General features: G+C 40.4%; 5 protein-coding genes and 1 non-coding gene across 9 annotated transcripts; 2 read left to right on the top strand and 4 right to left on the bottom strand.

Annotated features, from left to right (window-relative positions):
* Positions 1-10,570: 10,570 nt before the first annotated feature.
* On the top strand, positions 10,571-17,492 carry siae (sialic acid acetylesterase). 2 transcript variants are annotated; one of them, XM_070905294.1, is made up of 10 exons: positions 10,571-10,639; positions 11,307-11,468; positions 12,261-12,415; positions 12,750-12,888; positions 13,193-13,358; positions 13,574-13,656; positions 13,738-13,871; positions 16,042-16,196; positions 16,551-16,737; positions 16,937-17,492. In XM_070905294.1, the coding sequence occupies exons 2-10, from the start codon at positions 11,345-11,347 to the stop codon at positions 17,201-17,203; spliced, it is 1,410 nt and encodes a 469-aa protein (XP_070761395.1). In that variant the 5' UTR covers positions 10,571-10,639; positions 11,307-11,344; the 3' UTR covers positions 17,204-17,492. The 2 variants fall into 2 exon arrangements, with proteins under 2 accessions (XP_070761395.1, XP_070761393.1); XM_070905292.1 differs by having other exon boundaries at positions 10,595-10,712.
* Positions 17,416-36,694, bottom strand: tbrg1 (transforming growth factor beta regulator 1). 3 transcript variants are annotated; one of them, XM_070905289.1, is made up of 33 exons: positions 36,581-36,694; positions 35,458-35,705; positions 35,115-35,263; positions 34,815-34,940; positions 33,978-34,139; positions 33,779-33,878; positions 33,553-33,695; positions 33,166-33,322; positions 32,701-32,804; positions 30,668-30,717; positions 30,339-30,455; positions 30,111-30,238; positions 29,880-30,028; positions 29,544-29,669; positions 29,164-29,325; positions 28,518-28,701; positions 28,298-28,428; positions 28,030-28,195; positions 27,801-27,904; positions 25,558-25,590; positions 23,528-23,669; positions 22,973-23,018; positions 22,781-22,863; positions 22,546-22,582; positions 21,007-21,243; positions 20,752-20,822; positions 20,307-20,548; positions 20,063-20,199; positions 19,773-19,919; positions 19,394-19,491; positions 19,150-19,260; positions 18,425-18,570; positions 17,416-17,885 (listed from the first exon to the last, which is right to left on the bottom strand). In XM_070905289.1, exons 1-33 carry the CDS (start codon positions 36,692-36,694, stop codon positions 17,797-17,799), a joined length of 4,239 nt encoding a protein of 1,412 aa, XP_070761390.1. In that variant the 3' UTR covers positions 17,416-17,796. The 3 variants fall into 3 exon arrangements, with proteins under 3 accessions (XP_070761390.1, XP_070761392.1, XP_070761391.1); XM_070905291.1 differs by lacking the exons at positions 25,558-25,590; positions 27,801-27,904; positions 28,030-28,195; ... (15 more) ...; positions 35,458-35,705; positions 36,581-36,694 and adding exons at positions 18,003-18,084; positions 22,112-22,174; positions 23,837-23,862 and having other exon boundaries at positions 22,973-23,030; positions 23,543-23,674; XM_070905290.1 differs by lacking the exons at positions 25,558-25,590; positions 27,801-27,904; positions 28,030-28,195; ... (15 more) ...; positions 35,458-35,705; positions 36,581-36,694 and adding exons at positions 22,112-22,174; positions 23,837-23,862 and having other exon boundaries at positions 22,973-23,030; positions 23,543-23,674.
* Positions 36,695-37,269: 575 nt separating this feature from the next.
* LOC139284923 (matrix metalloproteinase-20-like) lies at positions 37,270-42,293 on the bottom strand. The gene is made up of 10 exons (XM_070905295.1): positions 42,165-42,293; positions 41,252-41,490; positions 40,487-40,635; positions 40,045-40,170; positions 39,788-39,946; positions 39,522-39,690; positions 39,143-39,276; positions 38,847-39,003; positions 37,907-38,010; positions 37,270-37,370 (listed from the first exon to the last, which is right to left on the bottom strand). The coding sequence occupies exons 1-10, from the start codon at positions 42,288-42,290 to the stop codon at positions 37,270-37,272; spliced, it is 1,464 nt and encodes a 487-aa protein (XP_070761396.1). The 5' UTR covers positions 42,291-42,293.
* On the bottom strand, positions 38,489-38,561 carry trnaf-gaa (transfer RNA phenylalanine (anticodon GAA)). Its single transcript has one exon. It is a non-coding gene; the product is annotated as a tRNA-Phe (tRNA).
* A 7,471-nt stretch (positions 42,294-49,764) lies between the features above and the next one.
* Positions 49,765-52,456, top strand: mmp13b (matrix metallopeptidase 13b). Its single transcript, XM_070905380.1, has 11 exons — positions 49,765-49,857; positions 50,028-50,138; positions 50,325-50,452; positions 50,551-50,699; positions 50,785-50,910; positions 51,015-51,170; positions 51,306-51,426; positions 51,624-51,757; positions 51,849-52,008; positions 52,146-52,249; positions 52,356-52,456. The coding sequence occupies exons 1-11, from the start codon at positions 49,765-49,767 to the stop codon at positions 52,454-52,456; spliced, it is 1,383 nt and encodes a 460-aa protein (XP_070761481.1).
* A 10,780-nt stretch (positions 52,457-63,236) lies between these two features.
* Positions 63,237-69,423, bottom strand: tsku (tsukushi small leucine rich proteoglycan homolog (Xenopus laevis)). Its single transcript, XM_070906065.1, has 3 exons — positions 69,288-69,423; positions 64,392-64,703; positions 63,237-63,977 (listed from the first exon to the last, which is right to left on the bottom strand). The coding sequence occupies exons 1-3, from the start codon at positions 69,300-69,302 to the stop codon at positions 63,237-63,239; spliced, it is 1,068 nt and encodes a 355-aa protein (XP_070762166.1). The 5' UTR covers positions 69,303-69,423.
* Between the last annotated feature and the right edge of the window lie 1,388 nt (positions 69,424-70,811).

Raw genomic sequence — 70,811 nt, forward strand, 5'->3', positions numbered from 1 at the left:
ACAGATTTGGGTTTGGTGTTTGGCCTCTTTAGAACATATTTACTCCCTGTCCCTGTGTCCGGATGTCTGCATGGTTTACACTACAGTAATTTGTTATATGTTTTATTCCAACACACTTCCAACACACACCAAACATTGATATTGGACAATTCTGCAAAAACCCTGCATTACATTAGATCTTTGAACTTTCACATTTTCATTTGAGAATATCCTTGTGCAGTAAGGTTAAGGTATTTTCAAGTTTATGCAACTAAAATTAGCCAAAAAAAAGGTTGAAATGCAAATGTCGCATGTTAGTCAAACAGAGTGAGCAGCGCACTACAAGGTTAAGCTGCCATTTCTATGTTAAAATGTGTACTATAGTATACTGTTGAACATCAAGCTGGAGCTTCTGCTTACATATTAGCATGGGATTGAAAACTAGTCAAGATTGTTGTCATGTTTAAGTATTTAAAAAAGCCAACTCTGACTGCGTCTTGGCATTAGATGGGACACAAATCTGGGCCTGAAAAGTCAGAGGTGAAAATATGACATGCCAATCCACCACCCTGACCTACACAACTTTATATCAACATCACAGCACTTCCTGCACACTGCACATTGACGTTGGATGTTAAGAGTATTCTGGGACTGAGACTAGACTGATTACAATGTCTCATCTTACGTGTTTTAATTTTTTTTTCTTGTGAGCTTTTAGTAATTTTTTTATCTTATGTAATGTCTGTAGATTTAACTGAATTGTATCAACTGGAAAAAGAATCGAATCCTGAAGAAGACACTGACAGGAGTGATGGAGGCTATGTGTTTACCGGCACCAGGCTGTATTAACAGCAAGAGTGACACTTTCATTAGAGTAACAGGAGGTTGTCTTAAATGGAGTGTCAGTATTTTGGATTCTGATGGCCTGCTACTGTGTTTTTTTTCTTCATGGTTTCATGTGTGACTCTCAATTTCCAAGTAACCTGCCCCTATAACCTCAACTTAAAGGGGCAAATAGTGATTATCATTTCTAATATGTAATAATATTGCGTGGTAATCATTTCCTCTATGCAAGTTTGGACGCTAAAAAGATTTTCTTCCAGTTCAGTTCATCATTTTGACTCTGTATCCTTTTCAAATTCCAGGTGCATCCCATAAAATATGCTGCCATTCAGTGCGTCATTAGTTGCTCTTTGTTTTCTGCTGCGTTCAGAGGCTAAAATCCCATGATTGACAGCTCAGGTTTTATTTCCCCTTTTTGGACTCTGCGGTTTTAAAATGTTCCTGTGCTGCCATTTTGCTCTCTAAATTCACACGAGGCATTTAAATGTTAAACATCAGTAATCCACATCTCGCAGTAGGTGCACAGTGGGGTTTCAGAATACCAAACTCAATTAAACCAGAAGCAGAGACCATATCTCTTTCCCCCTGACTCATACTGAGGCTAGGTGGAGGAAAAATTGTTGAAACGCAAATGTCTCACGTGGTTCAGACTTAGTGAATGTCCCAAGGTTTACCGGCCATTTCTAAGTTAAAATGACCAACCATGCTTTGAAGATCTACAGGGATCTAAGTAACACACTTCTCTGCTATTTCCTTTCAATATGTACAACACATTAAAGGGCATTAAGACGGAGGAAAAAATGGTTTCTGTGTGGTTTGAAATTTAAGCTGCTCTACAGGAGGTCTAAATACTTAGTAATCAGCTAATTACCACAGACTGCACGTTCCATCAGCCAAAAAGATAATTAGCCCACATGTAAACAGCCATGGTGTCCATCCATCCATAAACCACGAGTTTCATTAATAAATGTGAGTGTCTTCTCCTCTCTGACAATTTCATTTAAAAATAAAAAAACCCTAAACGTTGAAGCTCGCCTAGAGCTGATTGAAATAAAAAAAACATTACAGTATGCGAGTTTTAAGATGCCTTTTCACAGGAGATGCAGTTCAAAGTCAGTGTCTTAGATAAAGCTATTACCACCCCTGCTTCCTCTCCTGCTCTGCATCGTGCTCTCATCTCATCTCACCAGAAATGGGTATGCAGTAAGAAATTTCTGCGTGCGTAGTGAATCTTTCACTTCGTAAATTAAAGGAGACAGGCTTTCACTACACTGCCTTAAAAATGTGCATCTCTCCATGCTGCATAGTATTAAATTTGAATGGCTTTAGAAAGCGTTTATTCCTAGATGTATTTGTCATACTGATAGCATGCAAGGTTGACAGAGTTTGACCAGATTTTAAGAAGTGCATTTTCTTCATAAAAGAACTACACGTTCACAGACTTTATTAATCTTGAGAGGCGTCCAGGCAGGACAGCCCAGAGTGTGTTTTCTCTTTCTGCTACACTGTTAACAACTCACTCACGTTTGATTGAATATGAAGGAAATTGCTCTACTAGCCTCCTGAGCATTCAACTGAGAGGAAACTGCAAAGCGGGCCGGAGTATGTGTGACCCTCACTCTTAACAGAGGGAGTTGAGGTCCAAGGTAAAATTGGAAATACTCAGCTAATTTCGTCCAGTGCATGACCTCTGCCCTCTGGGACTTTGTTGCCTCTAATTTTTCAAGGGTTTGAGTTGGAGGCGATTATTCCTGCTGATCTCAGTTCTTAAGCTGGCGTACAGCAGCATGTTGGGAAATGTAGCATAATTTAATTTTCACTTTAAACTACAAACTCTGCCCACCTGACAGGTCAGTAAGACCGGGTAGACACATGATTGCTGCTGATAGGCAGTAACAGCTTCCCCACTTCACCTACACAGACAGATGACAATTTGTGAAATAGATTTTGTAATTGTCATTCTGCTATGAGCCGTGATTTTGTGATGCAGGCAGGTGTGCTGAAACTGATTCTGTCGTCCGTAATATTCTTGGAAACGCAGAGAAAAGTAGCAGTAAAGACCGCAGCTATAATTTTGTAATGAATATCGAGTTAATTACAAGGCAATCTCATAAACCAGGATATGTAATGACTCCATTATTTGAAAGCGTGACACATCATCATAAAGGATGGAAAGTGGGTGTTTTTACATGCAAAGTTGATTAAGAATACAGGTTTAAATCCTGGTATCCTGGTAATGGTTGTATATCCATTAATAAACAGAGCAAAAATTATATGAAAAGAAATACTGATCCCTGTCATTACACATCAGACTGCCTGATTTAAATATAATTCTTATGAATAAATCTATTCTTATGAGAGGGCAAGCAGAGAGAAAAGGTAAAAGGATGCTGTGTTTATTGTACAGTCCATCAATATCTCAGCTCCTGCTGCTAAAGGCAACAATAAAAGTAAATAAATATAAAGTGATTTTCCACTGTTACTCCTGGGAGCTTATCCAAGCCATTAAAAGTAGGATAAAAACAAAACAAAGTACTTGAGTATCAGACAATATTCACGTGTCGTTTGTCCATAAAATGAAAAAAAAAAGAAATCCCTCTGTGTCCCTCTCTGTTATCTTTGAAACCTGGTTGCTATAATCCAGATGACTTAAGTTGTTCTCTCTGAAAGGCTTAAGATAAACTAAAAGGCAAACACAGCAGCTCCCTCAGTGGAGCACACTTCCTCCACCTAAATTCATCTCCCGTCCTGTCAAAATGTACAAGGCCATGCCTACAGTGTTTTGCTGACATGAGAGTGCCACCTGCTGATCTGAAGCATGTCCAGCATCCATCTGACATCTCTGCTACAATGGCCCCGATGTGTCAAAATGAAAACGCAGCCAACCTTTTATACAAAAACCACAGCTTCAGCTGGTTTTACAACCATTTATTATGCTAATGCTCGCTGTTTATTTTAAAGCTCTTTAATCTTCAGGGGAAGGGAAACTGTGATATTAGAGGCGGAAGGCACTAAATTCACCAAGTGTGTAATTGCCAGTGTCTTTCATGCCGCCTGTTAATGATGAAGGAGCTGAGGAGATGTTCCATTTTTATAAGGGAAAGGGTACAGCAGAATGTAGGGCTAGCAGCAGCCATGAATAAACTCAGGAAAACATACCTGGAAGAGGAAGACACTGGGAGAAAATGGCCTCTCTTTCATACACTTACAAAGTCGCTTTTCAAGAAAAGACGAAGGATTTTTGTCATTAGAGATAGAATTGTTTCTTTCCAGTGTGTATGTGTAGATACTGGACACATATCGCACCACAGGCAGACAAAAGAAAAAAAAATCCCAAGATGCTTTAACAGCCTGATCTTGTTAATGACACTCATAAAATTATAAACTTTCTTAATGTCTGTATCCTCCTCAAAGAGCACACACACTGTTATGTGCATTTGTAAGATGTACCTCTTTAAATGTATGCACAGCAGCCATCCTCAGACTCTCCACCACTGTGCATGGAACAGCAGGTCTCCAAGATAAAATAATGACTTACAGTACAGTGATTGTCAATATGCAGCTAATTGCATGGGGTATGATTGAATAATTGCAGTTGTGTGTGCTGTCTGTCCCTATGCATGCTATTGTCTAATCCTGCCAGTAATATAAAAGAGCTATAGTCTTTTGTTTTCATAGCAAGAGGCGGGCTGGTTGCTTGGCAACACAGCATGCCTAGAAAGTTAACAACACAAATAATAATAATGCTAATAATAATAAACATGTTTGTCATTCTTTCAATTAAATCATTAATTTAATGTAATCAATAAAATATGTCTTATGCGTCATAAAATGTGCTGCCACATACAGTTATTGGAATATGTCATTGGGAAATTTGTGTGCAAGAATTGGGATTTTCACTATGAATTTCTCTAGATATGACAATAACAAATGTAAATATAACAATGCTATCAAAAGGGTATATTGACTTATGCTAAAGCAAAAATCACAATAGCTTTTGAGCCAGATACTCCCATTTATTAATGTGACCAGGATTGTCCTCCCAGGCTTGTATCAATGTGGGCTTCGGTTTATGATCTAATGGCTTTCCACTGTAATAAAGGTCATTAATAATGTATTGCAATGTATGCATTTTGCTTGGCTGTCATTTTCCTATTGCCCCACTGGTTACTTCTGTGTATGTGTATTCCTGTTCATAATAATCATGACAAGAGGTGGTGTTGTGTTTGGCATTTGTATACAGTGTGTGCCCTCAGTGAGAGAATCAACTATATCTATATCAATTTTCTTCACCATCTACCTCCAGCTGTTTCTCATGAAGCTGTGTTGGATGTAAGACGGCAGCTTAGGTAATTGTCACTCACTTTGTGTTACATATCTCTTTCCAGAAATAGTGTCAAACATACCTTTGAATTTACTACCTAGTCAGGAAGTAGTGATAGTGATATTTCCCCATTATTAATTATTAATGCTGCGACACCTTAGCCCATCATGAAGCCAGGAACCAATTTAGATCTGAGTAGGAGGCCGAGAGCTGGAGCAGTATGTGAGGCTGGACGAGACTGTGGATATTTGTTTTGTTGGAACAGTTTCTCCAACAGAGGAGGTCAAAGAAAGTGGATGATGCAACACAGCTAATAGGCTAGTTATTTTGGACAGTCCTCAGTTCCCTCAAAGGTCAGTAGTGTCATAAGGTCAAGAGGGCTTGCTATGGGTCACCAGAGCAAATTTGCACCAAAGTAAAAGAAAATTCATATACATTTACTTTGCCCCTGCAAGAATTGATTTAACTGAGTTTGCGTTATATGAAAAGATCTATACTGTACAGTAAAAAGAGTCTCTTTGCAAGACAAAGTGGACTCAAAATGGCAAACTACTCCTTGTGCAATAATGATATTCTTCAGCAGGTTATTTTGACATAAATGGGGTAAGGCAGTCTCATGCTAACTGATTTAGGTGGCAGTGAGTGTAAAAGCGTGATGCAATGTAAGCTATGCAGGAGATGATGCTCAGGCTCCCCTCATGCACCTAATAGCTGCTGAATGACTTAAAGAGAGGCGCTAATTCGAGGGATTTTTCACATGATGGATGGGAGCCGATGTGTTAAGAGACCTATGAGGGCCTTGGACAGCAGTCATAAATCTTGGTTCATGCATGAAACCACAAACATATTTGCATCTCTCATCTCACCACATGAAATTAGCTGTAAAATGTGATGGAATAGACCAGAGCCCATTCCACGGATCACTAGAGGAGGGATGGCCATTTTTAACCAAATTTCTACAATCAAATCTTGAGCACTGGCTTAGACTCTGAAGTGGGCTGGTAATATTGAAGCATCACTCACACGGAAATACACGTCACATCGGTTTAACGCTGTCTTGGTGTGCATGTGCAGAAACATGGTAAGTAAATAATAGATCTGGAGGTGCTGATGATGACAAATAATCCAATTTATTTTTCATCTCAGAGAGAAACTCAGAAATGTGTGTATCTCTATTGATCTCTGTATGTGTGTGTGTGTGTGTGTGTGTGTGTGTGTGTGTGCAATTAGTTCATTGGTAGCCTGGGAAAAGTCTGCAGTCTGCTGTAATTGGTGAAGTGCTTGGCAAGGTATTGTTCTCTCTCTGTCAGTAAATACAAGCAGAAGCCATGTATGGAGAAAACATTGTTTTCTATATTCCTCATGCCATTTGTCTTCTTGATGTGTGATATAGAAACCATATTGAGGTGCAGGTGTTGTTCCATTTCAATGTTAATATATCTGCTTTCATATGAAACCGGACATAAAGCTCCAAGACATCTGTATTCCTTTTCATTTTACCTTTACTTTTACTCCTTTCCTAATCATATAATAAATAAAATCAATAAGAATTGGTGTATTTGACATTTTCTTTATTTACTAAATTAACTATGAAATTATGATAGCAATTATTCTGCACCTAATGAGCTTATGGGGCACAACTACAGTGTTATACAGTGTAAAACAAAAACAAGATATATGAAAAATGATGCAGTGCTAAGCCTCCCTTTATTCTGTTTGTAAATAAACTCATATGGTGACGTTGCCACTCAAAACAACATGTTGGTGGGGTTGAATATATGTAAAGGATACATCTTGAAGTAAGTTACAGAAGCTTTAAAAAGCCCAGACCACATCATTTTTGTTTTTTAATGGCCTACTCACAGAATCCTCCAAGAGGGACATTTTAGAAAGTTAATCAGAGAAGAAAAAGAATGGGCCATTTGTTGTGGTCACTTTTTTTTTTACTTTCTTCACCTTCCCTCCACAGGAAGGGCATTCTGAAACCATTCAAGCCAAATGAACAGTGTCCACTTTGTTTACAGAAAATATTCTTGTTGATTTCAGTAAATGAGATTGATAAATGATGTTGTTCCTGTTGGCTACATCAGCTTTCAGCGTCAGTAGAGCTTGAGCTGATGTAGCCAACAGGAACAACATCATTTGCATTGTCCTCTGCATTTATTTGGGATTAGCTCAAACAGTCTCACAGAGGAGTTTGGGGATATTTTTGACCTGTATGCCTCAGAGCTTAAGATCCTTATTCCAAGTATATTCACATTATTTATTTTCACAAGGAAATTATCAATTCAAGGTCTACAATTTGCATAAACTATGTTATAATTTATATTATAGCTGTTCAACACTTTGAGCAAAAGCAAACTACTGTTTAGAGAATTTAGTCTTTTTTATTATTTTCGTACCAAAGAAACCTTGAAAGATTGCATTTCAATATGAGTGTTCAGTGCAGACAAGGATACTGAAATGTAATTGCTAATGGAATAAAAGCATTATATTCCATATTTAACATTACAGAGTTTATCTTTCAGACACTTCTATCCCAAACAGTGAGTTCAGAGAGATAGTTCCCATTCTGTTTCCTTTCCATCATGTCCACAGTGGCTTATGTTCAACTGCCTCTATGTTGGAAGTTGTTTCACAGATGCTCTAACGAGGCTGTGGTAGGATTTGACGTGTCAATTAGCAGTGGAGCTGACGGGGGACGGGCAAAGACTAGGAGACTAATTAAAAGGTAAATCCATGGAAAACAAAATAAGAACAAAGCATTCCCTATATAGTATATGTCTCATATGCATCCAGTGTGTGAGGTAACAGTTTGCACACACAGTGGCTGAACATACAGTATATACCAAGAGCCTGGGGGTTCACATTAAGATAAATGTGCAGTTTCAAATTTCAAATATTATCTCTGGCCTTTGAAGGGGAATGTAATTGACATGGTTGGTGCACGCTGAAAGCTGCAGCTTTTTGGCCTTAACGCAAAGGGGAAATCATTTCATGTAGCCCTTTAATGTACTCATGTATGAAGTTACCCTACATCTCACTATAAATACACTCCATGAACACATTTCTATTCCTCACTTTACAGTTCTCTCATTACTTTATGTTCCAACCAACAGCTTTCCCATTCTGCTGCCTACTGTATATACATCTTATCTCTGTAAAAGTGTTGAAGGTTTGTTTTAAATAGCATGCCAACAGAACGCGGTGTGTTCATTTGTCTTTACTACAGGCAAACGCGTAAAATGCCTCGGTAAATAAACACCTGGCCCATAAACTGTTGGATAATTAATGTTACACCTGCTTTCATTTTTCACACTGTTGTTTTAGTCTATAGATGTTAATTACTTTGGCCTTCATAAAGATTCACCTCACAGTTGTATGCTGCTTTGGGCATCTGAGGGGCAGATTTGAGAAACTATGCAATTATTTTGACTAGATTCAAAGTTTCACATGAACTCATTGTTTATTAACTGAGGGTTTGAGCGTGTCATGCTGTGCTGTACAGATGCTAAAGCCCTTTTAGGATAATTTGTGATTTTGGGTTGTAGAAAATAAAATTGAACAGAATTGATTGTTGGTTTGATTCATTATGTAGCTGGCAGCTTAATGCGGGCTGAGAAGTGATCTGCTTTCTATATTTGGAAAGTTTGTCCAATAAGAGTTTTATTCATTCATAAACATTTCAGAAAGTGTGTAAACATTTGAAATTGCCCATGTTTGAGAAGATGACTCACTTTGAATAGAATAAAGCCCACGCTGGTTAACAACAGAGCATGTTAACTCTTTAACAGCTGTTGCCACAGCAACCAATCTGGTACAGGACAGATCACACAGCATTTCAAGCTTTGTTAATTATATGGTTTGGTGGGTAATTAAGCTCTATAGACATTTTTTCTACAACATCTTTTTCACACATTCCAGTTCAGCAGACTTTTGAAATTTCTTGAAAGACCATTTTCTAACCAATACAATGCTGTCTGTACAGTATCTCCAGATTTTAGGTTTTTGGGATTTTAAAAGTATTGTCCTTAATTATATGTTGTGTACGTCCTGGGCCACTAGAGGGCAGCAGGTATCCCGATAATTTCAGGCGATTTAACTAACTGTTTAATGTTTAATTACCTGACAATTTGTTGTGCTGTTGTGGATGTAAACATTATCAAGTGATATGTTTTATAACATTTGTTATTTAGTTTATTCCACTTTTTTCAATCAATATTTAGTAGTTTCCAGTAAATCAACATCCACCAACAAGTCTGTATTTTTTTAATGTGAATGAGAAATGACTGGAGACAATTAAAGTGTTATTTAATACACAAAACAAGCAACCTAACGACAACGACTGCTTTGCCAAACACTGCAGGCACAGTATCGGCAGGCTGTCGTCAGACAAGAATTCAATGTACTGGCTTTCAGTACCTGAAGTGGTAATCACTGAACTGCACATGCACCAAGACCAGCAGTATCGGCAGCAGGCTGAGCTGAGTTTCAGTATTAGATAAGCACCAATAATGAAAACCATCAAATAGTAGATTAAAACAACTGCAGAACTGCACATACAACACAGAAAAGTAGTCACACTACAAAACATTTGTGTTCAATAAAATGAAAACTCCTCTCTTACATTCCTACACACAACATTATGTCTATTTATTTTACCTTAAAGCTGCATTAGTAAATGTTTCATATCAAAATGTGTTCTCAGAGTAATGAACTGACAGAGAGTTACAATACAACTCTGCAGCTGTAAGGAAAATTTAGTCTCTCTCGGTTTTTAGCACAAAAATCTCTGACAAACCCATTGACTGTTCACTCCCTGCTCAGCACAAGAAGGCAAAAACAATGAATGACTGTGTTGAAGCTAAATGCGGCTCTGTGTCTGCTGCTATAGGCAATGTGTTAACATTTACTGTGTGTCTGCCAGCTTGGTAAATTAATTCATGCAGAATTTGTCCACCAAGACAGAAGTGACCAGGATTACAGATCTTCTGCATTTCCGAAGTTACAATGTTTTTAGTACAAAATTTCTTATTTTGTTTCCCTGGACTGTGGGTCCTTGCTGTGTTTCAGCTGAGGAATAGGGATATTTTGTACAAAAGGACTGTAATTTTGGAAGATACCCACTTGATTTGTCTCACTGAATGAAATGTATATATGTGCATATTAGTATAGTTTTGAGATAGAACTGAAAAAATATGACCCAATGCTTTAATTAAAATGGTTCATGAAATAGTCAACTTCATTAATAAGATAATACAACATCATTTGATTGGATATTTTAAGAAAGCTTTTCTATCATTTTGACACATTTAATCTGTCGTGCTTTTACTTTGAAGGTCCGCAGTCAGCCGCGCCTCTAGATGACGTCAAAGGAACGACATTCGTTATTATTAAGTTTATAGGTTTGCTTTCCGGTACACCGTCTGAGACTGGGCGTGTGAGCTATCAGACATGACATCGCTCAAAAGAGCTTTTGAGCATTTTAATAAAGTGGGTTGTCTTCTTATCATGTCACTATCACTGTGTGTTGTTTTTATACTTGTAGCATTTTTTCACAACTGTGGTGAGTAACGTTTCAGTTTGCCAAACTCTGTGTCAGCATTAAACTGCAGCGTAGGCTACTGGGATTTCTGTGTCAAAGCTAGCTAAATATTGGCTAGCTCTAACGAATATAATAACGAAACAGAAACCTAAAGGCAGTTCTATGCATCTACTTCTCATTATAGTATATTGATGTTTTTTATGCTCTATTACATCGTGATTTTGAATCTTCTACACGTTCTAAAATGATTATTTCTTATTTTGTGTGACTTAATATTGATTAGTGCAATGCGGAAGTAAATGTGTGCTCACAGTACCAATGTGGTGCAGGTGCAACAGGTAAAACAAGTAAAACGTGGCAGTGTAGCTTTCAAGTGCTGACATTTCAAGTACAATTAAGATTTGAAAATATATAAATAAATATATAATATAATATAACAAGTATAAAAGCATAAAGATAAAAACGTAAGTGTGCAACAGTTCAAGTGAAATACAAAAAACAAATATAGAAAAAAAAATGTAATGCCCAGAATGCAATGTGCCATCACATGGTTGCCTCTTCTCTATTGCATTTTAGAGAAGCCCTAAGTAAACAGTAAAATTGTTGTGTATGTAGATGGGGACCTACGCTTTGCCCGCTACTATGGAGATCACATGGTGCTGCAGAAGTCTCCAGAGAAAGCGGTGCTGTGGGGCTACGGCCCTGAGGGTGCACAGGTCACCGTCTTCTTGTCAGGACCTATAACTCAGAAAACCCTACCGATCAAAGTGAAAGAAGGTGAGTACAGCCAGTTGTCGTCAGGTGGGACTTTATGCTGATATCTGCAGGGTACTGAATGGAGGAGAGGCCAAACTGAGTGATCCTGACAGGGGCAGATATGGAAGGAGCCCCATTTTTTGTATCAGAGCTTTTGTTGTGTAACCACTGTCAGGACAGTGAGAGTGTGGCCTGATAAAAGTGGTTTGGAAGTTTAAGATTTGGTATGCCGCCGGCAATAGTTGTGGCCAGAGGCATTACGTTTTGGGGTTGTCCATGCATCTGTCCGTCCGTCAAGGTCTCTGTGACCTCACATCCATCCCATTCTCGCCAACGTGATATCTCAGCCTGAAAGGAATTTCTTCAAATTTGGCACAAACGTCCACTTGGACTCAAGGATGAACTGATTAGAATTTGTCAAAGTCTGATTCCAGGTTTCACACACACAATGAGTAAACAACAACTAGCACAGTATGGGCTTTCCTCCATGTCGTCCGTTCTGCCTTTCACTTTCTGCCTCATTTTGAATTTTAAGCGTCATTGGAATTACATGACTGCTAATCTCGCATAGCCAGACCATTATCATTCTGGGATAGGGGAAAAATGTCTTGTTTGTATTTCTTTAAACCAATCACAATCTTCTACGGGAGATGCTAAGCCCAGGATGCAGCAAAGATGCCCTTGCAAAACAGTAATGCACAGAGAGCGGAAGGGGAGGAGAATGCCAACTGAAATAGTCTAAAAAAGCTTTCACTTATTCATTTGGTCACTTTACTTTGTTTGCAGTCCGTGTATCAATGACTGTTTTTACAGGTATCTGGCGAGCCACGCTTGACCCTGTCAAAGCTGGTGGTCCCTACACTGTGACAGTAGCCAGTCAGAACATTACAGCCAGTCTGACTGATGTGTTGTTTGGAGACGTTTGGCTGTGTGGCGGGCAGAGCAACATGTACTTTAAAACATCTCAGGTAGGCCAAGCCAGGTGACCGCCTGTCTGACTTTCTAATGAGCTCATTCGTGTCAACATAAATGTGCAGTAGAAGTGCTTGGAGCAACAGAATCGGCTTCAAAGGACAGTATAAACGCCAGAAAATATGACTAACAACATCTCTGACGTGGAGCGAAACCTAAAAAAGTCCTACTTTGGCTGTAATGGTCAGAAAGATTGCACAAATACATTATAGGCATGAAGTATTCTAGACAAATAGAACTTTCTGTTTGATATGTATGTATGTATTTATTAATGTTTTATTGTTTAATGGTCTCCCTCTTTTATTTATTAATTGATTCATTCTCCAATAGATCTTCAATGCATCAGAGGAGCTGGCCCTCGCAGCAAAGTATCCTCATGTGAGGACTTTTATGGCAGCCTTGAAACAGAGTGAAACTGAGCTGACTGATTTGATTCAAGTGGAACTTCCCTGGTCTGTGCCCACAGCAGGTAAGTCAAGGATTTATTCATAGAATTGTTTGAAGACTTTTTTTGCAGCTCAAGGTTTTGGTTTGGGGTATTGAGCTGCAACTGAGCCTTTTTTATAAATTCTGTGTAATAGAAATAGCATATATTGCATATGTTCCTAAATACAAGCTCTTGTTTTGTTGGGGTACTGTGTAGTACTGTATAATGTAATCCCAATTGATAAAATAAACAAGAAATATCAACTATGGTGCTATTTGTTTATGTGTGTACTGCCACCTACTTGCATTCTGCTGATTGGCTGATTAACAGGCAGGTGTTTCTCCAGATCTGACAGAGTTCTCTGCAGTGTGCTGGCTCTTTGGACGTTACATGTATGAGAATCTGAAGTACCCCATAGGACTGGTGGAGTCCTGTTGGGGAGGCACACCTATCGAAGTGTGGTCATCTTCAAGAGTTCTGCAGAAGTGTGGACTAGAGCAAACCAGAAACGGGTAAAGATATGAAAAAACACAATGCATCTGACCTGCAGCCTGAAATGTGTGGTAGTAGATTTAGGACGCTTATTTAATTTTACCAGGTGACACACTGTTCCCATGCAAGTGTGATAACTTTTCTCGTGCTCCCAATAATTTGTGTTTAATATCCAAGAAAAGTTGTCTCGCACTAACAGCTCTCTTGTTACTTTTTGCGTGTTAAAATCTCTCAGTCCTAAAGAAAATTCTGTCTTGTGGAATGCAATGATCCACCCAATGCTAAACATGACCCTTAAAGGGGCCCTCTGGTACCAAGGTAAGACTAACCGCACAGGTGTCAGATGTTCAGTATAGCCACATGGTTATTGTGCATCTATAAGGCTTGTGTCACTTTCAGGTGAGGCAAATGCAGCCTATCATCAAGAGAAGTACAACTGTTGCTTCCCTGCTATGATCGATGACTGGAGGATGGCGTTTCACCAGGGCTCAGGGCAGCAGACAGCTCTCGACTTCCCCTTTGGATTTGTCCAGGTATGTTAGTATTTTTAGTTTTAATTTGCATAATAGAAACAAGTACAGAAAACAATTCATTTGAAAATCAGACAATCAAAATAATGCAGTTTTAGAAGCTTTAGATAAATGGTAAATGATCTCACTTATATAGCGCTTTTCAACCTTCACAGTTCCCAAAGCGCTTTACAGCTACAGTGGCTTGCAAAAGTATTCAGCCCCCTTGAACTTTTCCACATTTTGTCACGTTACGACCACAAATCTAAATATATTTTATTGGAATTTTATGTGAAAGACCAACACAAAGTGGCACACAATTGTGAAGTAGAAAGAAAATTATATATGATTTAAAAAAATTTTTACAAATAAAAAACTGAAAAGTACGGTGTGCAAAAGTATTCAGCCCCCTTTTCTCTGAGTGTAACCAATTGCCTTCAGAAGTTGCCTGATGATTGCTGAATGATCGAATGTTGACCTTATGACTAAAAAGAGTCCACCTGTGTGTAATCTAATCTGAGTACAAATACAGCTGTTCTGTGACGGCCTCAGAGGTTTGTTAAGAGAATATTGGGGAGCAAACAGCATCGTGATGTCCAAGGAACACACCAGACAGGTCAGGGATAAAGTTGTGGAGAAGTTTAAAGCAGGGTTAGGCTATAAAAAGATTTCCCAAGCTTTGAACATCTCACGGAGCGCTGTTCAATCCATCATCCGGAAATGGAAATTGTATGGCACAACTGCAAACCTACCAAGACACGGCCGTCCACCTAAACTTACAGGCCGAACAAGGAGAGCACTGATCAGAGATGCAGCCAAGAGGCCCATGGTGACTCTCGACGAACTGCAGAGATCCACAGCTCAGGTGGGGGAATCTGTCCACAGGACAACTATTAGTCGTGCGCTGCACAAATCTGGCCTTTATGGAAGAGTGGCAAGAAGAAAGCCATTGTTAAAAGAAAACCATAAGAAGTCCCGTTTGCAGTTTGCCAGAAGCCATATGGGAGACACAGCAAACATGTGGAAGAAGGTGCTCTGGTCAGATGAGACCAAAATTGAACTTTTTGGCCTAAATGCAAAACGCTATGTGTGGCGGAAAACTAACACTGCACATCACTCTAAACACACCATCCCCACTGTCAAACATGGTGGTGGCAGCATCATGCTCTGGGGGTGCTTCTCTTCAGCAGGGACAGGGAAGATGGTCAGAGTTGATGGGAAGATGGATGGAGCCAAATACAGGGCAATCTTGGAAGAAAACCTGTTGGAGTCTGCAGAAGACTTGAGACTGGGGCGGAGGTTCACCTTCCAGCAGGACAACGAGCCTAAACATAAAGCCAGGGCTACAATGGAATGGTTTAAAACAAAACATATTCATGTGTTAGAATGGCCCAGTCAAAGTCCAGACCTAAATCCAATCGAGAATCTGTGGCAAGATCTGAAAACTGCCGTTCACAAACGCTCTCCATCTAATCTGACTGAGCTTGAGCTGTTTTGCAAGGAAGAATGGGCAAAAATTTCAGTCTCTCGATGTGCAAAGCTGGTAGAGACATACCCCAAAAGACTTGCAGCTGTAATTGCAGCAAAAGGCGGTTCCACAAAGTATTGACTCAGGGGGGCTGAATACTTTTGCACACCGTACTTTTCAGTTTTTTATTTGTAAATTTTTTTTTTAATCATGTATAATTTTCTTTCTACTTCACAATTGTGTGCCACTTTGTGTTGGTCTTTCAAATAAAATTCCAATAAAATATATTTCTGTTTGTGGTCGTAACGTGACAAAATGTGGAAAAGTTCAAGGGGGCTGAATACTTTTGCAAGCCACTGTAAGTCTCATTCCCCCATTCACTCACACATTCACACACCAATGGCGACCGAGCTGCCATGCAAGGTGCTGGTCTCCATCGGGAGCAACTTAGGGTTCAGTGTCTTGCTCAAGGACACTTCGACATGACGGGGGCAGCCGGGGATCGAACCCCCAACCCGCTCTAACCAGCTTCACCTCCCGTGCGACAGTGCTAACCACTGCGCCACCATGCCGCCCGAAGTAGAAGAAGTAGAAGTAAAAAAATTTAAATCACTATATGTAGAATTCGAAAAATGTCTGACTTGGCTACTTTGCCACAACTGTATGTAAAATAAACCATTTTGCAAATATCATTTGCAGTATTGCCGATTTTGTTGTACTTTGCAGCTGTCCACCTACCAGAAAGGCTCCACCGATGACGGCTTTGCGAACATCCGCTGGCACCAGACAGCCGACACTGGCTTTGTCCCGAACCCCCGGATGCAGAAAACCTTCATGGCTGTGGCTTTGGATTTACCAGATGAAACCTCACCCTACGGCACGTAAGGATTGTTGTGTTTATATGCATAGCTTGTGAAGTCTCTACAAAATTGCACTGCATTGTTTATACAGGTATTCGTTAATACATGTAACAAGTCTTACATATGTCAGAATTTCATGTAAAACTAACTCTTAATATGAAAGTGGTGGTGCAGAAGGTCGGTGCTATCTTTAACTACCATGACAGCTTTTACCGGATTTCACTTTAGAGTGTTTTCACAAGAGTTAGCAAGAGTAACTGGAGCAAAGAGCTCACATCACACCTGTTCAAATGTTTCTGCACTGTCTTCCAGTTAGTCTCTGGATAGATCTTAAGATCCTTATAATTGATATGATTTATATTTATTTTGTTTCAGGATCCATCCCCGAGACAAGCAGGATGTAGCCTACAGACTGACTTTAGGAGCGAGGGTGGTGGCTTATAACGAGAAGGACTTGCCCTTCCTTGGACCTTTCCCCAAACAAATCCAGTCAACTCGAATGTATGTTAGCATCACCTACGACCAGACAGTCTCTGTCACTCCGTCTAATGACATCTTTGAGGTAAGGTTGGCAGCGGTAGTCAGTGTGACTTATGTCCCATATTCAACCGCTGGCTTTGTTAACAATGCTAACACAAAATGGCTATTAAATAACTTTCACATGTAGTTGATGTTTGGTCTGATATTTCTTCCTAAAGAAATAAGCTCAAATCAGTGAATTTTACTTCTTTTCATCTGTTTAATTTTTTTCTTTTGTCAAGATCTGTTGCTCAGGGATTCAGGCTCCATGTGGGCCTCAGTCTACTTGGGTTCCAGCTCCCATCATGCAGTGGGATCAGACCTCTGTCCAGATATCTGCCAATTTGTGCCCGCCTGCTGCCGAAGTAGCTGCCCTCCGATATGCCTGGAGGGACTGGCCCTGTGACTTTAAAGCCTGTCCAATCTACAGCACCAGTGGGATTTTACCTGCACCTCCTTTTATTATCAACCGCTCTCCAGCCACAAGAAATGTTTGGATAAGCTACTGAACCATAAAATGGAAGAAGTTATAACAAAAATTAGATTGGCCAGATATGTTGCCAAATTTACCAGATTGTTCAAAGATCATTGTGTCTTATAAAACACTGAAAGTGTTTATAAACCCCTGTTGCAGACAGGTATTATAATCTATGCTGTTAAAACCACTGCCAATAATTGCTGGACTGCATGAATGTAGCAAAGCATGATGAATGTGTTTTTATTTTAACAAAATGTTAGCAACACAAATTAGTATTTATTACTTTGTATGATTTGCACAAATAAATGACAAATCAACAACTATGTTTATGTGTGTTACATTCAAAGCCAATGCTTTTACTTCAAAGTAAAACAGATAGAAATGTGATGTGTTATAACGCCAACTTTAAGGTACCAAAACTATATGTATGTGGGAAAGCATAATAACCCTTTTTTCAGTTATATTTCTCAGTTAGTAAAAAAAAGGTAGTAATTACATTTTAAGCATAATGTCAACTGGGACTCAATTACTTGAGTCCCCCGGGGAGGCAAAACATTGTAAGCCCTGTAAATAAGAATGAAAGTTCACGAGGATTGTGCTCTTGTATGACCAGCGCTTTCAGAATCAGGAGCTGAAGTACGAGGTGGAGGGCTTCATGGTGGGGGAGGTCAGGTGGTGCTGATGAGAGGAGCTGGGAGACTGTGGCGTCTGTCCTGAGGAAGGATAAATAGTAGAAGAGTCACTATCAATCGTGTCAGCATTAGAAAATTCAAATTCAATTCAAGAGAAAACAAAAATACGTGCTGTGAAATATTTGGCATTTTCCTAACCTTACATACTGTGAGTCCTGTCAGCTAACCTCGCCACTTACATTCATGATATTATATTTACAGCAGAGGCCTGGAGGAGCAACTGGTGGGATAAAGATGGTTATTGACACACACACTCCAGCAGAGCAAAGTGAAACTGAGCAGCTCCACTGCTTTGCTCACACATTTAGACAGCAGTTTTTATTTGTTTCCCCAGCAAGGGATTTTTAACTGTGACCTTGCCACAAGCCCAGCGGTTAAACTTAAGGCTAACCTGGTTCCTATATGTTTGATGAACACACCAACATTACTTGTGTTTGCTTGTGCATGCAATAATCAAGGTCCTGTAAATGTAACCGGCCAAACAAAACGTGACAGAGGTAATATACACTACAGCCAAGCAAAAATTATAGGCAATATGGAAAAAGTAATATTCAAGCGACCTGTTATGTGCTCCGTCTTGATGTTGTCATCAAAGCCCTTGTGTCTCTGGTAGGCATCAAAGTTGACTGAAGCGTCGTCCTCTGATAGGCTGTGAGGAACCTGGCCATCACCAGGGCGACACACCTCAAAACGGATCCATCGGTAGCTAAATGAACAAAAGGAGATTTGCTAACTTCTACCAAATGTAACCTGGCTAAACCTATATATGTAGAATATATCAACATGACAGGAATATATTAATCATGCCCTGTAATTTCATATTCAGCTTGTAATTGCACATCTCAAATAGGAAATTAAATTAACTGCAGAGTTGTTGGAATATTTTGTGTCTTTCAGCGTTGATGGTTACTAGACAGATCACAACAAAATATAAATTCACCAAGTCAGCATATTTCCATGACCTAAAAATGTTACTCCTAAGTTTTAAATGATACCATGTCATGTCATCTTAATCATCATATTAATGCCTTGCATCTAAGAAAACAGGTTTGAAAACATGTTACAGTCTATAATAATTATTGTATTTAAATGACCCATGTGGGAAATGCCCTTATTGTCCCTGTCAGGGAGGCACATTTCATGGTTGTCCCTTTGTTACCACGCTGCCTACACTATGCTCTTGTTTTAGTAATCTTCAGTCTAAAATGTAAAAACCTTAAAAACAAAGTGCATGTTGTGTGTATTGTAGTTGATAATCCATATTCAGTGAGATGAGTATATTTACTTGCTACATTTACGTGCTCCAGGACAACTCTGTATGAGATTCTGGATGGTCGGGTGTGAAAAGCCAAAGAAGTCAGCTCCTGACGGCACGATGGGCGCCACAGACCTGGAACTAAGAAAAGGATGTTGTCTTGGACATATGGTGACAAACAATACAATACAAAACGTTTGTGTTATTTGTTAATTTACGCCAAATACCCAAATCAGTCAGGACCAATCCAAGCCTTTGTGGTGAACTTTAGTACCTGACAGATGCAATGGCCTTCAGTAGATTGGAGTGGCATGTCAAGGCAGAAGAGGCCACAATGGCATTCTGAGGGTCTTCTTCAGGCACAATCTCAAACTGGGGGGGGGGGTATGAAACCATTTAATTTCATTCATACCACTTCAAACTGAACAAAACACAACTTAGTCAACAAGTTAGCAGTTTTGTTGTTTGCTTAGTTCTAAAGAACTAGTTCTAAAAAGACAAAATGTTTTACTCATGTTTACTTTAATTCATTTTCTTTAAAAAGTATCTTACATCTGACAACAAGGACATTTGGCAAACCTGACTTCAATAATATCTGTGAGTGTGTGTGTGTGTGTGTGTGTGTGTGTGTGTGTGTGTGTGTGTGTGTGTACCTGTGGACCTGTTCCCCCATCCTTGATTTGGCAGGTGTAGAGGCACTGCTGGTCAGGGTTTTTCATGCTGGCAAAGACCCGTGTGCTGCAGAAGCCCACTGGGTAGATGGCGTACTCATCATGGAACAGCATCCTGTCTGTGATGATCTGGAGAGCAGTCAGAAGTTAATTTATTGAACCACCATCTGATGGACGGTTTAACTTGTTTCAGCAAGAAGAGAGGATGTATGGCGAATAATATAAGTGACCATGGTGATGGCTATGACATGTGAGTCACGCCAGACACTGACCTCTCCCAGACTGTAGACTGTTAAACCTCCCAGTACGATGGGAAAGACGGGGCGACCAGATGAGTCCAGCGGGATGGGCTGCACCAGCTTCCGAGACCCGTCTGCCAGCTTTCTCTTCTTAGACATCTTCTTTGGAACTGAGGAAACACACGAGAATAAAATAATGGGCCCTCGGTCTTGACAGGTGAATTTAAACCATTTGAATTCCATCTATTTTCAATTATTATTTGACCACAGCACTCACGTTCCTCCTTTCCATTTTCCCTGCCTCGCTCTTTCCTTTCCTTTTTGGGTTTTTTAAGAGGTCCGTCTTCCCCTGTTGACACCCCTGACGCCAGGTTATGCCCCCCGGACAGGCCTGAAGCCCCTGCAGGACCTGAGGTTAATGCCACAGGCGGCACCGGTGGATGCGAGCTTGAGCTAGGTGTTGGCAGTATCTCCCCCTCTGACAAAGACTGGTACTGCAACAATGACTTCAGTAAAAACCTGGAAATGAAAATGAATGTGAATCAATCAATCAATCAAATGGAGCCTCACAATTCAGCATCACAGAAGCTTTCACTCTTATACATGATGGATTCATGTATAAGAGTGAAAAATAACAGGATAAAGTGAGATGAATAGGAGGGCTGAATATACCAATTAGCCAATTCAAATTTTTTGAACGTTAAGGGAACATGTCCACTCACCTCCGCTCCTCCTTTGCCCTCAGAAACTTCTCTTCCAAATGGGCAATTTCATCACAGAGAGCTGCATTCTCCTGTGGGTAAAACAGTATTACATCACTGATAGTTGAAGAGCTGCGTATCTAAACTGAGAGTAACTTAAATTGTATAAAGATTCAACCGTTTTCACCAATAATTATGTGATATTTCTAACATAAAAAAAAACAAAAACATACATGCATGATGTGAAAGAAATTCAAGAATGAATCGTTTACTCACAAATATCATGGTACGGGCAGCTTTGCGCAGTCTAAGGTACTTGAGTCGGTACTTTTCATTCTGGCTTTTTCGTGGCCCTCTCTTCATCTTGGTCTTGTGCTCTGAGGAACTGGTCGGAGATGGGAGGGCGGGCGCTGAGGCACCTGAGCCCGAACTGGAGATGGTGTTTTGCTGCGGAGAGCCAAGGAAAGACTGGGCAGTGAAGGCCTGCAGGGCCTGCTGCCGCTCCTCATCAGTCTGAGGAAACAGAAGGCAGAGATCTGTTCATATGCACCAGGAGTACCTGAGGCTAAAGCTTGTGTTGCCTTCAGGGTGATGGATGATGAAAATACAGACTAAAATGAAGGCGATAAAGTAACACGGATGGAGCTTACACTTAAACAGCTGTATGACAAACAACAAAGGTTGCTGAAAACAAAATGTGCACGAGACCTTCAAAACTAAAGAAATGTATATAAAGAAATTATTTCTGCTCTGAATTTATCTCAGAACTCCTCAGGATTTCCCTATTATATTCATTTTCACACTGAAACATGGATCCAGGATCTGTCGTTGCCAGGTTTGCATTAGTCAAAATGAATTGTCCAACATGGCTCCAAGATCCCGCTGCTGACCAACGTTTAACACAGGTCCAACGCAGCTCAAATTTGGAGCTTTTATGAGGTAAGCATGGGTACTATAGTAGTAACAGGATTATTTAGGTCTTATTAGTAATGTAACTATAATTAGTTATTAGGAGTGACTTCTAGCCGTCTCTGCTTTAAATTTCTGCTCTTCTGGATTATTGCATCTTCTTTTGATAAAGTAAGGAAATAAATAGCAGATATCCTATGGCACCAAACCAGATTATCAGATATAACTGAATCTCCACTAAGAAAACTCTGCACCTCCCACTAAACGTAATTTTCAACATAAATAGAATCTGTCTATATGAACTATACCAGGCAGTGATGTGTGTTGAAACTACAGTTCTTGTGTGAACAGCAACGCCTCAGTATTTACCCATGATCAACAGTCTGGCATAAAAGGTCAAATACATTTTCAGTAACGCATAACTTAGTCGGGCTTTGTGTGAAATTGGCATTAAGTGTCCCATATAACTCACCAGCAGTGCAAAGACTCCGTTTCTGTTCTCAATCCTCTTGAATCTCCTGCTGCCTTTTTGTGTCTGAAACATAACGTGAGACTGAGGCCAATGCATGGGGCTGGGAAAGCCAAATTTGATTCCCAAAAGCTTGGGGGGTAGGGTGGGGGGTGGAGCTTCACTTTAGATTAATTCCATCATTATTAGATATGGCAGGTTCAAGGATTCTGCATCTGAGCACAGAGCATCCTTTGTTCTGAGTGTCTGCCTGTTTTTAAAATAAGGTCAAAAGAAGCAGGATGGAGAAACATGGAGAAAGAAAAAATAGCAACAGAAATACAGATGATGCATGTTCTGTATCAACTGAACTAACACAAAAGCTAAATGGAGGTGCAAGTTATTATACTCAACAGCAGAGGTTGCTGTCAGACTGAGTCTTAAAACTTCCTCCTTACCTCCCGGTACATGACAGCCTCCAGGCTTGACTTTGCACTGCCAAGGACAGAACAACAAGATAAACAGAGTCTAAATGTAGATTCAGGATCAAGTTTGGGTTCTAACTAAGAAAATAAAGACAAACATTAGGCTTAAACATTCAGTGAGTTAAACAGTGAACATTAAAATCATCAGTGCTTAACATGTGAGCACATGGGCAATAAGATGGGTAGTAAACTGAGAGGATTGCTGTACTTGGATTGAACTAGTCCCCTGTCGATGATTCTCTGTTTAATCTCCTTTATGTGCATGGGCCGTCCAGCTTCTTCCAAGATAATCTACATGAGAAAAAGGAGAAACAAAAAATATATCACAGCAGTTGACTGTAGTAAATGTCATTAATGACACCACACTGAAATATAAAGAATACAATAGAATGGCAGATACCTGAGCAGCATCGAGCCATGTGAGGTTTGGCTTCTCTGCAATATCACTAGGTGGTTCGCTGCAAATAGAAAAAGTTTAGCATCATCCAGCGTGACATTATTTGATTTATTGGCACTTCGAAAATCTTTACTTATGAAATATAAAGATTTTTGAGCACATATTCATCCATTTTTTAGAAAATAGTAAAACAAGGAAATGAATCATGCTGGCAACTGCAAATGTGCCGTGGGAGGTTCTGTATGTATATGTGTGTGTGTGATCGCTTGATACCAAATGATGTGATTCAGCAAAGAGTCCAGAATCGCAAAGCACTTCTCCACTGTTGTTTAGGAGACAGTTTGGTATCAAATCTGATTTGTACTATGATTTGATTCCCTGTGAGCACAAAGCTACACCCATTGACGACAGACTTGAACATCTACATGAATGGGATGCTCTTCTCTGTAGCAACCCCACTCTGTAACCTACGTGGATGTATTAACTCTTGCACAGTGTATTTTCTATATACCTATAAGCAGCGAGTCTAGCCTGGACGTTTCTAAAGTATAAAATCACAGTACTATCAACAACCTCTCCAGAGTTTCAGTGGTCCCAGACAGACTTGCAATGCTGTCCAGAGCAGGAAACAGGGAGTAGTTCCCCTGTCCATCAGCCTCCATCTCAGATTCAAAAGTGTTGAGTGACTCCATAGGCGACAGGGACCTGCACAGAGAAGAAACATTAACAACACATTTATTATCTCTTCCTGAGTACAGGTACCTCATACACTCAGCTAGAGTAACAGTGACACGCAAGTAAACACACACAGAGAAATCTGCGCATTTTGTTACAGTGTAGTTTAGCTAAAACTAGCCAATTGCTTACCCACTTCTCTCAGTTCGTGCTCCGGATTGTTTGTCTCCGTGTGTCACCCGGAACCTTCGGCGCGTTGTTTACATACAGAGTGGCTAAATGCTAACGTTAACCGCCTAGCGTTAGCAGCAGCCCCCGTCGTGATAAAGCCATACTATGGAGCTGTGTACAGAAAAATATATTTCAGCAATATGGTTCAAAACGTGAGTATCGACGGGAAAAATATGTATGTCGATAAGGGACAATGATGGAGGAACTAAAGTCCGACGCTTACACCGGACATTATTACTGAGACCACGCATACCGGATATCCGGTTTAGTTTGTTACGAAGTATTTGTGAAATAGAAAAAATACGTACACTGAAAGTGATAAAATATTAATTTTACATTTACAATTACGGACACACTGGGAAGTTTTAGATGGAAAACGTGTAGTAAATGTAAATGACACGTTTGACGTTACAGTACGGCCCAAATAAAGGTTAATAAGATTTTGAGTTTGCCTCTTTGTAAACATGTTTGTAGTTGTAGAATAAAGACTTGAATATGGGACAAAATTATGCTTTAAATTTATGCGTGTCAGTGTTGCTCTCCGTTCTCTTTCCTCATCACATCACTTGTGCCCAAATTGTATTTAGACATTAAAAAATTCCTCGACTGCAAATCTTTTCTACATCATTTCATAAGCTAAAATTTTTGTTGATCCTTATTTTAGCCCATAGATAATAAAATAACTCCTTCCACATTGAAAACAACAAGATTGAATGTATAAATTGCACTTCAGCGAAACTGTTGTCTGTGTAACACCAATTTACAGTGCAAAAACAATCTAAATTGGGTGTATTTTCTCTTTAATTATTCTTCAAGAGTTAAATGCAACTAAACCCGGTCATTATTAACTTGGCAGTAATCATTCCTCTTCTTCAGACACCTGTCATCAGAGTACTTTAACTACGTCTCTGAATTCCACAATTCCAACATGACATCTAGAGGTACTAAAGGATGATTCATGTTTCTCCATCCAGGTTTTAGTTTGGTTTTTCGTAACTATAGAATGTTTTGCCATAGAATGAGTCCTGCCATCAGAATCAGAAATACTTTATTTATCCCCGGGGGGAAATTACACCACTTGCTCCCATTCAAGAGTAGAAGAGTAGCATAAATTTAGAATGAGCAGTATGTACAAATAAAGATATTAAAAGATAATAATAATGAAATGAAATATACATTTACAATATTTAAGGGGATAATAAAAAAATATATATATATACAATAACAATGTATATGTATGTGTGTATGTATATATATACGTACATATATGTACAAGATGACCCGTAGCTTGGACAGCATAGCTGACCTCCACACACCATACCTTTCAATAGTCAAAGGACATGTGCTTCTGCTCCAGCAGCTATTAAGTGATAACTTGGTGATCTGACAAACTCTTTACAGTGGAGATAACTCTCACAGGCAAGCACATTCTCTTTAATTAGATTTTCCTCTAATTCTCCTCTTTCTGGCACCTGCACTGTTTCCAAAGAATATCTTCCCTCATCATTCATCATTGCAAAATGACCTACAGTATTTGGTACAGACCTAAATGTTTTTGTGGTTGTTTTATGAGCAAAGAACAACACACAGATTACAGGGACATCTTGTGGAGCATAAATATGCCACACCTACAACACACAAGAAGTACTGTGGAACAAAATGTCCTTTAGATTCATGGGTGACCGTCAGAAATGAGGTCAAACTGAGCACATTTGCTGCATACTGAGAAAACATATCCAAACTAAATTACACTAGAATTATTGCCTATTTTCTGTAATTCTGTCATTGTAGCAGGCAATAAAGGGGTTAGCTTTCCCTTAAAACTGATTTAAGCAGTTGCTTCTTATCAGTCCTAAGACCACCAAAAATTGCTAATTAAAAAGTTGGTTCACCCAAATTACATTAAATTAAAAAAACATTTTCTCACTTAGTATTTGTGGTGAAGAGTCATGCAGAAAGTGTTGGTTTTATCTGAGGTTTTGAGATGGCCTACATGTTTCTTAGATTTCTGCCTCCTCAGTACAATGGAGGTGACTGGAATTTACTTTGTGGTGCTCACAGAAAATTATATTTAAATTTCAATATTTTCAATATTTCCAGAAACAAATGTCCTGGTCTGGTGATAATCCACAGACCTCACTGTGGACAGTTTTCAGTGGAATTGCTTTCCATCCAGGGGTAATAGTCCAAATAACAAATGTTGACAGCGTGTTCTAACGATTAAGTAGAGTACGGGGAGACATTGTGTAACGCTGTGAAAATGACACAAATACAATTACATTCACCTCCATTGTATTGGGGTTGAAGCAGGAAGTTCAGTGACAGATATCTGAAAACCTGGGAAAATAAAACCAGTAACATCTTCATGAATGGATACCTTTAGAGGTAATGAAGAAATATATATATATATATATATATATTGGTGATTTGTGTAATTTGGATGAACCAACTCTTTAAAGCTCCCCTATTCTTGTGTGTTTGAATCCTCTGGATCACCTCGTTGGTTTGTTTTGTGCCTCAATTCTACTGCGTGCACACATGCAACACTGAACTATAAAATCCTTAATTTACCCATGTTCATGAAAACAGAAGTGACTCAGCTCTTTCTTTATTGGATCTTCTCTCATGTGGCTAAACAAGCCCTGTGGTCCTATTTCTAAATTGCAGCATCCAGGCAAAAGACAGGAGTATTTCACAACATAACAGTTCAGACACGAACGAGAACAACTAATGGCTTAAAATGTTTGCTAATTTCTTTTACTGTGTAACCCCAGTTGGTGCATTCAAATAAGAATATTCTGCAAGTTGGGCCTTGTTATGGCTAGAGGTGACAATTGCAGGGGAGCACTTGCACAGCTGCATTTTAACATTTATTTGTGACCCTGGGATGTGTTCAGAGGACGACCTTTAACCCCTTATTTGACACTCAAAATTGTTTAGCAACACTGAAATGAGTCAACATCTTTGAGCAAATACATTCACCATCAGTACATTCCTTTACAATTTCCATACAGAAAAAAATCTGAATAGAAACATTTTAAAGCAGGTCAAAGATTATTTATAGAATTGATCGAATATAATCACTCACTGACCTTTGCCTCTGTTTGTCTCTGTTATTTGCTATACGTCACTGCAAAACTTCTGTCTGAGAGCTGCTTCCCACATAAAAAAAATACATAATACTGTGAGTTCTCAGTAGCAGTTGAGCCAGCCGTAGTTGAGCAGTACCCGCATCACTCTCCTGTATGGCAGGTAGTACTCACTCTGTCTGGGGCCAGATGAGAAATACAGATATCCTGTGGAGGGGAAGATTCAGTTTATATGTAAGTATGCAATTGAACTTGAGGTAGTATTAAGTGATTTTTTGGCCACTTGGGGGCAAAACAAGCTGTAAACACAACATTGACCTATTGCATATATGCACATCCAGCAGATACGGAGCAACATTAGCATTCATTTGGAGTTGTGTTTCTGTCCACCTGCTGAATCTAAGTCCAATATTCACTCTCCTTTTAGCTCTGCTTTGGTCTCCACCAACTCCTGAGGGAAAAATCTGGCTCTTTCACTCGCCAACTCTGTCTGTCTATAGCGCACAGTGGGATTTATTGGAGCTTTTTTTTTTGTTGAATTCAGTTGCCTGTTGCTGGAAACTAGGTTAATGGTGACGATGAGAGTGAACTAAAACGATAAAGTTGTGGGCCGTAAAACTGTCTCCAGGCTGTAGCTTCATATCTAACGGACAGACAGGAGAGTGGTAACAATCTTGTCATCTAGAGATCACCTCTCTCTTTCAAGAAGAAAGCATATAAGCGACCTGTTCGTTTAGTATAGAAATACTGATTATGGTGATGATCATTTTCTGTCATTCTAACCGAAGGACTTGTATGAAATGGCTTAATTGAGTACAGTGAATGACATTTCTCACCATAATTCTCAAAGGCTGCATCTATTTTGGAGCCTACGCCAGGGAAATCCTGAGTGATGGATCGTGGGTATCCAAAGTCCATTTGGTTTCTGCCCTCATCGTAGCTGCAAGAGAGAAAGAAGCTATTACAAATGCTTTGTAGGTATGTAGTCCTACCCCATAAATATCTTTGTGATGTGTGTTTATGTTCATTTATATCTACTAAAGACCAACAAAATAAAGACCTCACCTCCAATACTGGTTATTCACAAAAATTAGTGTTTTTCCAGTAGTTGGCAAATAAACAGCTGCATCCACCTTACTGACTGAAGAGGGGAGGCCGAGGTTGGTGATAGACTTTGGATAGCCTGAAATGATTGTCTTTGCATAAGCCCTTATGCCCCAGTATTGATGACCTGTAGAGAAACAGTTGGAGGTTATTAAATCATGTATAGCTTCACAGTACACGCTGACTTGAGTATATTCGACATTCAAACCTAACGAAACATTAACATTACCTTCAAAAAGATACACCACATCCTTTGATGGGACTTCAAAAGCAGCATCGACATAGTTGATTCGTGACCATTTTGTGCTCACTTTAATTAAACGGATTCCTTGGAACCTTGAACTCTTCCTCCAGTAGTATCTAGTAAGGATTTTAAGTTGAAATGTTAAAAGATGTATCAACGTATGTCCCACATTAAACAAGATGATCATCACATATTCAGAATGTACCCGTTTTTGAAGAAGTACAGGTCTCCCCTGACGGAGGTAGCAGCGTCAAACACCAGCTCGCGGCTGCACTGCTCGTCTCTGGGGTTGGGCAGAGGGTCTGGGTTTGGATCCTCTGTTGGTTCCTCTGGCTCTGGGCCAGGAGGTGGTTTAGGTTTTGGTGTTGTGGGCACTGGTGTACGGCTGCCTGAAAGATGGATTAGCAAAGTCAAAAGTGGCTAAACTATGACCTTCAGACATCATAGAGCTAACAACTATCGCATTTAAACTAAACTAAAAGATGCCCTTTTAGAAACATTTTTAGAAACATTTATTTATGTTTGGGACTTGAGCTCGTGTTTAAAGTTAGTCTGACTGTCAAGCACACAAACCACGATGAATATAGAATGGATCCAGTTTAATTCCAGTTCACTGCATGGAAATGGAGGTTGAAAATTGCATACTACAGCCCAAGGCATTCATTCAGGTTACTGGTTGAATAGAAGATTATGTCATGTACCTTAGACGGAGCCAAATTTGAAGTTCAAAATTTCAGCTCAGCTTTCACTTTGCAATATCTGGACTGATCATTTTAACAGAAGATTGTCTCGCCATAATTTAATCCGACATTAATGTGAATCATTACATAGAAACTGATGTTGTTGCTTACCATAAAGGGCTTGAACCCCACGCCTGTCGTCATCTGGCAGCCTGTATCCGTTTGTGTTGACATATTGATAAGTGGGGTACATCAGAGCACGTCTGTCCCTGGAGTGATCCAGGCCCAGAGCGTGGCCAAACTCGTGGGCCGCCACCAGCAGCAGATTCACACCTCAACACAACAATTACATTGAAGTCAGTCAGATATATTTTATTTCAGGTATTGCTGAAAATACTTATTTAAAAATGTTAAAACCTCAATTATTAGGAAAATGCTCCTGAATGTAAAGGCTTTATTTTTTATCACACTGAACCGTTTTCAGCTCTTGAACTTCTAAACAGGGAACTGCACAGATTACATACTTCTTCCCTTGTGGGAACTGTATTTACCTCTTTGGGTGAGAGTCCAGGTTTCATCATCATCAAAGTGTGTGTCCCCTCCCTGATTCTGCCCAGGAGAGTTAGCGTGAGCCAAGACTCCACCTGCCCCGTCAAAAGGGTAAAAGTCCCCATGATCTGCAATAGGACAAAGAAGATAATGTAATCTATAGTTTCAGAGTGAAAGTTTTTACCCACATTAGCAACGTGACTCTGCGGAGGGCAATATCAGTTCACCATTTTACCTCACAGAGCCACTAGCATAGCTGCAGAGTCCTGCCTTGTTATTTTATTTATTAGTAGACGTGTAGGATGTGTTTAAAAACCTCTTGTTTAATACAGACTCACATCCGCCCTTGAAGAGGATCATGATGTCTGCAGTACCGCTGTAGACCTGTTTAAAGTCCCGCGGGATGACATCGCTGTAGAGCTGGAAGGCCTGAGCAATGGTTGCATCCACCTGACTCTGGGTCAGATCTGGAGTGTACCGAGTGATCCTGTTCAAATCATATTATTAACCACTAAGATTACAATTATGTGACTGACGTATTGACAATATCAACATGCTCCTGCTGTTACCTGTATGTAATCAGCCTTTTCTCCCATTTAGGTTTCCCAGGGAAGTGTCCATACCGGCTGATGTCTGACACACCACACCTAGGCGCCTTCATCACCTCAACAGTCTCGTTATTCAAAACACCGGTCACCTGGAGGTCAGATGATAATATGAGGAGATTTTTAACATTCGATTTCCAGTATGAATCCTTTGAGTTGAAGTTACTAGCAGTCAGCTTTCATTGTAATTACCTCCAGGCCAAAGAAAGCCTGCATGGCCTGCAGCTCCTGGCTGAAGGAGCTCTTAGTGATGCTTCGCAATGAGGAGTTTTTCACCCCAACATCAGCGTAGAACTGAGAAAGGTATCCCTGATACCAGGAGAAGAAAGATTATATTATTAGGCAAGTGATTCACAGTTCATTTCATCTGGCAGTGCTTATTTCCCGTCTGCACAATCTGAATTGAAAGACTCCCCTAATCACTGCGGTGGCTATACATGCAAGATGCTCTCCTGTGTTCACCTGGTTAGTCTAAACAGTTCCTAGTTGCTAATATTTATGCAGAATATATACTGCATTACCTCAGCCAGGTCTTCGTCCTCTGGTGAAACCGTTGGAGCAATGGTAGGTGCTGCATGACACAGGGCCAAACAACCCAGCAGCACAATCCAAAAATCAGCGAGAGACATCTTGTTGAAATGTTTTCTCCTCTCCATCCACTCTCCTCTTTGACAGCCTGAGGTGTGTATTGCTCTGTTAAAAAGCTGAATAAGAGTACGCAGAGTCCTCTTGTGCATTCCAGTAAATGTTAAGGCAAGCCCCTCTGCCAGAGGGGGAAGGGGAGTAAACAGTGGCCCCTCTGATAACACACTGGGAGGAGATGATATGATCAGTTTAACTTCACTGATGAAACATTTTGCGAAGTGTTTTGTTCTGTTATCGCCTCAGTGTTTTCTTTTAATGAGATGCTTTCTTGTGTCTCTTCCCACCCTCGTGATTTACCTTCTGCTATCATTTGTCACGTGCACACAGTGTGGTACACTAGTGCACGAGTATTGAGTAAATATAGACCGAAGATGCATGTGTTTTGTTTCAGGCCAAATCAAATACTGAGCTGTAACAGTGAAGAGCATCCCAATTAAATGAGACTGATTTGCTTTAATTGCCCATTTTAAATTCTGGTGTTTGGTGGAAAAACAAAAAATATCAAAACCACTCACATTTGCCAACATTTGGTTGTCTTCGGTGTTCTCCTATATGTTTTGATAACCTTTGATGTACAGTGACCACAGTCCAGTTTGGTGAGTAAACATGAGCGCGGTGTGTGCAGTCTCATGTTACATGACTTTATTACTAGGCACTGAAGTCCACTGACTGAGGCTGGAGCTACCTCTCGCTGCCATTTGGGGACGCCAATGTTGCCAACGTTTCCTTGCACAGATTTCAACAACACAGAGGCTGTTAGCTCATGTTACAACTGACTGAGCGGACAGAAACTGATTATCTGTACTCACCTCCCTACTTATATATTTGTTTGTTTAATAAAAAAATGCAAGCCTCCTTGCTTGCAAGTTAATGCGTCTTTAATAATCCAATTGTATAATATATATATTTAAATATACATTTTTGGCTTCATACTGAGTACTTTTTGTTAATAATGTGAGTAAAAGGAGTATTTTTAAACTGTGGTATTGCTGCTTTTACAAAAGTAAAGAATCTGAATCCTTTCTCCCTCCACTGCCTTGGAGAGCTAAGACGAAACAACTGTGTTGAACAAAAGATTAGATTCATAAACAAAAATGGCATTGAGTTCAGTTTAATGAGACACATCCTGTTATTACACATTCACATTTACAACAAAGTCAAAGTTATGTTAACGCTCACACCATGTAGTCATGACGTTTTCCTAGTTTCCTAGTACATTAAGATACATTAAGATGTATTTAGTAAGCTGAACTGAATTTACATTTTGAACGCACACCTGAGTACAAAGGTTTAATAAAGTCAACAATATTGTAAAGAGAGTGCCATTATACCAGAGAGGGACGTAGTTTATATACAGTTACACACATGCCCCAAAAATCTAAACTGTAGCAATCAATTACATAAAGTAAGATAATTGTTATCTCAGTTTTCTTCTAAACTAAATAAAGGATTTATTCTCAGTAACTTTTCCGGCCGCTATGTCGACTGTATTAGCATCCTAGCCAAGAATTTGCAGAGATGATATTCACCACCCGGTTTTGTTGGAAGTCGTACTGGTAGGATTTTGTCCCACTGAAGAGGAAGATGCTGCCTGTCAACAAAACATCATGCAAAAAGTGTGTTATCTCCTCAAAACAAATCCGACGAAATGTGAAGTTCAGCTGTCAACAGGAGAGTTCTACTTGAGTAACACATTGTGCTAAAACTGGGGCAAATGGTGTTTCCAGTATAAAAGTGTGACCAGTGCGGTAAACCCCACCCGTCCACCACCTAAACACGGTAAAAACAAGAAATTACAACTTCTATTTCAGTTGTAGTCTATTTGCGTGACCTGCTGCTCAGGTCCACATTGCACAAAGTTCATGACCATAAACTGCGACAGCTTTTCTCTTTTTCTTGTTATTTTTACCATGTGACTTGAAGGCAGCGTCGACCCTTCTCGGGATTCCAGGCCAGTCTGTTTGGATGAGTCTGGGGAAGCCAGGGTCCATCCTTCTGCTGCGCTCATCAAACCTGAGGTTGGATCATTCGGATAAACCCACTGCCTTTTGTGGAAATGTCAGTATATTTTCTACAGTGCACACAGTACCCTGTATATTGTTGTTCATTAGTTCATTTTTTTCCCCCACATTAAGTTGAATTTGTTTCTTGGGTACAGACAGTTTGTGACATGGCGTAAACTTCCTTTTGGTCAAATGTTAAATAGTCATACAAACGGACTTACTGCCTTTCAATGGGCATTATAGGTACAGTGTAGATATTGATAATGTATTTATTCCCTCAGTTTTCCTGTTGACAATGTTCACGTCTTTTTTTCATGTACAAATATACCATCAAACACAGAGAATCGCAAGTTGGCATCAAAAAAGTTTACCTGTAATAAACTTCTCCTATGAAGAAGACAGTTTTCCCATGTTCACTGACATGCACGGCAGCATCGACCTGCCTGACACCGGAGGGGAAGCCGTACTCGTAAATGGAGCCAGCATGACTTTTCATCTTAAGCTGTCGAACCACCCAGTACTTATGACCTGGAAAAACACAGCCGTGTCACTGCATTTTGGGACACTATGAAAAACAGCAACATACCACAAGCACTGCCAAACTCAATGAGCCTCTTGCATGAACTACAACACTTAAGTTGCACAAGGCTGTAATTTGGGTGCAACATTGTGTTCTCCTACTGGAAATCCAGCCTCACTTAGGCCTTATCATGCTGACAGGGCCTAAGTGATGCTTTGCAGACTGCCCATTACTCTACCAGTGAATATGTACGCCACGCCTTTGGCAGGGATGTCATAAGCGGCATCAACGTGAGAACTGATGCTCGGTAAATATGTGCTGCTGTGGCTCTCTCGCAGGCGATTCCAATAAGTTGTCCGCGTTGTTCTCATCCACATGTACCTCGGTTGAAACAATAAGCAAACTCAGTTGCAGCTCAAACATATTGAAGCTCTTCTGCAATCAAGATTTAAGACATATCGTACCTGTTTTTAAAGAAAACAATCTCATTTTCGATCATAACCGCTGCATCTAAAGAAAAGTTGGGGTCACACTTTTTGGTTTCCGATTTTCTCGTGGGTTTTCCTAAGAAACATTGGAACACAATGCATTAAATATGGAACTGAACACTGTGGTGCATTATCATTTTATTTCCATTTTGTGCATTTTTAATTTGTTCCTCACCGTACAGTGTTTGGATCCCAAGCACATCGTCTTTGGATAGAGAGTACTGTGTGGTGCTGTGAGACCTGTAATTGGGGTACATGATAGCAGAAGGGTCTTTTGAGTGAGTCAGACCCAGCGAGTGGCCAAGCTCGTGAGCCGCAACAGCGAACAGGCTGTAACCTGAAATACAGCAACAGACGAGCGCTGTTAGTCCATTTGACACAGAATCACGCTGAAAACTGTTTGAAACTTTCAGGAATGTTGCACTTTTGGCAACGCCCCAGTGATGATGTCACAGCAGGTGTTGAGTCCCTCAGCTGTCAAAGGCACGAGCAGCAGCTGTGCCGCTGGCTGAGGTGTGGTCTGAAGTGTCACATGTTTAAAGTTTCAATTTACAAAGAGCATTGCAAAGCTCATTATGCAGAAAATGTCCCCCTTGAGTTATTATTTATTATTGTTGTAATTATTATGTATCATTAATGTATAAGTCACATTTTATTGTTGCAGTTGAGCTCATTTTAAGTACTTCATGTACTGTTTAGTAGTTTCACTTTATAACGCACCAAATCTTGTGTTTAAGCTGGTATGAAGTTGATCTCTGTATAATCCTAATATATATATATATATATATATATATATATACATACACACAAAGTGGAGTAGAAGTATAAAGTAGCATAACATAGAAACACTAAAATTAGTAAAAGTACAAGTACCTCAAAATTGTACTTAAATACAGTACTTGTAAATGTACTTCATATTTCAAGTATGAATCTGCAAAAGGTTTCTGATTCTTAGCTTAAAGGATCATCGCGTGCCTCTCACAGAGTTGCACACACGTTTTGAGTGACAAACCTTGCCTCCCCACAGTCCATGTTTCATCTTCATCAAAGTGCACGTCTCCTCCCATCCCCCCTCCTGGCTGAAAGGCATGAGCCAGCACACCACGGGGTCCGTCAAAGGGAAAGAAATCTCCATGAGCTGCAACAGAAAAGACACTTCTTCAGACTTTGAATTAGACAGGACTTAAAATAAAAAAAATCTGATGCTGATCTGATGATCTCTTTTTTGGCATTATTAACCATAATTAAGAGCTCAGTTTGGAGTGCATTTTAACCAACATAATAATTGTTCAGAGGCGGTTTTCAGATTTACTTCTGCGGGCGAAAGAGAAGACTATATCAGCTTTGCCATGGTTGACTTTGATGAAGCTCAGTGGTGCTGCATCACTCCACATCTTCAGGGCTGAACGAAAAGATTTTTCCACATCCTCTCTCTTCATATCTGGAGTATATTTGGCAATCCTGCATGCCAGAGGTGGACACACACACATGAGACAGCTGGAGCTACAAGTCCCACAGCTACAGCTACAGTGACATATCATCTCCTGGCAAAATGAAGTCCATAACAAACAATCTAATCTAATCTACAAGTGATCAGAAATCAATAAAGACAGGAAAAACTAAGCTTGTTTCTGAGTTGACGCAAAACATCTCACGTGTATGTGATGGTGTGGTTCTTCCATTTAGGCTTTTCCGGGTAAAAGCTGAAGTTCTCTACATCTGGAACACCGCACCTCGGCTCCCTCATCACATCCAGGGTGTGAGGGTCCAGACGACCCGTCTCTCTCAGACCAAAGAAGTTTTGCATTGCTCTGATCTTCTCCTCCGTGGCTGACGTGGACCTGATCCTTCTTCCCGACACTCTGCCTGTGGGGTTCAGGTTGTAAAACCTCCTGAGGTAGCCCTGTCATTGAGAGGAGTTCGGGTCTTAGATCTAGGTTCTGACAAGATGTCTAAAATGGTATTTCATATATTTTTTCCTTGTCTGTTACAGTATCGGAATATGATGCAGGCTATGTTTGATGACTGACATCAACAGTCAGGACTGACAAGGGATTGTTAATTATTCATACAAATCCAATTTTCCTGGTAGAAGTCAGGCTGATCCCTCATTGATCCTGCATATTAAATGCACAGTACTGTAAATCAATAGCTCCGAGGGAGATAAGGAGCAGACACGTTGGAAAAGGATTTTGAGATCATTGAGAAGCGTATCAGCAAAGGGAGCTGCAATTTAGAACTAGCCATATTTTGCCTTATTTAGTTTTTCTCTCTTTATCCAGTAATGTTGAGATGAATCCACCTTTTGAAAGACATTGTATTAGTTTGTGTACTGGTTCTATTTTTGGTGAGCTCAAGTTGATTCTTATAGTGGACAAAGATTAGATCTTTCCATATTCTTCTTTTGATTTGCTGTGAAGAAATCGGTCAATGTTTGCCTCTCTGTGACTTTTGCAAAGTAATTTATCTTCAAACATAAGCATTGAAAACAACAGTGGCAGATTTGGTTCACATAAAAATATCAATGGATGGATACCTTGTTATTTGTAATATAGGTCAGAAAACACCTGCGTTATGTTGTAGCAAACACTTTATAATGGATCCAAACAAATCAGATACACTCAACATTACCTTGTAAAGTAAAAGCACAGTAACAAAACACTGCTTGGTTTTATGTAAAAGGTTCTGCACAACAAAGGTGACAGTCATAATCATGTAATTTAATATGTATTCTCAGCATCATTCCTAAACCATAAAGGCAGTTGTCCACCCACAAACCTCAGCCAGCTCCACATCCTCAGGACTCGGCCCCTGATCCTGATCGATGGGTAGAGTCCACAAGATTTCCGCCAACATCAGCGAGCCCAAAACAGGTATCCAGAACAACTCCATGTTTTAAATGCACATTTCCACCAGGCTTCACATTTTTTATATGGGAGTATTCTCAGGGGGTTGTTGGGCAATCACATGGCCCAAAAGCGTGCAATCCTGGTAGTTAGAGCTGGGTCTTCCTGCCCCAATTTTCTGGAGGTTTTGTGGTTAAAACCTCCCAATGAAACGTCTACATACTGAGTCTGGGCTTCCTGTCTATAATGGTGAAATATGCATATGTTTTGAAGTATAGAAACCAGAAGCCAAAAGTGCTGTAGATTCTACTCAGGCAAGTCAAAACCTGCAGCCATTAGTGAGGCAAACCTAATTCACGCTCAACCGCCATCATATCTGTGTATCAGTCTCACAGTGATACGCAGATTTGATAAAAAAAAGATTTAGATTAAACAAACCATATCAGAAGATGCTAGGAGCAGTTTACTGCAGGGTACATGTAAAAACCACACACACGTGTTATCAGGTTTAAAGTGTAATTCTTTATTTTGACAAAATATGACTACTGATAAATAAAACTCCACTCGAAAGTGAAGAAGCACAGTGTATTGTTTTCTTTGTGTTGTTCATTTTACAGTATTTCAACATCCAAGCCAGGAATTAGCTTTCTCAACTCCGACAACATGTTTCTGGGTGTAGTCGTATTTGTAGACTTGCGGTCCGACAAAGAAGTAGATGAAACCTGAGATGAGAAAAATCAGATCTTCAAGCGGCAAACAGAGTGATTCACATATTCAACCTTCATCATGTTGTGTTGTCTCATGTGTTTTTGCTGTTTGTTGTTGATGATGATTATGATGATGATGAGCCTCTTTCTGAACTTAAATATCCACTTTTGCTCCCAGTTGAAATGACAGTATATCATATGAAGGGCTTTAAGTGGTAAAGTGGGTAAATTATACAGTTTAAATCATATAGGGGAACCACATGCTCTGTAAAAACTTCACTACGCTCAGCCGATGCATGTGAATTAGCATTCCTGTGCTACTAATAACAATGCAACTTGGAAAAGCCCCCTGGAGCTACAGACAGAAGCAAACTACCTGCTAAATCTAGACAGGGTTACTGCTCCTTCCAATCAGAACATCACCTTCTTATGTATATTATGTGGTTTGTTGTGGATCGTTTTTAGATTTGAGTAAGATGTAAGTGAACAAACAACTTAACTGACATTGCAAACATACAGTGCAGTGGGTAATAATAACTACACCGGCTCACCCTCTTTATAAAGAGCTGCATTTATTGTCGTGTTGACTCCAGGAAAGTCCTCGCTGATGTACTTTGGGTAACCAAAATCCATAACCCTCCGGTTTTCATTGTAACTGAAAAAGATATAGATATAAACAACGTCTGTCAGAAGTCATGACTCACGATCATCTGTTCCTCTTTTCAAAGCTGAGACAAAACATTTGTTGATGGCTACTAGTATGGTCACGTCATCAAACCTCAGAGTTCAAATTGAGCCCTTTGCTCTCTGTGTGAGGTCCAAACGACAAACCAAATCTTTCAGTCAGATCTGAGTCAACTTTTTTAACGTGCAAGTCCCTATCTACCAGTGCTTTGTGATTTGCCTCGGTTATGCCTCTGCACAATTTCAAAAAAGTAGCTCATTTAGGCAAAAAAAAACAAAAAACAGTATGCTTTTATTTTAATTCAATGTTTAGTGCGTTTACTCGCGTACAGAAATATGATGAATAAATGTACTACGTTGCTTTTGCTGATCAGAATCAGAAATAATTTATTAATCCGCGGGGGGAAATTGCACAAACAAACAGGAGCCTAAATAAGATCCCCATTTGCTGCCGAAACCCGGGATCGAACCAGGGACCTTTAGATCTTCAGTCTAACGCTCTCCCAACTGAGCTATTTCGGCGGCACTGCTTAATATCAGACTCCAATTTTCGGTCAACACAAAGGGAAAAAAAGATATTCTACAGTGTAAGCAGTTTGCTAAAATAACCTATGGAATGATGGAAATTAGTAAAATGCTCTGAGGGTAAGCGCAAGCAAAGAAAATTAGGGAGCGCAATCGCTGTCATGGCTGATTACAATATGAGTCGCAAGTCTTTAATAAGATTCCTGTAACTCGTTTGTAATAAGAGTAGGGATATTGTTAACTGCTAGTTATTGGATGCCTGTTTCTCATTGGTTGCCTTACCTCCAGTAAATATCATGCATAAAGAAGAGGGTGCGTCCTGTTTTCACTATGTGCACGGCTGCATCAACGTCCTGGACCCAGACTGGAAATCCAAAGTGGCTGAGTGCTCGAGGCTTTCCCTTCACCAGAGAGCCCTTCACTGTCCAGAACATGGATTCTGTCCACACAGAAAAAAAAAAAACAGATTATTGATTGATTAATGGTTTGATTGGGTATAGAAACTGGGATTAGATTTAATCACTGGGATGCAGTGAGATCAAGGAAACCTATGTCGCAGTTGAATTATTAAAGATTACCATGAATGAGATAAGCAGTGGATCTGCGAGGCACCCAGAAGGCAGCATCGATGCTGGTTTCAATCTTGGGCATGAAGTTGGTGATGGGACCTTCTTTGATGTCATACTGCTCATTATGTTTGATCCAGAGATATCTTGTGGGAAAAACATTAATCACCAATTATTAAAAAATGACATATCCAAACCTTATAAAGCTATTTGATACCTTAACATGACAAAAAGGTGATAATATTCAGTGTGTCTTTTACATAGACCATCAGATCCTAAGATCAATCTACTTTATGAGACTGAATCATTCAGAGATACAAAAAGATGACCCGAGGAGGAACTATATCTTCTCAGGAACAGAAAAGATCATACAGAAAGATCATCAGCGTACCTTTCTCTGAAAAAGAAGGTAGCGTCCCCAAGAGTGGACACCGCGTCAAAGGTCACGTCTGGATCACATTTGCTCTGAGTCATGAGTCGAGGGAACAGCGATCCTGACAGCCACGGGTTAGAGCTCCAGCCGTACCTCGAAAGGTGATCTGGACGACCTCTGATTGGACCTGACACACATCAGCACACACTTCAATAAAAACCCTAAAAAAAACTATACTCCATCAATTAATCACTTTAATTGATGAACAGTTAGAAATTGTTTACTGTAGAGTGCGTTGATATTTGCTACATCTTCTCTGGATAATAGGTTGGCTGGACGGGAGGATTTGTAGGTGGGATACATCAGTGACTCTGGGTTTCTGGAGTGCTTCAGGCCCAAAGCGTGGCCAAATTCATGTGCAGCTACAACAAGCAGATTAAAACCTGCAATAGCACAGAGAAAATGCATCCAAGTATAAAGATATTGTCTACTGAATTCCTTCAGCATCATTGTGGAGTGCCAGTGTGATTCAGTTTAGCACCTGTCTCTCCCGCTGTCCAGTGCTCATCGTCATCAAAGTGCGTGTCCCCTCCGACGCCCAACCCCGGGCCGAAAGCATGAGCCAGTGTGCCTCTGGGTCCGTCAAATGGATACAAGTCACCATGTTCTTCATGATATGTTCCAGGCCAAACATGAAAAAGAAACAACAGAGAAAATCATTTTCTTTCATGCCAGAAGAAAATCACAGGCCTTTGTTCACCTCGTCTGTGGAGTTCAGCGGCCAGTGCGCAATGACGCTGCCTTGGTTAGCAGTTAAATTACTACTGAAGCTCCCCGTGTGTGTATATCCATGGGATTGTGTTTTACATAATACATGATATATCACTGAAAAGTGTATTCTTCAGTCTGTGAGCATGACTCAAGCTGTTCTCTTCCAAACATCGTCTATCTCTGTCCTGTGTGAAGCAAAAAGACAAACCCACCATTGGTCACAAACTCCACCATGATGTCAGCGCTGCGGGTTTGAGACCTGACAAACGTCAGACTGCTGGCTCTGGCCCAAACGCTGAAGGCTGACTCAACCAGAGAGTCCACAGTGCTGCGAGGCAAATCTCTGGTGTACCTGCCAATGCTGCAACAGCAGTGAGTACATGTCATGTCGATTAACGCAAAGATCAAGACACAGCATATAAATATAAATCTCATTAATCTCTACCCAATGTCCATAGACGGCAACATGTACCATATATGTGGTTATGTGGCCTTCTGGAAATTAACTCTTACGTTTTAAAATCAATGACAATAGCTGCCTTTTTAAGTTTCTCTTTAATTATACATTCGTTCTGCATCTGATCCAGCAGGCGCGGCTCAAACAGAACTCGCAAAGAACTGGATGAGGATGTTTCAGACAGTGTTACATAAGTTCAAGCATGTACGGTGACCTTGGCACTTTAACAAGCCCGCAATAACTCTCATAGGCAGGAGTCCCAAACCCAGAAATCTGTTAACCATAATGATTTGTGACAGTTGCTATTCCCTGTTTCTGCCAAAGGTTTTATTGCCTGCTGCCTGAAAATCTTTCCCACATATTGTATTGGCGGGTTTTGCATTTTAGAGACAACCAGACTGTTATATTTTTTGCAAGTTCAGTCTAGGTCAGACATGCATATATCTGTCATATACAGATATATCTTTCGGACTTCTACTGCATTTTAAAAGTAAAAAGAAGTAATGAACATCATAGCTACCTGTAGGTGATGACATTCTTGTTCCATCGTGTCCCCTGGATGTGGCTGAACTCCTCCACATCTGGAACGCCACACCGAGGGCTACTCATCACCTCCAGGGTGTCTGAGTCCAGCACACCTGTCGCATTGAGCCCAAAGAATATCTGCATGTCTTTCACTTTGGAGGTGAAGGAGAGTCCGCTCCTCTTCATGCGCCCCAGAGGCTCTTTTTGCAGGTTGTAGTACTGCTGAAGGTATTCCTGTGAGTAGATTCGAGATCCACATCAGATATCGTGCTGCAGCGAAAAGCTGGGTAAATGAACTGCTCCTGCACAACTGCCTTTGTCCTTTTGTGCAGCATGCATTGTAGTACACATTCTTATCATTCTTCGTAGCATCCATCAAGTTGCACATTCATAACTTCTACACAGACATACTAATCTACACACTTGGGTGATCAGATTTACAGCATCATCTGTCAATGACACTTCCTCTAATTACAACTAAAATCCTCCTCAACAATAACCTGAATACAGACTCTCCAAGCAACATTGGTAATCAGGTCCCATGCAGATTGTTTTTCCTCAACAATTCCTTCCAAAGAAAAACAAGAACACATTTATGAAAGGAAATTAGTGAGAGAGAAAAATGAGGATGCTGAGAGAATCTGCTAAAGCATGCAATAATACAGCTATACAAGGACTCCGAGGGCAGTGCAGTTACTTACCTCCGCCCCCCACCCACACAAAAACTAAAGAAATAAAAACATTATCTCGACATCCCACACACTGGCGAGAACGGATGCTTGCAATTTCATCAACCCTCAACAGAAACACTTTCAAATTGGCATGTTTTTGGCATCGTACAAGAGATAAACTCACATGCAGTTCAATCTCAAATATTTGTAACGCAGCTCATACAATTATGCACTTACAGTGGCCAGCTTCAAGTCAACCTGTGGTTCTGCGGATGGAGAGCTTTCTCCCTCCGGCATAAATGTGGGCGCCGTAAAACACGGACCAGGCATGAGCAAGACCAAGACACAGCAAGAGAGCAGCATTTCACAGACTTAACACTACATGGATTGTAGTGGCCCAGTTTAAACACATGGAGATGGAAGTTCTGGTTAATGAGAAAGCCTTTTAAATGGTTATTGTGACTCATACCACTTGCAAATCCAAGGGAAGCCTCAGACAGTACTATGGAATTAGGGAGGGGTTTGCAGAGAGCCAAGGACAGCAAAAAGAGAAAAGAAAGAAATAACATTTGAACATTCTTTCATCACGTGACACATTTGCTCCAATGACTCTTGAAATGGATAACATATTCAGTTCATGATTTCAATTTCAACATCTTATTCAATTTCAATGCAAATGTAGGGCTGAACTCAGCTGTTTCAATAATGATTAAAGTGATGTGAATAAGACAAAGACATTTTTTGGGGAGTTTAAGAGTGCAGTGTGCTGACTCACAGATAATCCCAAACAAGTGGTGAAACTGCACCATGAAGCAACATACAGCAAAGAAAAGGATTCTTTCTGCAAGATGTGTTCATTGCTGTGACTTATGAGTGTGTTCGGCATAAACATGTTGATATTGCCACCATCAAAAACCAAGCAGCTTTGATATTGAGTAAATGATTTCCTCAGCGGAGCTCCTGACTGAGGAACCTCCAGACTGATGCAACACAATGAGCTGGGTGGCACTGCTCAGTCCCACGCATTCTGCAAGGGCTCCCGAAATAACACCATCAAAGCCCATTCTTGTCCCGTTTTAGCAGCAAATGCATGTAAGACGTCTCAATGAGAGAGTTCGCTGAAATTGCAGGGGTGGATTTAAGGCCTTCGAAAAAAGAAGATGGCCGCCAGCCAGGCCGCCTAGACTGGCAAGGGTGGTGCCGCGGTAAAGTCAGGCTACAATTACGGTTGATTGGTCATTGTGGAGCTTTATGGGACCAACAGCATTCCTCTGCGGGGCAACATGAGCTAAGTTTTCCAGAGTACGCCGCACTCTTCTGCAGAAAGACTTGTAGAATTTGTGTCAGTCTGGTTTTACGGTCCGAGTACAGACGAGGTAATGAAGTCATTTTAAGCAGGAGTGATGACTGTGAGTGTAGTTTGGAGCTGCAAGGTTACAAGCTGGGAGAGACCGCCATGGTAATTAAACCAGTAGAAACATCTCTGTTGTGCCCCAAACATACACTTTCACGCTGACAAGGTGCCAGAGAGGTTACATATCAGAACAAGTCGCTGAGATGAGCAGTGCTTGACTTGGAGAGCATCTTTAATGTCTGTAATGATAATTATTGAAAAGTTATTTTCTACTTTATGTAGTACTTCAAGATATCATAACACTAAAACGGATTAAAGGGAGCACTGAGAGTCATAATTACATGACAAAGCTTTCAACAGATGAGTTTATCAATAATGCAAAGACCAATGAATGCAGATTTTTTAACAATACTCAAACTAGTCAACATCTGTAATATGTGCACTTCACTTCATGGTTCATTTTCCTTCATTCAGGAAAAGTCAACCACCATCAGACTCCCATCAAACCTGAAAAATTATTCTTTCAAGTTGCTTCACGTCTCCCTCTCCCACAGAATCACACCAAGCTCTGAATGTTCTATTGTATCGATCTAGTATTGATATTGCAAACATACCAATGCAGTTTTGTTTTAAAATGGCCACTATATGAAATAGACACCCCAACAAACGATTAATTAAACGAAACTGAAACAAATGATTGTACCTTTAATTTGAAAATATCAGACTTTGGCTCCCCCTAGTGGTAGTATCGTGAAAGTCACTGTGGTGGACTGCAATGCACGGTGCAACCTCCTATATAACCTATATATGTACATATATATATATATTATTCTTATTTTTATAAATTGAAATAATCGATAATCACATAAATCTTCTATTCACAGTGACTTTTAAAACAGTTTCTAATTCTACAGATTTTATATTGTGGATGTAGCAATACACTTTTACAGCAGTAACACAACCACACACTCAGTGATGATACATGATGATGTCTGGTTCCTCTAACAGCTTCACAATCTGTAGCTGGAGGCCAAGTGAGCCAGAAAGGTCATGTAAGACTTGTTGATGTACTTGAACCTCATTGCACAATCTGTGGCAAAGCCAACTCACATTCGGTCCCAGCAAACAACTAAATGTGCTCACTATCAATACAAAGTGGTCCAAAAGCAACAGATAAGACCAGATAGCAAAAATGTGTTATTATGCACTCTTTTAATGCTGCAGCAAATCTGACATCAAATGTGCATGTGCTCCATTTATTTGATTTTAATCCTCCTTTTGTGTAATGTGTGAGACTATGTTACGTTCAACCAGCAGCTGGAAAACTTCCTCAGACACCCCTACACCACACCCAAACCTCCCCCTCCCACACACACACACATTCACGTGCAGACGCTTTTGTTCTCACACACAAACACACCTGCAAACCTTCAGTTGTAATTCTGACCCAGACTTGACCTCCTCTCATTCTTGAACGCCCCCTTTCCTGCCTCATCATGCCATAGGAACCGCACCATCCAGACAAATGTGATGTTAGTTACAGGAACGTATTAATCTCTCGTGCTTCTGCGTCTTTGTTTATATCTACCTTTAATCTTTGTTTTTGAAATAAATGTTCATATAGAAATAAGTTGTCATGACTGCTGAATAAAGTCACGTCAGTCCGTCTTGACCAGACACAGATGTTGTTTATGGCAGCCACCAAATGAGACTATGGTGCCAATACATTTATTATATGGTTTCAAAACAGTATCCTGGCTAAGTAGATACTGGTTTGTAATAATCCCTCAATATGTAACTGTAGTCAAAATGTTATTAAAAACGAGCATTTCAGATAACTGAGGTCTATGCACCATAAAATCTAAAAATAAGTGTACAACTTGTAATAATGACTAGGAATGAAGTTGGTCTAAAGATGCCACACATCATCTGGTTTTATGTTTGATTTATGAACAGTTAAGACAGTTAAGGAACGAACACAATAGAAGGGTTAACCTGCTGACTTTTAACGCTTCAGCATGAGGTTGTGGTAACACTGGGGCATGATGAGACACACAGAGGGTCCAGAGCCCAGAGCCATGAGTCTGTGTGCTCCCACTCCAGAACATCCTCCTGCTAAGAGTCTCTGCTGCCCTCCTGAGGCATCTCTCAGCTACATGTAGTTTCTAAATTCTGCTGAGTGGGCCTGACCTCGCACCACAGCAGTCACTGTGGTCGCTCAGAAATTGCACTCGCTCAGCATTTTAATTCAAGCCCTTTTTGGTATTTTATTTATGGACTTGCAATGTGTGACGATGAAATTACAGTTTCTATGGTGCACTGTATCATTTCTGATTCTGCTGGCGTCCCTGTAATCTACATCCTCCCTTTACTGTAAGCTGTATCTGATTCATATTGTCATTCTATGATATTATATTTAGCTGATGGTTTTGTCCAATGAGACCTACAATAAAGTGTACTTTTACTAGCCGTAATACTATCAAGGCTTTGTAATCCTGCAATCCATTTATTTCTGTATAGTAAATATAAAAAACATTTCCTCAGTCTGTTGCCAATAAGTGTGTTGATAAGCTGTGTTTTCAGGTTTAAAAGGTCTATGCTCATTCTGCCTCACCGCAGACTTTTACCTTACAGCAAAATATGTTCATATGCAACTGCTTTGCAGAAGCAAATTATACTTTGGAGGAAACGTAGAGCCACATTGAACAGCGTCTTCGCGTTTACATTCCAAGTTAATGGCTAACATGTCAGCAAACACATTAAATTGCTTACGCATTCAGGAGAAACACAGATATAATTGTTACAAAGGAAACAGTCTTTGCATTTATGACCAAACTTTCTGACCACAAAACAGCTGAACGTGAACAAGTTGGTTGTGACGCATTTCAAACTTGGAGAAAACTAAGGTGCAAAATCATTTCAGTGCAGAGTATTGCATACTCCTGGCTTTTTAGCATGGGCAGGAGGTAGTATTGAAGCCTGCTATCAAACAGAAACAATACAGAACACATACAGATCCTTGAAGTGCTTCTCCTGGAGGACTTTTATTGTGACACAACAACTACAGTTAGGCAGTCAGCAAATACATACATACATACGAAAAATGATTAAAATGTAGATTTGCACATTTGTGGTGATTTTGAAGGTGGACCAAAAGGAGAAAGGCTTCATTACAGCTCCACAAATGAAGGTGTTTTATGTTTTTCTTTAAACTACACAGGGCTGACTGCAGAATCAGCTAAACGTCGGTGCAGCATAATGTATAGGCTCAAACGCTGGCCAATCACAAACTCACTAAACTCACTGAATGAAGACACATCTTCTGACACATCAACTGAAAATATTTATTTTCTAATTATATTGTATCTGGAGGGACATGTGAAACTAAACCAGCATCTTATGTGAGAGCAAAGGAACCACGTAAGGATGCGTCCTTATTTATCATAGTGGGTCTGTCCATTGGAGCACGTCCTGCATCAGCTTTCCTCTGACACAGCAGGGAAGTGGTTGATTTCATCACACCTCACATCATCCCTGTACCACCTTGTTGCATGTTCCCATGCTCAAATATTATGGAGTGGCGTTTAAAAGAGCGGATTTCTCTGACATAATGAGCGCCATTCCTCACACCAATTCCAAGCACTGGAAATAACAATAACAAAACCTAAAAGGCTTTTGGGCTGGATGTTACCAGAGTGCTGATCTATTATGAGAAGCAGCAAAGAGGGTCTGAGAAGGGAATGAAGGCAACAAACCACCAAGTAAAGTCAACCAAAGCCCACAGATGACATGAGGTACAGTGGCATCGACCACTTCCCTGTTGTGTCAGAGAAAGGTCGATGCAGGATGATGAGGGACCAGACGAGAGAAGACGAACTCTATATTTCAGCTCTATTTTTTTGTCCTCATCTCTCATAATTCTTTGTTGCCAACTTGCCATGGACGAGCAGCTCATACTCTCCATGTCTGGATGTCTCTTCACATGACAGTAGATCTGATGCAAGTTTGTAATATCTCCAAATGAAGGCAGAAACACTTTGTTTTTTACGAAACATCTAGCACATCCAATGTAAAACCAGTTGTTTGCAGATATTTTGGATATGGGTTGGCAATACGCAACCAAATATGGTGTGATATTCAACAGCAGATATTTTAACACATCCATCCAGAGATGTTAGTTAGTTACTGATAAGGTAAAGCTGAGCCTCAGTACAGAAAAGGTAAACAACATGGGCTTTCCTCTGGTCCCACCATCAGGCAATGATTAAACCTGCTGGTGGTAACAATTCCATTTTAGACCCAACATCCGACAATTTTCTTTTCTGCTGTGTAACAAGCGTCACAGCCTCATGGGACTGCCAACAGCTGTAGACTTATAGATTGTTCCTCTGAGACAAGTACGAGCTCAAAATATGAGTTTCTGTCACAGACAGACTGACAGTGCTGCTTACTTTGAGTCTTCAGACCTGCCACTACAATGAGGTCAATTTTTCAGAACTCAGTCCTGTAACTATCAGATCTGTAGTGTGTATGTTTCCATATGTTTGTGTGTTGTGTGTTTGTTGGCGACCATTTTAAAATAAACAGCAAAAATCCCCCTGGCTGCCAACTTCCCCTGGCATGAGTCAGGAGCCCTCTGTTAACCACCGTCTAAGCAATGATGTTACTCCAAAAATATGTGTCTCCACAGGATGCTGAAGTGTTTGGACACAATGTTTTTTACAACATTACACATGATCTGACTAATGGGATGCAGATGAACAAGACCTTTTCTGTGACGTTCGCATAGCACCCTTAAAATTCTAAATATAATGCACGATGTACAATAATTACCTCTTTTTTTTTTAAGAGAAAAGTGTGATCACAAGGTAGATAATGTTCCACAAATCGCTGCCACCATCACTGTTTCTCCTTCATAATGCCAAGTGACACCGACTGTTGACTGCAACACGTGACGTACGGTCTCATACTTGGCAAAACATTGTCATTACAAGACATTTTCCAAAAGTATGTTTATAATGACTGGAATTTAGACAGTCAAATCATTGTTTGACATCTCGTAATTGTTGTCAACGGAATTCTTTGAATGCTTAACTCTGGAAAAAAGGAGCTTTTTATATCCGAATATGAATCGATCACGTAGTCAACAATGGCATTATGTGAATGATTTGAAAGTGGAAACTATTTTAAAAAATGTACAATTCTAGTGGTCATTCACAGTTTTTTTTTTCCGTCTAAGTAGAAGTTAAGGAATTCCATTGTTGTGGCAGGAGCAAATAATTATACCTTCGTTGTCTCACACAGACACTGATGCGATAGAGGCAGTAATAGGCAACATGTCTTTACCTGCCCTGCCTTTTTCATTATTATTCCCATATTGTCTGGAACAATGCTCCCAAGGTCTTTCATATCTATCATTTCGAACATCATCACCACTGCAATGACAATACCAAACAGAAGAGTGCGAATGTTCGATTTATGATCAAATAGCTCTCTTATGTGTGTTACAATAAGAGATTATTCACAAATTAATATTTCATTGTTTTTGTCGTAGGGTCACCATGGTTTTTCTGCTTTAATCAAAACAACTGCAGACCACAGTTCCTCATAATTAAAAACACTAGGATCCTTTGCATTTATTTGTCATTTATGCTCTGTTGTAACTCCTGGTAACTCTGAATCACATTCTACTGTAAAGGGCAACATGGGAAAACAACTAAATCAGGAAAAGCTGGTTTCAATCATTACAAACTCCATGCAGAACATTTTTTTTGCATCGAACGAACTCATTGTTTGTCAGCATGAGAGAGCTCGAATACAGTTATACAAAAGGTAATATCACGGGTAAAGGGTAAATCACATGTTTTACATTTAAATATCATGTTTTCGTCATCTCTTTCTTTATTTTGACGTGTGTTTGTTAGTCACATATCCTAAAGCGTCTTCACCGAAAATAACAAGACGCAGACTATCATGAGACCAGCAGCAGCATTTAAGAATTCCCATAAGTCCCTATTTATAATGTAGGGCAATTATTTTTCCAACGGAGGAAGATGTACAGATAATAACTAATGATGTGACATCCTTTTTAAAGGAATTATTATCAAAATAGGGTCATCGATTCTAAATCTGGCAACAAGAAAAGGACAAAACTGCCATGTTATTCTTGTTTAGTTTTATGTTAAAGAAAGAAAGAAAGAAAAGCGCATCATTTTGCCTCATAGACATTTTCAATGAATCTATTGGCAAACTCCTTAAGTCATGACAATTTGGGAAATGGGTTCAAAGGAGTACGCTCAAACCACAGTCACAGTAGTTTTACTGATACAAGCACATTCTCAACAGACAAAGGAGGAAGTGGCTAGGTGCTTTTACATGAATCACTGGGACCCTTTGAAAAAAATGGACCTGAAACAGTATAAATACCCTGTTGAGCTTCTTGACCCCAATGACTGGTTAGGACAACACACAGAGACAACAACAATGATAGCTTTGCTGCTGCTGCTGCTGGGGCTGGTCGCTCACTCCTTTGCTCTGCCTCTGCCGTCTGAGGACAAAGACAAGCTTTTAGCACAGGTAAGATCTGACATCTTTAATTCAGATGGTATTTAGTCTTGTACGTTGGCTGCTAGTGGCTTTTTTATCAGTGAAATAAGACTTAGGCTGACTTAGTCTGGAGTACTGCATGCCTGTTTCTTCATACCATTATGAGTGTCTTTCAGTTTTTGTTCTCTTTCATTAAATAGAAGTACCTCAGTCGGTTCTATGGCCTTCCAGCTGGTCTCCAAGGTAGACAGAGGTCGTCAGGTGCCTTTGAGACCAAGATCAAGGAGATGCAGAAATTCTTCAAACTCAAGGTAACCAGATCTGGAAAGTACTGCTGTTACTATAAATGGCTATATAGCTGAATAACCTAAATATATTAAAATAAACAGAATACCACCAATAACTTTAACAGAAAACCATTTGAAAGTTTCTGTAGTACTTTGGCAACACATGTACCCATGTATCATGTTTTGTTTCCTCCCTTTCCGCCTCTGAAGGTGACCGGGAATCTGGATGACAACACTTTGGAGGTGATGAAGCAGGCCAGATGTGGCGTCCCGGACATTGGGGAGTACAACCACTTCCCACGACACCTCAAATGGCAAAACAACAACGTCACATTCAGGTATGCTTTAAAATGACACTTGACACTGAAAAAGGTGGAGTTGAACTGCGCCAGTTCATTCACTCATTTTCCCAGTCCTCTGTCCCCTGCTGTTTCAGGATATTGAATTATACACCAGATCTGGAGAAGTCTGATGTGAACAGAGCCATCCGCAATGCGCTGAACGTTTGGTCTGATGTCACCCCTCTGACCTTTAAGAAGATGCACGAGGGCAACGCCGACATTATGATCAGTTTTGGAACAAAAGGTACAATAAGCGTTAAAGAATAGACATTGTAATGGTGCACATTCTGCTCAACATATTTAAAAATTGTCTGTCCTCTGTTCTGTAGAGCACGGAGACTATAACCCTTTTGACGGGCCTAATGGTTTGCTGGCTCATGCCTACCCACCCGGCCAGGGCATCGGAGGAGACACTCACTTTGATGAGGATGAGCACTGGAGCAAAGATTCATCAGGTAAGAGTTCTGTTCAACGTTAGTCACCAAACCGAATCCTAACGGTTATAAACAAGAGAGGCCTAACTGAACAACATATTTGACCGAGCATCTTTTCTCTACAGCTTACAACCTGTTTATAGTGGCGGCCCATGAGTTGGGCCACGCCCTCGGTATGTCCCATTCCTCAGACCCGGGCGCCCTGATGTACCCCGTCTACTCATACGCTACTGGCTACCCGCTATCTGAAGATGACATTGAGGGCATTCAAGCTCTCTACGGTGGGAAAATACATGATTTGTGTGTCAATTTCAAATTAAAAAACACTTGACTTCACAAGTTAAATCATAATCTATACTATGCTTTAATGGAAATATTACATGAGTGGTGTAATCATGCCAGATGTTCAATCACAGGCCCAAACCCGAACCCAAGGAAAGTGAAGCCGAAGCCTGACGCACCAAACAAATGTGACCCCATGTTGACTTTTGATGCTGTCACAGAGCTCAGAGGGGAAACCATCATCTTCAAAGACAGGTACAGTAAGATGGACCATGATGGGCCTTACAAAGATGGTTAAACATAAAGATCTTGATCATCATGGACTAGACTGATCTACAACCACCACAGGGTGTGTGAGGAGGAGGGGATTTTTCTGACTCGAATGAAAGCTCACCATGTATTTATTGGGATCTGCATAGTATGTCAGTTTAACATGCAGCACTTTGTTGCAGATTCTACTGGCGTCTCCATCCTCAGATGCCGGAGCCTGAGCAGACACTGATCAAGTCCACGTGGCCCTCCATCCCCAACAAGGTGGACGCAGCATACGAGAACTCAGAGAAGGATGTAGTCATCATATTTAGTGGTGGGTCATACATACTTATTTATTGATATTATATCTTAGATACTAGATACACCGCGTACGGACCAACCAACTCTGCTTTTTGCTTCAACAGGGATCCGAATGTGGGCTTTGAATGGATACGACCTGGTGGATGGTTACCCCAAGTACATACACAAACTTGGACTTCCCAAGAAAATCAGGAAAATAGATGCGGCTGTGCACATCGGAGACACCGGGAAAACTTTACTCTTCACTGATGAGGACTATTGGAGGTACATGGTGATGAGTATTACAGTATCTATATCATATCACATTATATATTATAAATCTGGACACAACAGGAGTCATTCTTGCCACATGTAAATCTGTATTTCATCAGCATTGTTTTGCTTGTATTTGTCACCCACAGCTATGATGAAGCAACTGGCACCATGGACAGTGGCTACCCACGATCCATTGAGGAAGATTTTCCTGGGATGGATGACGAAATTGACGCCGCTGCTTATCACTACGGTATTTTCACATGTTCAGTGTAGTTAAAGTATACAAAAGTAGGATTTCTTTTCCACTACTGCTATGCTGCTTTCCCTGACTGTTATCCCACTCTGTTTTCTTTCAGGATACTTGTATTTCTTCCATGAACACATGCAGTACGAGTACAGTTACACCTCAAGGAAGGTCATCCGCATCCTGAGGACCAACTCCATTCTCAACTGCTGATGAGGTGGTCCGCATCTGTCGGCAATGGCTCAAAAATATATGTGGCTGCATGGCATGTAACACATCTTCACAATAAACAGAATATACACAAACATACATGTTAAAGATGAGACACAGAAAGATGCAGTTCACTGAATGAGAGATAGAGACATGCAGGATAGAGTGAACCTAAACAGACTTTTGCCAAGTTAAGAAAAAAAGTTTATTTTTACTAGTGCTGGACACCCGTATGTCATATCATTTGTCAGACACAGAATGCTGGAAAATTTCTCAGAAATACATTTTCTTAGAGTATTGCTATTTATTTTACTTGCCATATTTGTACTACAAGTTTCACTACGGACAGCAAGATCCTTAGCAGGTTAAGTTTCTTGGTAGTAACAGTTGGCCTGGTTGTTTTGAGAGCGCATTATTTGACTATTTTGTTTCACTAACTAATATTTCCACAAAGAGCTTAGCAGTTTAATATATTCTGTATTTGTCATTAGATTTTTGTAAGTTTTGTTAGTGACATTTTGAGAGAGTTCCAACATACAAGATTGCATTTTAAGTATTGTCCTCAACGTTACAGACTGTACTCTGCACAAATAGAATATTTTGCATACTGAGTATGCCAAAGATGAGGTTTAACACTTAACATGGAACTGCGTCTGAAAGATTCACATACTCAAACCAGATCTCTTAACATGCTGCCTTTACCAAATGTCATTTTAGCACTGGCATGTATTTGACATATGTGCGTTTTCTTGTCAGTATTTTTAAACACATTTGGCAAATGATTTATTAAATGTAATGTAAGAAAAATAAGGCAATCTGTGTGGTCTTTGATCAACAATTGATGTTTTATTCTTTGTTACAAGTTATTTGATTGTGTGGGAAGTCAGACTTAAATCATCTTAAAGCAGCTGGACTCTTGCTGCCACTCAAAGGCTGCGTGTTCATATAACTCACTGTCAAGTCAGACGCCAGACTTGATTTTGGCATTAAGTTGATTCACCTTTCAGGGTGTTATTGGCTGAGAATAGTGTGAAAAATACATGATATTATAGACCAGCATTGTACTGAGCACGGTTGAGAATCGGAGGTATGATTATTTATTTATTGCATCAATATTCACCAAACTCCTCACACAAGAGTTTCTTTCATAGCTTTGCAAAAATCATTCAGTAAATGTTACATATGCATCATCTCAGTGAGACACTGAATGAACAGTAGTGACAGTATTGTACATGAATATAGGGCCAAGAAACTCTGAGTCATGTACATGTACTTCCCTATCTTGTCCACTAGAGAGCACTCCTAGCCACAGTTTGGGTCTTTTGACCAGAGTCCTGACAGTTCTGGGACAGGTTAAGTGAGATATAGAAAAAATTAAGTAATACACAAGATATATGCAACATCATGACAATATTCCACTGCTAGGTGTCATTTCTCCACCAAGTGTCTTCATCAGTTCCTGAGTTTGGAAAAAGAAAAAATCAGTGTCTGCGTCATTAGCATAACAAATTTTGGGGAAGATCTCCGGCCATATTAAATCTGAACATACCACACATCAAATAGACTAAGCACTAATCTTATTAATAAGGGCCATCACACACAATATCTCAATCACAATACCTCCAGCACACTGTAACAACCTGAAGCCAATTATCGGAGTTTAATTAGTGAGGTGTTTTATGAAAATTATGAATTTGTGTATTGCGAGTCAGTAAAGTATCTCTAGCTAAAGTTTAGGAAACAGTCTAGCTTGAGCCAAGCGGCATAATCCACAGGCCCAATCATGTGGATGTAATTACAGTGCAGTGAAGCAGTAGGCTGCGTCACCGGTTCACAAATCCTGTGTGTTCATCACTGATGTTGGCTTTGAAAGTCTAAGCTGCAGTTTATAAAAAAACACAGACGGTTTATCTGAAAGTAATGTGCCTTTCACATTAGCCTTTTTAAAATGACATTGTGTGACATGTGTGTGTGAAATGTTGCTACCTCCTTTTAGCTTGCCACTTAAAAGTTCATGTGTTTTGAGTTTGTAACGTTGCAGAGAACAGCACAAAACGAGAGGGAGATACACGACAAAAGGAAACATTTAAACAAGAGAGCTCATTGTGTTTGGCAAACAGCACAGGCGGAGGGGAAGCTCAGTAACCACCGATACTGTTACAGCTGACTCCAGGCCTACGCTGAGTCCTCCCTTTTCCCTGTAACTTTACCTTGACATTGATGTTCAGAGATGTATGTTTGTGGCCTGAGAGAAAAGTAGATATAATCCAGTTTTGCAAATACAGACTAAGTAAAATACAGCGGATGTAACATTTAAAGCTTTCTCAAATAAATGTTTATTCCAGTGAGAGGATCACTTTGCCTCCAATACTTGGATGTGTTTTCACTCCTCTGGGAAAGTGAACAAGGCAGTCTCTTGTCTCTAAATATTTACCACTGACATGCTTTCGCTCCTTGGTGGTTTGCAGAAATTGAGCAACTTTTGGTATTGACTTGACTTTTGGCTTTTATAGAGCAGTGCACACTTCACATCAAATATGAACTCGCTTTTAGCCCATGTGGATTTAGAGGTCATGTAAGTCTCCTCTTCTTTTCTTTTTTTAATCTCATTCCAGTCACAGTCGGGCACCTCTCCTTGTACCTGCCCCAGTCAAACGGTATTACCATATCCAACTCTTTCAGCTCATTAAAAATGCAGCATTGAGGATTTGAACAGGAGCCAAACGGAAAGATCATAAACCCTGAATTTTAATGTCTCTCCATTGGTTACAAGTTAGGCCGTGAAGTGATGCTGGGTTTGACTGATGTTTCAAGTGCAGCCAAGTCAATGTTTAGCTATGTTACAGAGCATTCGCTGCCCTGTTAGAAGAAGATTTCAATCCTGCTGCCAAGACTGAAGACGAGGTGGTTGTGGGTGCATCTAAACTGGAATTAACTATAATGCTCTCATCCACCTCTTATTTTACCATTTCATTATTTTCGTCATTTTAACCTCTTAATAAAATTCAATTGTCATGGATATTTGACATTACATATTTATTTGCCTCCCTTTAAGCACCACAGCACTTTGGAGTTAATACAAATACAAGCAGAGACAGCTGAACCAGGTCAATGAAAAATGGCAGTGGACGTGCAAAAAAAAAAAGGTGGTATCCTTTGAGAAAACCTTTACACAGTCCAACCCAGCACCTCCTGATGGAAACCAGATGGAGGAGAATGACAGAGAGGGCAGCAGGCTCAGGACGTATCCCTTTTCCTCTGGGAAACTCCCTCGTCAGACCAGGGTGATGCAAGACTCCTGCTGCTCCCACACTGAGCTGATTATTCTGTGAGTGTGAGCAGGCGACATGGTCTGGGGGACTTATGAAATGTCATTAAGAGAGAAATCTTTTGATTTATATCTTGGTGGATCGGGATGTTAATGTTCTCGTTACACTCTGTGTTCCCTGACAAACTGCAAACATTTTACAGCATGCTTGTCAGATTGCAGGTCAGCTGGGGGCAACGTCCTCAGGACAGGTAGCGTCTTGTTCAACTTGATTTAAACTGACTTAGACTTAGACTTAGACTTTATTAATCCCACAGCGGGGAAATTTACACGTCACAGCAGCAAAGACAGAAAGGTGCAGAAACACACAGCAGACAAGCACTGTGTCAATAAGAATTAGAAGTATTTTTTTAAAAAGAAAAACAATATATAAATAATAATAATAATAATAATAAATATGGGGGACAAATATATACATGGAAAATATAAAGTATGTACAAATTGTGCAGATTTATGTGCAGTTAGTCTTATAGCCGTAGGAATGAACGACCTGCGGTAGCGCTCCTTCTTACACCGTGGGTGTAACAGTCTGCTGCTAAAGGAGCTGCTCAGGGCCCCCACAGTCTCGTGCAGGGGGTGAGAGGTGTTGTCCATGATGGATGTCAGCTTGGCTAACATCCTCCTCTCCCGCACCTCCTCAATGGAGTCCAGCGGGCAGTCCAGAACAGAGCCGGCTCGCCTAATCAGTCTATTGAGCCTCCTCCTGTCCCTGTCCGTGCTGCCCCCCCCCCAGCAGACCACAGCATAGAAGATAGTCGAAGATACCACAGTGTCATAAAAAGTCCGGACTTCAGCCTCCTCAGTAGGTGGAGGCGGCTTTGACCCTTCTTGTACAGGGCCTGAGTGTGGTCAGACCAGTCCTGATGAATGTGTGCTGTTATGCTGGCTTTGCACATTACCACACCACTACCTTAGTATAATGTATGTACAAAAGTAACTGTATATATTGTCATCTGATTTTGGATATTTGTATGTTCTTTATGTGTGTGTAGCTATTTCATTGTGCAGCCCTGTGTTGACTAATAAATCTACCTTGAACCTTTGTGTTGATAGTGGCAAATATTATCCCTCTGTTCACTGGAAAGGCGTAGTCTGTGTTTCTTCCTCCTGCGTAGACGCTGGAATGTGGAGAAAGTCAAGCTGTGCTCTGTGTTGACCCATAAGTAGGTAAATCTGACCAGACGTGACCCGGGGGCAGATGTGGCTGCGTCGTAAAAAGTGACCAATAAATTCAGTCAGAGAGTTCACCTCTTTGGCACGACAGCAGACCTCGCAGCAGGCTTTTAGGAGTATCTGCTTTAATGTTAAAAAAAGCTGTACCTCAAGGTGTTCATTGCACAAGATTAAAACCAATATTGGTATTTTGCGAAGAAGCGCAGGCAAGGGCGTCGTTGAGAACAGTGGAGTCTCTATATTTTATAAACATGAATAATGTATGTGAATTTTTTTCCCTACACTAACGTGTGTTGGACAACTGACCCCACAGTTAAATATTTCCAGATATATAAAGAGTAAAAACAATCAAGCCAGACTTCTGGTGTCGGATATTTTCTGATATAAGTACTCCTTAAGTACTAACATTATATATATATATCATTTATTTTATTGCAACTGGAATGCATTTAAAAATCAGTTTAATTCTATCAATAAAGATGTCAAAATAACTGTTAACTAACTAACAATGATTTCATCAGTAGTCATTTTGTGTGAATATGCTTCTTTTTTTACTGTGTAGGAAAAGACAATGTGAGCTAAAATGGAAATAAAGCAGTTGTCAGTGAGAGTAACACGATCCAGGGTTTGTTGCTGGACAAGCAAAGTCATGATTTTCTCACACATACCTCATGTCACACGCTGCTGATACAAAACAGATAACCTGAGTAACAGTTTCAAGACCTCCTGTGGGGAACAAGGTGTAGTTAGCATTGGTACAACAACAGTGCTATATGGAGGGAAATAATGCAACATAAACCTGTTCCATGAAATACTGATGGAGGGACGTGTTATCTTTAACTGTCTGCCTGAGTGAGATTTTTGTAGACTTTTGTCATTTGAATACACCAGCAAACAGTTGTTCCGTCTCCGCTTTCTGAAACATGACCTCAATTTCCAGCGAGGGAACAGATGTCGAACGCCGACTTGTGAACAGCTGATGGGACTGACTTAAGTTTTACCAAAAGACAAGAAGCAGCGTAATAAAACTGCTATTGTGCAGCACTACTGACCATAAGTGGTTCCCAGTCTTTTTTCTTTTTTTTTATCACGACCCCTTAAGACAAAGAGACCCATTGTCACAGGTTGCAAATGTCTTCAGGTTGTGACAAAGAGAGACTGGTTTTGTTTAACTTATTTTCATTTAATCTTAGAAGCAAAAAAATAAATTTGTGTTGCAGAAATATATTTTTTATGCTGTCCTATGCTTTTAATCATCTTGCGACCCCTTGGCAGGGTCCCAACCTCAACCCCTAGGTCGGGAACTAACGCCTCAAACTACAATGTGGCATCAAGTTTTTATATGGACGTCAAATTCAATCATGTGCAAATGTCGAGGATCAAGCTAAACAGAAAAATATGACATAAAACCTAAATGAATGTGTTGCATTGCATTGTCTAAGTCTTTAGGATTTACCAAATGTATAATAATGTCAACAGCTACGGTGGCTCTCAGAAAAACAAGCAAATCTTTGTGGCCAGTGACAAGTCGAGCTGATCTTTTGTTTGTCTGGAAAACAAAACCTCTGTGCCGAGCTGCAGCACGCTGACACAGTGCCTTGGTGTCTATTGTCACGGCAGCACGACAAGCCAGAGGGCAATATGTCAACATCACTGTTGACAAAACTTCAAATCTGCTTCAGCTCCTCTGGAAATACAAAAACAGATGATTTTCAAGTTAATGAGTAAGTATTAACTTTTACATTCTGACCAAAAGGCTTTAGAAACTCGCTTCTGGAAAACATTCTTGGGTTTCACAGCCTCCTGCGGGAAGGAAAAGTAAGACCTTGCAGCGTTCGGAGCAGTATGGGCTCATTGTTGAAGCAAAGTGAATTAGCTGCTTGGATAGCTTGATCCTCCAGAGGATCTATCTGGGAAGGTCAAATTACATTTGTTTGATAGTTGTTCAAGCAAGAAGCAGAGCACTTAATAAAGACACCCTGGTTCTGCTTGTCTGAATTAATTATACACAGTTCAAAGCTTCCCTCTGCTTTGAAGTAATTGCATCTCAGTGCCAGACTACTGCAGAGAGGCGAGTGATTACCTTTCCATTTCTTCACTCACATGTTCCGCACCACCATAATGCAAACAGCACGCCTAAATTGTTTTCATGTAGTCCTTACTTACCATTATGGAAGTTTTGATTGGACTTTACTAGTTTAATATTTGTCCAATCAAAACTTAGATAAAGTAATGGTCAGATAATCATGAAGTAACAAAGGAACTACTACTCTAACAATTAATTAGGTTGTTCCTGATTCGTTCCTCTCTAGTTCCTTAGTAACTACTCACATTCTTGTGACGAATTAGGATGTTTAAAATGCTCTTTCCACTGTTGGTGTGGCAGTTAGACAAAGTCACTTTCTATTCAGTAAAAAGCTGAGGCAAAGAAATAAATCTTGTTCAAACGTGCATAAATGTGAACTGCTGTTTGTTTGGTAGCGATTACACCACAAACGTGTGCACATAAGATATACCTGCAGATAATGTTCAGCTGACTGAAAACACGGCTCACTCAGTCAGTATCAACTTTGTCCTCATGAAAAAGGTCTCTTGTTCTCCTGATTACTGCCCCTCTTCCCATGACGGTTATTTAGAGAAGGCGTTGTATTTGTGGGATGACTTCAAACCACAGAAACCACATGTCATGAGGAGAGGTTTCAACATTGTCAGTGTTCTGTGGACGTATATGAACACGTGTGATTCTTTGCTTTCATGTCTGTCACAATTATGTCAACAGTTAGGAAACCATATTCAAATCAAATGTCTTTGCACTTCTTTGTGAGTTCAGCAGGGTTTGTATCAACATCTCTGTTGATCTCCATTGATTTCAAGCTCTGAGAGAAACTTCTTCACCCCCACTGGCTGTAAACATCAGTTTCATTGTGTGTTCATGTGAACATCCTTTTTGTCAGCCAGCTAGTCTAATGTATCGCAGATTGCGTGCCAACACATCTGTGTATGTCCCAGACCAGATGGAGGGACCTGATCCTCGTTCAGAGTAGCTTTCTGATTAAGTTCTTGTCCACTGAAATTTCAGTCACATGCAACGCTCTTCAACACTTCAAACCATCATAATTCAAACTGGACTTCATGATCAGACACGAAGAGCCACAATAGTGGGACCAAAGTGTAAACATCTTTGATCTGTAATCTGATTTGTTGTGCTGTTGCATTCCTTGAATGTCTTTACGATTTCACAGTGTTGTAGTGACTGTTTATCTCAGGGCTACTGAACGCAGCCGCGACAGTCTCTGATGGATGGTTGCTTCCTTAGGTCTCAACATGCCAGCGCTTCAGGAGAGGGACAAAAAAGCACAAACATCTGGAAGCATTTTCTGCAATGGGGTCAATCCACTGAGGGCCCTCAGGCAGCCTCTTACCCACTTGAAGAGAATAGAGTCACATTCAGACATACACGGGCATAAACAGACTCCAACACAAGACAACTGGGGGGGGGGGGGGGGGGGGGGCTTTGGCTTGTTTAAAGGTCTACCAAAGATCCTCTGTATTCTCAAGCACGTACAACCATGATGCAATCTGTGAAAAAAAACCTTGGTTTAGTCAGCCTTATTTTGGCTGATTCTGGGTGTCTGGGTGTTTAAAAGATGAGTCACAGAAAGGACAGTACAATGTGAGTGTTTTCTCTGTCTCACTGGAGAAACAGTCATTGCCAGACACTCACACAGGAGATCTGTAAGCTGCCATGACTGAAACCCGGCTCTCTTTCTTTCTCCTTTCTCTGCCCGTCTCCTTCCCAGTCACCTCTTTGGCCGGTTACCAGCCTAGTGAAGCATGGTATTCTGCCAAACCCTGGCATGTCTGCCCACTTTAGTGTTTTTAAGGACCATTCAAGACCACAAGTGTGTGTGTGTGTGTGTATGTGTATCCAGACACTTTCAAGTAAATAAAGCAGAAAAGATCTACACACAACATGTTACGGAGTTGTAAAAAGAAACTACTGTGAGGGTAAACCACTGAGATCCAAGCTTTCCTCTTGTCCTGTAGAGAGACACACCCTGCTATGAGTCAGTCCTGTGCACAGAAACAAATCACACACTGCTTTGAAAAACAGGATCTCTCGCAAAATGTTAAATACAGTGTTGAAACTGTTTTCTTTCCCTGTCTGTGGTTTTGTTTTTAATGTGTGTTTATGCTCCATCACTGACACACCTAACAATTGTTCCCATTTTTCATACATCACACAGAAAACAAGTAAAAGCAGTCAAACCAACTGTGAGAAGAGTCAATTTATTACACAAAGGATTCATATATATATAAAGTTATATACAATATTGTTACATACATACAAACATTAACTTCTACACCAAGACTGGGCTCATCTGACTTTCAATTAACCAACTGAAAAGGTGGATTTCCTTTAAAACCAAAACACTTAAGGCCCCAAGCCTTTACAGATTGCTGACATTCAAAAACCCTAATATGCAGTCTTGAGGCTGATCGCCTTCTTAGGTCCACAGAAATACCACAGGAAGGCCAAGGCAAGGTTACACATGACAGCACAGTGCAGCTAGGTGTTTAAACATCGACAGATTCTGGCATCGCTCCATTACCAAATATGTGAAAGTTGTCATACTTCACTGGTCAAATTTGTTTTGAAACAACTTGCCTTGCTCAACTGGAGACTGACTTGACAGCAGGTCAAAATAAACTCCTGGAGAACACGGTCATGGCTTGTTTACGCCTGTTGTGTAATGTCATAAAAGCAAACAAAACACAGATCAGTGAGCACCGTGTCAATGGCTGCATGCACCCAATTTGCAACAGCTGTGCACCAAACTTGTCATAATGAAGGAATATTGTCCAAACACAAAGGACAAGTTGTCAGATTTGGGCTGCTATTCATAGAAACAAATTTCAAGTAATGAAATGGTCATTTTGTGGGTGTAACAAGAAAAGATCTTTACACTCAGCTAGGTTTAGTTACAGTGTGTGTGTAACAAAACTTTACTGTAAGCTTCCCAACCAGACCGTGCTAAATAAAATAGTTCTGCTTCTTGGATTGTACAGTTTGCCCATTTTTGGGAAATACGCGCATTAGCTTTCTTGCTAAGGTTGATACCGCTCTCATGTCAGTATGGTTAATGTTAAGCTACAGCCAGTTAGCCTGGTTTAGCATTAAGATTGGAAACGGGGAAACAGATAACCTGGTGCTGTATGAAGGTAACTCCTATATTTCTTTTATCTGTACAAAAATTGAAGTGTAAAAACAACAGGTTGTGGTTGTACGGAGACAACGACAAGACTCCAACTAGACAAGAAATAGTCCCCCATACAACTACACCATTGTTTGTACATTTTGCTTTTTTGTACGGATTATACAAACCAGATATAACGTGTTAATTAGTGAGCTTTAGAGGTTCGTTGAACAGAGCCAGGCTAGCTGTTTCCCTCCAGTCATTGTGCTAAGCTAAGCTAACTGCATGCTGGCTGTAGTTTCATAGCAAACGAACAGATATGAGAGTTGTTTCAATCTTCTTATCTAACTCTTCGCTAGAAAACGAAGAAGTGCATTTCCCAAAATGTAACTATCCCTTTAATCATTCCAATAAAGCATCACATTCAAAGTCAAATAAAAAATCTTAGTGGTCAACAGTCGTAGAATATTCTTCAGTGTGGATATTAAGAGTAATGCATAGGAGATTTTGTATTACACTGGATGACATTTTGGCCATGTGTAAGTGCATCATTAAAAAAAATACAGCGACTGGAACAAGTGCAAATAATTTCTAATATGGTCCCACTATAAATGAAATACATAACATGAGAACATTACTTAAAGTTTTGGATTGATGAAAGGTTCTCTACCAGTTTAGACTACATGTTAAGATGAAAAAGAAATTGTTCTGTATGTAAAACGCTTCGAAAAGGTACAGCATTAATGATATTTGTGTCAAGAGTCCATGAAGGCTGCATTAAACAATTAAGACATATTCCAAAGTTTCACCTTGGAACAGAGGTAATTGAGTGAGAGTAACACAAAAAAGTGTTTTGCATATCAGATAAGGCACAGATCTGGCATCAGGATTGTAAGGGCCGGGGTATTTTCTATCAGAACTAGGTACGACGTGTCATCCAACCACGTTGGAAATCAAATATGTTTGTAGTTGTTCCGTACGGCTACACTCGAAGGCCGTCATCCAAAAATTGTTTGATCACATAAAAAGTTAAGACGGAGTATACTGGCCCCTTAAGGAGTGGTCCATTTCCACAGGCACAGGCTCACGACACGATGCCCTCCACATTACAGTTCAGCACCTCGTTGTGTTGGACCTGACCCAGCTGCCGGTGGAACTGTCCCTGTTTCTGGGTCCTCCAGCAGTGGATATTTTGTCCCAGTGTAATACTCTTAATACTGGGCAGATGGGTCAGCATGTTATTTGGCAAGGATGCAACACCAGAGCCAGACAAATTCAGCTCTTGCAGGGAGTCTAGTCCGCTAAAAGCCGCAGGACTCAGAGTCTTGAGTTTGGGGTTGTTTGAGAGATCCAGAACTTGAAGGCTCTGGAGACTCTTGAAGCTGTACGGCTCGATTTCCTGAAGCTCATGGAGGCCACTGATGGACAAATAAACCAGATCTTTGAGCTGAGCAAAGGCTCCCTCCTTGATGCAGGTGATGGGGTTACCATCCAGATTGAGGTACCTCAGCGGAAGTCCTGCCAGCCTCGGTACGCTCAACAGCCGGTTCGCTGACAGATTTAAGCTTTGAATGTGTAAGATTCGTCCATGCAAAGTCGTGGAGACTGACACAAGCTGGTTATGAGACAGATCCACGCTGACAGGTTCACCGTTTACTTTAGTAATGAACACGTCCATGTCGAACTCTTGGAAGCTGTTGTGGCTGAGGTCAACTTCAGCCAGAGGGAGGCCCGAGAAACAGCTCGAGGAGAGGATCTCCAGATGGTTGTGGCTCAGATCCAGAGTCTCCAGGTAACGCAGTTTGGACAAGGCATTGGGGCTTACCTGAAAATGTGAAGGCAAGGAAGAGTTGGACAAAGAGAATAAGACGGTTACATAGTGGCAAGGTAAAATTGCCAGAGTTGAAGATACAATGAAACAAAAATATGCAATGATATTTGATATATATCTCTCGACCAAATATATGTTTTTAAAAAAGCCTTTTTGAGTATTTATGTATAAAAATCCCTCACTTCTCTGCTATTACAAAACTTTAAAATATTTTTAATGACTCGTCCTGCACTCAGATGAATATACACAAATAATGCACTTGACTGTTAGCTTGTAGTAGCTAGCACAGTAATAAGCTAACAAGTTGTGCCCAAATATATAACACTGTAGCAGTTTGTAATAGTACGAATGTGTTACAAAGCCTCATTAGACCGAAAGGTCTATACTTGAGCTCCACCAACCACTGACCTTTGTTATATGGTTGCTGCTGAGGTCCAAGCTAACAAGGGTGGTGTAGCCTGGACCAGCTAACATGGTGTCACTGAGTGGGCCCATGGAGTTGGAGGACAGGTCTAGGTGGGCAGTGTCCAGTGGGATGGGGATGGGCATGGTTGTGCTGGGTCCCAACCCTCGGCAGTCCACCCTGGTCAGGCTGAAGCTGTCGAACAGGCCAAAGCTTTCCACCTCACAGTGGCAACCAGCGTGGCAGTTGTTGACGGTGCTGGACTGGACAGAGGCCAGCAGCGACAGGCCAAGCCACAGGAGGAGTGTCATTTTGTCCTGGAGAGAGAACAAATTCATTACTTACATCTGAAACATTTTAATGAAAACCATCCTTTATCATGTCGAACACCCTGTCCAAACTAGTTCACAGAACACCTTGTTTGTGATTTCAGACGTTATAGGAGCTGTCCCTGGTCAAATGCCATCTTCATGGTATTTGTTAAGCTTTGTGAAAAGACTTTAAGCTTTTATTCGTGCAACTTGAGTAGCCCCAATTTCCCTCCCTCCTGGCTTCCCAACGGGTGTGACCTAATTTCTTTGATCAAAGAGTTCAGTTACTTTTACTCACTAGAATGAGTATGCATGCTGTAAAACAACTTGAGTGTATCGTAAATCAAGGCCCTTAAAATATCGCTGCTCCATCTTAAAATTAGGAAAAAACAGAAACAGAAAAACAGAAACAACTTCTCATTCTAAAAATGATGCTGCCATATGGTCTAATGCTATAATAGAAACCCATCTGAAATCATAGCAGAAGGGAAAGCTTCAAAAAAATACAAGATAAACTAAAAACTCATGAAGTGGATAAAATACAGTATATACAAATATATAATAAGTGAATAAAAACAGCTGTAAAATCCACAACAGATAGTTTTATTTAAAACCAGAGAGGAACCTTTCATACCTTTTTTCAGGTGTTGCTGTAGCTGTTGCTATGTGTCCCGCTATGTGTAAATGAGAGCTGAATAGAGCTCAACCAGTTCAACTTAAGCAATGTGTACACACACACACACACAAACACTCAAATACGCATGAAAATTGGACAGAGGTTAAGAGTTGTGTAACAGGTAGCCTGGGTATGACTCAGCAAAGTGTGTGTTAAATTAAATTACAGCCTAAAAATGCATTTAAAGCTTAAGTCAATCTCTAAACGGCAACTACTGACCGGCCACTTGATACAACCCTATGAAGGTGGTCTCACTTGTTTTTATCCTATTCTTGAAGGCATGTGTTCCTGAATGGCAATGCAATAAATAGGACATTACTGTGAGCACTCTCAAAATTCACCCAAAATGCTCTAAAAGACGGTACGTATTTTTCATGAGCAAATCCAGCCTTTCAAAGACATGCATGTTGGTATGTTCTTGCAAAAAGCAGTAAAATAAAAAGGGTATGCAGTAAAGGCGTTTTAAGGGACTCTGCTGTTGTCAGGTATATCTAACAAGGGTTAATGTTATTTATCAAGGCTTATGTAAGAGGATGAGGTTACGTAGCTGCATAGTACTTGTGGGTCAACATATGCAGGCTGATTACGATGGCTCAAAGTCTACTTAGACGGAGCTGTTCACCTCTGTGCAGTGTTTCTTTTGTTTTGACCCCTGAACTCACCAACTTCTACTGGCCGCTTGTAATACTGATAGTGTCAGACTGTGTAAATGTAATCAACTGACTGATTGTACCTGCATTTGTGATAATACAGGGTTTTTGGATTACTGCCGTGTGTTTTTTATTATTTAAGAATATATTATCATTATTATCATTTTCTCTTCTACCTTAAGGATATGACTTGAATACTAATGATAGTATTACATTTGAATCGCCTTTCAACTAAACCCAAGGACACTTTACATCCAGAAAACAAGCATAAAACTAGTTAAATGCTACTGAAAAACACCAATTATATGCAACAGAGAAGCAGAGAAGTTTTGGTAAACTTTGCTGGAGTTCAGTCTATTACGTACAAATGACAAGTTACTATCTGAACGTGTCTCTTGTCCCCAGATATTTTCATGATTGCACGTGTTTTGAGTGAAGGCCTGAGTCCCTCCAGCTGCAGGTTTTGACTGAACAGGAATGGGCGAGTTTCATGACTGACAAATTAAGCTGAGTACACAAATCTTTCACTCACTGGACAAATTTTAACAAGATGTTTTCTAGTTGAGCTCCTCAGAAGCCAAGTAGTCCACCCACAAAATGAACCACACATTAAGGACAGAGGGGAAACTTGAATGAACTGTCTACATTTTAAAGATGTAGTTACCTTTACACTTACAGTTTCTATAGCAACTGCTGAACTCTTATTTTCTGCTTTCTTCTATATATCACATCATTAGCTGTCATTCAGAAATGATAATAAGGCCCTTCTCCACCCTCTCCTCCGCAATTACACGTTTTGTTTCACCTCAAGCGAACGACAGGCCTTAAACAGATCTGCTTTGTTGGGAAACCACAGAGAAGCCACATGCACACTAAACATGGGAAACTGCCACTAAAACCAAGTGATTTTTTTACGTCTACCGCACAGGTCTTCAGCAGCTCGTCACCTCCTTGTGGTTTCGTGGCCACATTCATCCGTCCCTCCTTCCTTTAATGCACCCTTTCCTACATCTGTTGCTTCAGCGAGGATCGTGAACTCTCTCCGCACCAGGTGTTCCTCTCAGCCCCTCACCAATAAATCTCAGCTAACAGCAAACTGCTGCTGGCGCTGCCTTCAAATCAGACGCATGCTTACTACCGCAATTACGCAATGGCAGCAGCAGTTAGCGCTGCGAACCCCCTGAGTGGACAATTGGCGAAGGCCTGTGAAATCACGCCCCAACACCTTCTCACTTTCAGAGGTCTTTTCACACCTTTTTATCCTGGGAAAGCAGCACAACAACATCTGCTGTCCGTCAGCCTGCAGACCATCAGTCATTAGTTGCTTATTTATAGATTTGCCTACCTATGGCACACATTTGACTAAGCTATAACTTATCACTTATCCCAATTACATGCAGACTTTTGCCAAACTCTGTTACTGTGATAATCCAATGTTATCAGTGTAAACACAATGATTAATGTGTCAGAAAACAATATAAAAGCACTACTTTTACTGCCCACAAGCAATATACAAATCTAAAGTCAAATAAAAGATCATTTTCCCAGCTGGCTTTTCTTTAAATGCATGCAAAAAAGTAAGAAACTACACATTTAAAGCAGAAAACAGAGTGGACGTACCCAACATAATATCTACTTTGTTCTCCCATTTAAAACATCTATTTGGATCTGTGTCAAGCCCTCAATTTATTCAGTATCCTCCAGTGTTCTGATGTATTCTTCTTGTCATTGAGGCCACTCTTTCTCAATTTAATCTTCAAGTTGAAGGCTGAAAACTGTGTAATTAGAAGATGGATGCCACGCTAATCCTATTAAGCCAAATTAATGGATGACACTGCGGAGGAGGAGGCAGTGAGTTTAAATTAAATTGATGGTACTTAAGTGTTTTAAAACAATTAGGCAGCAGTGGGTACGCCTACAGATATAGTGAATAAATAAAATCACAAGCAAGGTGACTAATCAAATGCATCAAAGTACGTTATATTCAGCTAGAAAAGAGACAGTATTAAATAAAGAACTGTGGCTAACTGCATGGTCTGAATATAATTACCCCTTTTGTCAATGATACTGTCTGAAGACGTGTGTATTTATGTTGTGTGTTTAACAAAAAGTACATGTCGTGTGATTTCTGATAGGACAAAAGGGCCAAAACCTTTCAGTCTACATGTCTGTATTATAAACTACTATTCTTCGGGACAGTTTTAGGTACTTGTACTTTACTTCCATATTTCCATTTTCAGCTACTTTATACTTCTTCCCCACTACATTTCAGAGGGAAACATTGTTCTCCACTACATTTGTCTGACAGCTTTAGTGAGTAGCTTTTTCATAACGCATGATCAGTTTATAAAGTACGACGCATTGTTATAGATTATATGACCAAACAGCATAAAGAAGTTAACAGCAGCCGCAGCATGAAAATGCTGCTTAGACATTAATCAGTCATTAATAATCCAATAACGTATAATATAATAATATATTACTTTTTAAACTTAAGTACATTTTTTCTGAGTACTTTTATTGCTACTTTTACTTCAGTAAAATACTCCTTCCACCAGTGTTTTAATCATACAACCAGCTCCTATCCTAACAAACCCTTCTAAAGCTCTTCTTTATGGCTTCTAGGCCACTTTTGCTGTCTGTTTCCAGCAGATTTTGCCACTCTGACCAACTGTGACACATCTCCCACTGCCCTCTCTACATACCCTCAGTGGACCCCTGCCATGCCCCGGGAAGTTCACAGAGGAGGCGGGTACAGGCTGCACTCACTGCACGGGCACCTCTGCAGATCAAATTTCTTGCCGTACGTGGCAAACCGAGGCGAGCTGAGGACGCGACCGTTCGGGTAAAATACCAAAAACACACATCGCATGTGCATCTCTAAGCACCGTTAATAAATCCCGTGTCCGTGCCAACCCAGCCCCTTCCAGCTGTCAGTCACGGCTCCACACGTCACCTCTGCGCGCATCAGTCACGAGAGTTCGCACACACCGCAAAGTTTCTGTCGGAATAATTTGCGGTAAAAAAACACACGGGGGAGCCTGGTCAGTTCAGTCACCAGGGGCGGTTTCTTAAACGCGGAGGCACACGTGAAATCTGATCTGACCACAGAGGTCCGCTGGTGTGCTGCGATTCAGTGTCCGAAACTACGCTGAACATTTCACACACACACACACACACACACACACACACACACAGAAAAGGAGCATAAGAACAAAAACTTTAAGTGACTTTTCTCGTTAGCCTCCGTCCCGTGTAACTTACTTTGGTGCCTTTCATCCAGACAGTCCGCTTTTCGGCCGTTTTTCACTTCACCGCTCCCATTTTCCAGACCCCCGCGGCGCTCCTGTGTCCCGCTGGTTCGTCTGTCTGCTGGTCCACATGAGCTCTGCTGATCCCCCTGCGTGTCTGCCCCGCCACAATAAACTGTCAGGAGCTGGAAACACTGGGACCCTCTCGTCTGTTCCCATCACAGAAAGTCCTGCCTGGTTTCGTTCGCCTCGCTTTACCACCGTCAAGTCCGCCAGCGTACAAAATAAGAGCACTTCCTGGTAACACTTAACAAAACAAAAGGCTTCAGATGCAAACACGGATTTGTTTATGGTTTCACTCTTTGTTTTGGCAAATATTTGCGCTACATGTGGCCCATTGATATCAAACGTGTAATTCTGTTTCGGTCTGTCAGTTTTTCATTGCGTTGCCTTGGCTACTGTTGCCATGGTGCTTTCATGTAATGCAGGTCAGGGTTGTGGAGTGAATTATTCCAGTTCATTCTAACTAAAATACAACTTTACACCACAGGTAGGCAAGGTAAGCTAAACTTGAAGACTTGAAGAATATGCACTGAAACTGTCTCAACAAATATTGTCTCATAAAGGCAATAAAGACTATATATTTCGGAGACTGCAGAATCCCTGCTTGTATCCCTAGACAAATGTTACGCTTTTATTTTTAAAGGCCCACACATGTAACTTCCGGCCTCGCTCTCTCAGGCAGTGTTTGACGCTGTTTGTCGGTGCGCACTCTAGTGGAGACGCCGCAAACAAACACATGAAAAGAAAAGGTGAAGAACAATGTTGCGCAACGAGGAAGCGGTTTGTTTCATTTGGCCTGAAGTTCTCATGTTGATGAAACTGATTAATACAAATAATGTGAACGGAAACACCGACTTTTCCTGTTGCTGCCCACGCAGCATGTCTGGCCTGTTTCTTTAGCTTCAAAAATGAGCCCTTAGTGTGGAAAGCAAACTTTGCAAAGACAGATCCTGCAGGTTTATATGAAGTAATAAAAAAAAAGTGAAAGTATAAAGCAAATATTCCAGAGTAACAGGTCATAACAATGTATTATGGGGAAACAATGGTTTTAAATTCAGAAAAGTAATTTCCAAACACTATTCTAGACAGGAATATCACAGGACAGCCGAACACAACTCACGGGCCATCGCAGATCTGTGGAGGCATTAGGCTAATTCCTGTTAGATGAGAAAGTAACAAGTTCTCTGGAAGAAAGGTCAGAAACACACGCAGGGCCAGTGTGATGAATTATGGTGAACATCTGTTGCTGCTCACACAATACTGAGGGGCCTCCGCTCTTCATCTGCGCCCTCAGCCATTGTTTTCCTCCTGAGAGCATGACAGCATCACAGCACACACACATCCATACTGTACTACACACACACACACACACACACACACACTCAAGGGTACAGCTAGTTTTTGTCAAGGAAAAAAGAGCATGATGATTCTCTCAAATAAAAAGTACATGTCATACAGTAAGTTGTGATGGAAA

This window comes from Enoplosus armatus, chromosome 5, assembly GCF_043641665.1.
Source record: "Enoplosus armatus isolate fEnoArm2 chromosome 5, fEnoArm2.hap1, whole genome shotgun sequence".
Taxonomy (NCBI): domain Eukaryota; kingdom Metazoa; phylum Chordata; class Actinopteri; order Centrarchiformes; family Enoplosidae; genus Enoplosus; species Enoplosus armatus.

Bases quoted from the DNA above. Each gene is read 5' to 3' on its own strand.
- siae (XM_070905292.1), top strand. From the start codon at position 10,601: ATGACATCGCTCAAAAGAGCTTTTGAGCATTTTAATAAAGTGGGTTGT. The intron at 10,713-11,306 runs GTGAGTAACGTT...TTGTGTATGTAG, and splicing joins AGCATTTTTTCACAACTGTG to ATGGGGACCTACGCTTTGCC. The intron at 11,469-12,260 runs GTGAGTACAGCC...CTGTTTTTACAG, and splicing joins ACCGATCAAAGTGAAAGAAG to GTATCTGGCGAGCCACGCTT.
- tbrg1 (XM_070905289.1), bottom strand. From the start codon at position 36,694: ATGGAGTTGTTCTGGATACCTGTTTTGGGCTCGCTGATGTTGGCGGAA. The intron at 30,029-30,110 runs GTAACAGCAGGA...TGATTTGAACAG, and splicing joins AAAAGGCTGATTACATACAG to GATCACTCGGTACACTCCAG. The intron at 19,920-20,062 runs GTCAGTGTCTGG...ACTGCTCTCCAG, and splicing joins CAGTCTACAGTCTGGGAGAG to ATCATCACAGACAGGATGCT.
- LOC139284923 (XM_070905295.1), bottom strand. From the start codon at position 42,290: ATGCTGCTCTCTTGCTGTGTCTTGGTCTTGCTCATGCCTGGTCCGTGT. The intron at 41,491-42,164 runs GTAAGTGCATAA...ATCTACTCACAG, and splicing joins TTGACTTGAAGCTGGCCACT to GAATACCTTCAGCAGTACTA. The intron at 40,171-40,486 runs GTGGGTTTGTCT...CATATCATGAAG, and splicing joins GGTGGAGTTTGTGACCAATG to AACATGGTGACTTGTATCCA.
- mmp13b (XM_070905380.1), top strand. From the start codon at position 49,765: ATGATAGCTTTGCTGCTGCTGCTGCTGGGGCTGGTCGCTCACTCCTTT. The intron at 50,139-50,324 runs GTAACCAGATCT...CCGCCTCTGAAG, and splicing joins AGAAATTCTTCAAACTCAAG to GTGACCGGGAATCTGGATGA. The intron at 51,171-51,305 runs GTGGGAAAATAC...GTTCAATCACAG, and splicing joins GGGCATTCAAGCTCTCTACG to GCCCAAACCCGAACCCAAGG.
- tsku (XM_070906065.1), bottom strand. The intron at 63,978-64,391 runs GTCAGTGGTTGG...TCACATTTTCAG, and splicing joins GCAGCAACCATATAACAAAG to GTAAGCCCCAATGCCTTGTC.